The sequence below is a fragment of the Artibeus jamaicensis genome, unplaced genomic scaffold, assembly GCF_021234435.1.
Source record: "Artibeus jamaicensis isolate MK-2021 breed Jamaican fruit bat unplaced genomic scaffold, CSHL_Jam_final contig_519, whole genome shotgun sequence".
In the NCBI taxonomy this organism is placed as follows: Eukaryota; Metazoa; Chordata; class Mammalia; order Chiroptera; family Phyllostomidae; genus Artibeus; species Artibeus jamaicensis.
In genome coordinates this window covers 35,406,107-35,478,195 of record NW_026521871.1, presented here as the reverse complement: position 1 = coordinate 35,478,195, position 72,089 = coordinate 35,406,107, and the positions used below count along the sequence as shown (strand labels likewise).

At 37.9% G+C, this 72,089-nt stretch overlaps 1 pseudogene; it reads right to left on the bottom strand.

Moving 5' to 3' along the window:
* Positions 1–42,311: 42,311 nt before the first annotated feature.
* LOC119048388 (60S ribosomal protein L6-like) lies at positions 42,312–48,027 on the bottom strand (annotated as a pseudogene).
* Positions 48,028–72,089: the final 24,062 nt, after the last annotated feature.

Below are 72,089 nucleotides of genomic sequence, written 5' to 3'. Positions count from 1 at the left end.
CATCCCATTCAACAGAATACATGTTCTTCTCAAGTGCATGTAAAACATTCTCTAGGATAGAGCACATGACACATCACAAAACAAGTCTTAACAAATCTAAGAAGATTGAAATCATTCCAAGTATCTTCTCTAAACACAAATAAAACTACAGTCAATAACAAAAGGTAAATGGAAAAATTAACAAATACAGGGGAATTTAACAACACACCCTTAAACAATTTTTGGGTCACAAAAATCAAAAAAAGAAATTAGTCTATATCCAAAGACAAATGAAAACAAAAACAGAATATACCAAAACATATGAGATAAAACAACAGGAGTACTAATAGGAGACTTATTGATAAATAACTACATTAATAAAGAACTAATAACAAGCCCTGGCTGGTGTAGCTCAGTGGATTGAGCATGGGCCTGTGAACTAGGGGATCAAGGTTCAATTCCCAGTCAGGGCACATGCCTGGGTTGCAGGCCAGTTCCCGGTAGTGGATGCACAAGAGGCAACCATACATTGACATTTCTCTCCCTCTCTTCTTCCCTTCCCCTCTAAAGATAAATCAATCAAATCTTTTTAAAAAAGAACTAATAACAAGTAAACAGCTAGCATTGCACCTCAAGAAGCTAGAAAAAGCCCTGGCTTAGCTGGTTGGAGCACAGTCCCATATACCAAAAGGTTACAGGTTCAGTTTCCAGTCAGGGTACAAACTTAGGCTGTAGGTTCAATTCCCAGTTGGGGAGCATACAGGAGACAGCCAATCGATATTTCTGTCTCATATTGATCTCTCTCTCTCTCTCCTCAACCTCCACTCCCTTTCTCTCTCTCTTCCACACTTCCTCCCTCTCCAAAATCAGTGAACATACCCTCAGGTGAGAATTAATAAACAGCTAGAAAAAGAATAGACTGAGTCCAAACTTAGCAGAAGGAAGAAAATAAAAATTAAAGCAGAAATAAATAAAAGAGAGAACAGAGTAGAAAATGATTGACGAAACTAAGATTTGGCTCTCTGAATAGATAAACAAAATTGACAACACCTTAAATAGACTAAGAAAAAAAAAGAGAAAAGATTCAAAGTAAATGGAAGAGGCTACATGACAAATAATGCCACAGAAACTAAAAAAAAAATCATAAGGGACTATTAGGAATAATTAGAGTCAGTCTTCATTTAATATTTTTGATAAGTTCTTGAATATTGAAACAGCAAAATGGCACATAATGAAACCAATTTTACCATGGGCTAATTTATATGGTACAAAAAAATTAAGTTCCTATGGCATATTTCTGGTCATAAAACATCAAAAATCTTCTAAATAAAGTCCTAAAATACTTCTAATATTAAACAGTGAAGTAAATATGAGCTATATATATAAAACACTCCTGATATTAAACAATGACAACTATGTGAGCTACACATACATTTAAGAAAGATTAATAAAAACAATATAATTATTTTGTAAGTAACTTAGTTCAGTTCAGGGTTGCAAGTGTCCACAGCCTATCCCAGAAGCTCAGCTCAGGGTGCAAGGTGAAAACCAACCAGGGGAAGGATACCTACTATTTCATCACAGGGCACACCCACACACATACCCACTCAATCACAGTGAAACAACTTAGACATGCAAATTAATCTCATGTGCACATCTTTTTGGATGAGAACGAAACCAACACAGACCAGGGGAGAGAGCTGCATGCAGCTCTCCACACAGACAGTGGTCGTAGCTGGGAATCAATGTTTTTTAATGTTATAACAAAATGTTGAACCAAATGACATTATTTGAGGACCTGCTGTATATAGCAACAAGTCAGACAACCTAAAGGAAATGGATAAATTCCAAGAAAACATGAAACTGAATGAAGAAGAAATAGAAGGCCTGAACAGACCAATAACAAATAATGAGATCCAATCAGTCATCAAAATCCTTCCAAATAGTCCTTCCAACAACAAAAGCCCACAACATTATTTCTTCACAAGTAAACTCTACCAAAATTTAAACAAGATTTAATACCAATATTTCCTACATTTGTTCAAAAATATTTTTTAAAAAAACACTCAAATTCACTCTGAGGCCAGTATCCCCCTGATAACAAAGAAAAAGACACCTAAAAAAAAAAAAGAAAGAAAAAACTACAGGCCAATATCCCTGATATGCATGGATATAGAAATCCTCAGCAAAACATTAGTAACCTTAATTCAGCAGCTCATTAAAAGGAACATACAGCATAAAAGTGGGACTTATTTCTGGTGTGCACAGATGTTTCAAATTACACAAATCAATAAATGGATCCATCACATAAACAGAATTATTTAAAAGGATAAAGAATTATTTTAATCACATGATCATCTTAATAAATGTAGAAAAAGCATTTAACAAAATTCAACATCACTTTATGAAAGAAACTTTCAACAAATTAAGTATGAGGGGGGCCCCAAAATGGCATTTATTTATTAAAAATTGTGTATTCCTATAGGTTTAAACTTTAGTTACCTTCAAAATACTCTTCATTAGATGTAATACACCTACTGTGGGGGCAACTTTGCCTGCAAAGTGCCCCCCCACTCCCGTCTGCCACAGATGAAAGTAAACTACCAAGACATGATGTGCTTAGGTAGGAAAAGTGGCCAATCCCTCAAAGGGGAAGATCCAAGAGCCCCTTCCTCAAGAGACTTTTATTGGGTTCATTTGCACAAGAATACAGGTAAGGATCAAACAATAGATAGCATTCAAAGAACTGTGAGGGCTTATTCTCAGTCAGGGTCAGATAGCTAAAGAGCCATAAAACTTTGAGGAAAAAACTTCCTGCTTGGACTCTTATGATTTAAATGAGCGCATTCTAAACAAAGCAGGTTTCACTGGATTTTACATATTTTTTTCCTTAGGCCTGGTCACCCTGGATCCCGCTCTAGCTGGCAAAGGGCTGCACCACCTTCCCCATCATAGGTTTTTAGGCTTGAGTGGATTAGAGCCAGGAAGTGCTTCTCCCAGAAGGAAATGAGGACTCAAGCTATGTCAGAATAGCCAGGGGGCGAGGGTCCATCACTCCCTCTTTGTTGCAGCCCCCTGAGTCCTTCTATGATGGTGTCCCAAGTGATTATGTCTGGCTTAGGTTGCCCCCCGGTCGTACCCGTCATAGACCAAGTACTGGGGGCAGGGGACAAGCTTTGTCTCCTTAGTGGCTCACATTCCAGAGGTCCCTCACTCAGCCTTAGCCATGGAGGGCAGTTACAACTCCTGACACCAGGCAGAGTGGTTCCCAACATCCTACTGAGACCTTTTTTTCACTGCTCAAAACAGTTTGTGATCTGTCGATTTTGATGCCTTTTAGTGCTTCTGCCACTTTTTGTCTCACCTCTTCCATATTGACAAAATATTTCCATTTGAGGACTTCTTTTATGCACAATAAACAAAAAGTCACTCAGGGACAGATCAGGTGAATAGGGAGAGTGGGGCATGGGGGTCATGCCATTTTTGGTCAAAAAATGCTGAACACTCAGTGCAGTATGAGCAGGTGTGCATGTAAATCACCCATCCTGAAATGGGCAAACACATTGAAAGAGTCCTCAAAAAAATTCACTGAAGCCGAACACAACATCTCACAACAACAACAGCTGGTACACTGATACAGCTAGGTTCCTAGAACACTCACCTAATTGAGAAAGCCTGTACTATAAGGGGCCTTCCCTCCAGAAGATAATTCTGGGGTTTTTTTTGGATCCCCCTCCAACAAGGATTTGTCAAACTGAACACAATAAAGATGACACATGAAATCCCACAGCTAACATCATACTCAATGGTGAAAAACAGGCTTTTCCTCCAAGATCTGAAACAAGGCAAGGATTTCCACTCTCAGCACTACTTAGTATACCAGAAATCCTAGCCTAAGCATTTAGGCAATAAAAATAAAATGAATACAAATAACAAGAAGTAAAATTGTCTGTCTGCAAATGACAATCTTATATTAAGAGACTCCTCAAAACACCATGAAAAGAATCTGTTAGAACTGATAACACAAATATAGCAAAATTGTAAGATGCAAAAATCAATCTACAAAAATCAGCTACTTTTCTATATACTAACAGTGAAATTATCCAAGAAGAAAACTAGGAAAGCAGGCCCATTTACAGTGGCAGCTAAAAATACTTAGGAACAAACTTAACCAAGGACATGAAAGACTTGTAGACCGAAAACTACAAAACACTGACAAAAGAAATTAAAGCAGTCACAAGTAAATGGAAACCCCCATTCCATGTTTATAGATTAGAAGAATATTGTTAAGATCTCCATACTACTCAAAGTAATCCATAGGTTCAATGTAATCTCTATAAAAATCTCAATACCATGCTTTACAGAAGTGGTAAAAAATTCTAAAATTCATGTGGAACCACAAAAGACCCAGAATAGCCAAAGCAATCTTGAGCAAGGAGAACAAAGCTGGAAGCATCACACTCTCTGATTTCAAAATACAAGTATGTTACAAAATCATGGTAATCAAAAGAGTACAGCACTGGCATAAAAATAAACAGATCAATGAAACAGAATAGAGATGGCTGTCATCAGAAAGAAAAATGTTGGCAAAAACATTAAAAAAACAGAACTCTTATACACTGTTGGTGGGAATGTAAACTGATAGAGCCATGATGGAAAACAGTATGGAGGTTCCTCAAAAAACAGAAGATGGCACCTACTACATTCAACAGCAATACCACTTTCGGATTGAAATTAAAATCTTGAAAATATATCTACACTCCTATGTTCCTTGAAGCATTATTCACAATAGTTAAAACATGAAAGCAACTTAAATGTCTACTGATAGATGACTAGATTTTAAAATGTGATATATACCCATAATAAAATATTATTTAACCCTAAAAAAAAAAAAACCCTGGTATTTGTAACAAGCAGATGAACCTAGAAGACATTATGGTAAGTGAAACAAGCCAAACACAGATATTCACATGATGATCTAAAATAGTCAAACTCATAGAAGTAGAGACTGGAATGGTGGTTGCTTGCAGCGGCGGGGAGAGGGAAACAGAGGTACTGGTCAAAGAATAAAAGGTTTTGATTCTAAAAGGTAAGTTCTAGAGATACACAGTATACCATGGTGATTATAGTTAACAATATTGTATATATACTTAATTTTTTTGCTGAGAGGATAAATTTTGATTTTTCTTATCACAAGAAAAAAGAGGGTAGGAAGAAGCTTTCAAAGGTGAGCAGTAGGTTTATGGTATAGATTATGGTGATCATTTCACAGGTGTATTCTTATTTTCAAACCATCAAGTGGTATGTATATAGTACGTACAACTTGCTATATGTCAAAAAAAGAAACAGCAAGAAAGGGACAGGATATGGCGTCAGAGGGTTTCAGGAAACTAGACCACGTAGGCCTTGAGGCCCTGCTTTTACTCTAAGAGACTGAAAATATCTAAGTCATTCACATCTACCTCTTATTATCCATCCATCCTTGTACCATCCATCTGGGTACCTATCTATCTACCTACCTATCCCACTCATCTATTGTCTGTCATCCATCAATCTTTATCTATTTAGCCACCTACTATAGCAATATAACCTATTATAAATATCAGTGTCTGTGACATAGCCTCCCTGCTAGATCTTGAGATTCCTGATGAGAGGGGATATGTCTTACTTGTATCCTTATGCCACCAAATGACTGACCCATCATGGGCTGTCAAATGATAGAAGAATTAATAAGTGCAAATACGTAAGCATTAGGTACAAAAATCTCACTTCTTATATTTTTAATATAAGAATACAGGTTTTTTTCAACTGTTGATAGATATGTATTCATTGCCTTATTTGTTCATAGTTTTGGTCTTCTTCTTTTTCTTAAATAATTCCCTTTAACATTTCATATAATAATGCTTTGGTGATGATGAAATCCTTTAGTTTTTTCTTGTCTGGGAAGCACTTAATGTGCCCTTGGATTCCAAATGATATCTTTGTTGGGTGGAGCAATCTTGCTTATAAGTCCCTGCTTATCATGACTTTGAATATTTCTTGCCAATCCCTTCTAGACTGCAAAGTTCCTTTTGAGAAACCAGCTGACAATCTTAGCAAACAAGAAGAACAAAGACAGAATCATGGATACAGACAGTGTTTTGATGGATGCCGGACAGGAGGAGGGTGTCAGGGAATGGGTGAAGAGCTGAGGGGATTAATAAGTATAAATAGGTAGTTATAGAATAGCCATGGGGATGTAAAATACAGTATATAAAATGGAGAAGCTGAAGAACTTATACACGTGACCCATAAACAATGGTGTGGGGATTGCCTGAGGGAGTGGGAAGTGCTGGGTGGAGGGGGGCAAAGGGGGAAACACTGAGACAACTCTAATAGCATAATCAATAAAAATAACAAAATTTAAAAAAGAATACAGTGATAATTCCCTTGATAGCATGAATCTTGGGATCAAAGTTTACACACCATGCCACATTGAACAGAGACAGAATAGGAGAGCCTCACGTGGTGTTAGCCTGAAGCTCCCATTAGGAAATTCATCACCTATAATACATGGTGATAATTCAGAAGGTTCTACCACTACCTTCTTCTACATTCTAGAGCCTGGAGGTCTTTGTCCTAACAGCAATACTGACAGGTCCTGTGGATGGCATTTTTTCTTTGACCTTATGCCTAAACAATATAAATAATACATGCAATGTTGTGGTATATGTGCACAGTAGCTACCTGCATTTCCAATCAGCTAGTCCTGTTCTCAGCCATGATGAAAAACAATGACCCTGAAAATCCATGCAGGGGATTGAGCTGGATGAAAGAAAATTCCACAAAATAGATTGCATGGCCCAGGAGAAATCAATATGGCTTTATTTACTGTATAGAAGGCAACTCTCAGACACAGCACTGTTACATGATATATAAAGAGGTTTATTCTGAGTTTTATGAACTTCCTTTTCCAGAAAGAAGGCATATAAGTTATCCAAAAAGCCAAACATCATTGAGACCCAACAAAAAAACCCAAATTCCCTCACCACCCCCTCATAACTAAAATCAACATAAATAAGTCTGTTGCAAAGCAGAGAGGAACAAGAACAAACAGGAATGAAGCTAGAACTGTCTTCATAGGATCCCATACTATGATCTTGCCATATCCATAAACATTCTTAACATTCCTCCACAAAGAATCTGACTTGATTATTCCAGGATTCCATGGATAAAATGAAAATGGATTTCTTAGGAATTTTTTATTGCCCTACAGAAATTTTTCTAAAACTCGAATACCCTTCAAGATCTATTTTGGATCAGACCACACACTGGAATAAAATAGTATCTGCCCCAATTTTTGAAAAGAATCATTGGACTTCTGATAACATATTTGGGCACACACACAGACTTTCCTACTGTATCCCAAGCCTGATTCAAAATTCAGATTGTGAGGGCAGATAAGAGTGTATGCAGGTTGCTTTTTTTTTAAGACTTCAACTTTGAAATGAGGTAATTTCATGCTTTTAAATCCCAGAGAGAGAGAGAGCTTTGTGAGCAGTCCCCTCACAGTAAGCCTCTGCCAGATCTCCAGAGATTGAATTCTGTCCTAGCTGGGGAAGTGTCTCTGGAACAATAGTGGGAGTTCATTTTTTTCCTCAGTCAATTCTCCCCTTTAACAATTAGCATGCAGTGAGCTGTGTTTGATCAGGTTGAAATGGTGGGTCAGAATCCATACTGACTAGATTACGTCGTATTTCCCAAGATGTTCTTGCTGTGGCCTTCAGTTGTGATGTGGGGTCACATCAGTACATTGCTTGTATAAGTTGATTGTTTTTCCTGCTGAGGTGTACTTACCTCAGGAGATGAAAACACTGTTGCTGAGTATCTTGATTACTTTTGTGTTTGTTTTTTCTCTGAAGCTTCCCTGGAGTATAAATTATTACCACAACACTCCACAATACCACCACCAGTGGCATGCATCCAGACCTGTGTTCTTTTCACATTTCACTCACAAAGCAATACGCAAACAGGAAGTGTCACTAAGGTTTTACAGTGCCCGACTCTGTACCCTCATTTCAACTGAGGTTTTGTCGTTTCACTTTTAATCAGTCTCTCCCGTATTTCTAAAGTCCATTATTAGTGCCTCTTTAAAGTACTTGCTCTGTTTCTCCTTCCTACTTCATTTCTTTCTCCCCCACAGAATATAAATTCTTTCAATGTTTTATATACCCTTGCATCTTTCTCAAAATATAGCTCAGGCCATGGCCAGTGTGGCTCAGTTGATTGGAGCATCATCCCATGCATTGAAAGGCTGAAGGTTTGATTCCCGGTCAGGGCACATACCTAGGTTGCAGGTTCAGTCCCCAGTAGGATCACATATGGGAGGCAACTAATAGATGTTTCGCTCTCTAAAAATCAATAAACACCTGGCTGGTGTGGCTCGTGGATTGAGTGCCAGCCTGTGAACCAAAGGCTCACAGGTTCAATTCCCAGTCAGGGCACGTGCCTGGGTTGCAGGCCAGGTCCCTGGTAGGGGGCCGTGCAAGAGGCAACCACACAGTGATGTTTCTCTCCTTCTCTTTCTCCCTCCAATCCCCTCTCTCTAAAATTAGCTAAATAAAATCAAAGAATAAATAAAAATCAATAAACGTATCATTCTCAGGTAAGGAGATATATATGCATATGTCTCAGTTGCTGGCAATCACCACTAATGAATTGGTAAGTAAGAGAAGAGAAAAGGGAATGAAGAAACAAAGGAATAATGAATGGCATCATACATCATCACTTATGTTGTACAGCCAATGCTATTTTATCAACAAGTTTCTTTGCAGGCAGCAGCTGTCTTTGCTGACTGAAGAAAAAAATGCCTTTGTCTCTGGTTTTCATTCCCTTGGATTGCCAGCTACACTTGTTTAATACTTCTGAGCCAATCAAAACTTACTTCTTTTCTGATCCTAAAGATTAAAATCAGTTGTTCCTGATCTTGAGTTTGCATCAGAATCATCAAGGCTTCTTATAACACAGGTGTCTAGGCCCATCCCCAGTTTCTTATTCAGCAGGTCCCAGGTAGGGCCTGAGAATTTGCTTTTCTAACCAGCTCCCAGGTGATGCTCATGCTACTACTGGTCCAGGATGACACTGTGAGAACCAAGGTATTACCCAATCACCCAGTATCTCTCTGTCCCAAATCTTCCCCCTTAGTTTTCATTATTAGTAGTGGAAGAGTACAAATAGGGGAATAGAGCCAGCCAAAACATTTTTTAGTCTTCTGGTTGGTAACTTTGATATCATCATTGAGTACAAATGGAAAACTTGAGTGAAGATATGCACCAACTATAGTCCTTCCAGCCAAGTTCCAACTACAAGGGATCATCAGTAGGGGGAAAATTGGAAAGGACTGTGTCTTCGTATGCTAAGGTTGCTGATAATTTCTACATAAAGAGGAACCTACCACCACCCTTGCTGCTTGCTAAATCACTCACTGAATTACATACTTTAAACATGCAATGAGTTCAACACTGAATCTGTAGAGGTGCAAAGATTATCAAGTTTGGTCGGTACCTTCTTTTTGCTTAGTTGAAATCTACCTCTGCTATTCATTTATTAAGAATACAAAATGTGACTTCTGCCAAGATGGAGGCGTAGGTGGAAGCATTGCGCCTTCTTGCACAACTAAGTTTAAAAACAACAAAGTTTTAGCAACAAAAACGCAGCCAAACCACAGAAAATTGAACTACATGGAAGTCTGACAACAACGAACCCTTCAGCCAAACCGGTAAGAGGGGCACAGCCAGCAGCAGAGCGGGGTCAGGCAGGAAAGATCCACCAGACCAACCTGGATGTGGGACCCAGGTGCACCAGCAGCCATGGGCAGATCCCAGGTGTGGAGAAGTGGGCGAACCCATTGAGGGCTGACCACAGTCACACAGTCACGCGCAGATAAACCGGTGAAGGAGCCAGCAGTGAGACGCACCATGCAGGCCCCAGCAGCAGGAAGCAGCAGAGGGAACTGCCATTGTCCCTCTCTGACCCCACCCCCACATACAGCGTCACAAACCGGCGACCTGGGTGGTCCCGCCCTGGTGAACAACTAAGGCTTCACTCCTCATATGTAACAGGCACAAACAGATAAAAACATGGCTCAAGACCAACTCAGAGCCCCAGAGCCAATAAATCTAAGCGATGAAGAAATAGCCAAACTTTCAGATTCATGGTTCAAAACACTGGTCATCAGGATGCTCACAGAACTGGTTGATTTTAGTCACAAATTAGAAAAACATATGAAGGCAAAAGTAATTTACACAGGAAACCAATAGTGGTGGAAAGGAAACTGGGACTCAAATCAAAGGAGTGGACCAGAAGGAAGAAAAAAATGACCAAACAGAAAAGGATGAACAAACAAGAATTCAAAAAAATGAGGAGAGGTTTAGGAACCTTCAGGACATCCTTAAATGTTTCAACATCCAAATTATAGGGGTACCAGAAGTGGAAGAGGAACAGCAACAAGAAAACTTCTTTGAACAAATAATAAAGGAGAACTTCCACAATCTGGCTAAGGAAATAGACTTCCAGGAAATCCAGGAAGCTCAGAGAGTCCCAAAGAAGTTGGACCCAACGAGGAACACACCAAGGCACATCATCATTACATTAGCCAAGATTAAAATGAAGGAGAGAATCCTAGAAGCAGCAAGAGATAAGGGGCCAGTCACCTACAAAGGAGTTCCCATCAGACTGTCAGCTGATTTCTCAAAAGAGACCTTCCAGGCAAGAAGGGCCTGGAAAGAAATATTCCAAGTCATGAAATCCAAAGACCTACAAACAAGATTGCTCTATCCAGCAAAGCTTTCATTTAGAATGGAAGGGAAGATAAAGTGCTTCTCAGATGAGATCAAATTCAAGGAGTTCACCATCCCCAAGCCCTTATTATATGAAATGTTAAAGGGACTTACCTAAGAAAAAGAAGATAAAAAATATGAACAGTGAAAGGACAGCAAACTCACAGTTATTAACAACCACACCTAAAACAAAAGCAAACTAAGAGGACAGCTAGATCAGGAGCAGAACCATAAAAATGAAGATCACATGGAGGGTTAGCACCAGGGGAGTGGGGGAAGGAGAAGGGGGGAGAAGGTACAGAAAATAAATAGCGTAGACAGTAGGCAGAAAATAGATAGGGGGGAGGGCAAGAATAGTATTGGAAATATAGAATCTAAAGAACTTGAGACACATGGTCATAAACTGAAGGGGGGAATGGTGGGGGAGGGGGTGTGCAGGGTGGAGGGGACTGAAGGGCGGAAATAGAACAACTATTGGCATAATTAATAAAATATATTTTAAAATAAAAAATTTAAAAAAGAATACAAAATGTAAAAAAAGTTTATATGATCTCTTAAAGATAAGGCAGTTTGGAAGCCTGATGCATTGACAACAAATTAAAATAGATTTATATTTAAAAAGTTAAGCTTAGCCCTGGCTGGCGTAGCTCAGTGGATTGAGCGTGGGCCTGCGAACCATGCGAGCGTGGTTTGATTCCCAGTCAGGGCACATGCCTGGGTTGCAGGCCAGTTCCCAGTAGGGGACACATGAGAGGCAACCATACATTGATGTTTCTCTCCTTCTCTTTCTCCTTCCCTTCCTCTCTCTCTGAAAATAAATAAAATATTAAAAAAATAAAATAAAATAAAAAGTTAAGCTTAGAAGTAAATGCAGGTAAGACAAAACTGATTCACTCAAGATATCCTGGGATTTTAAGCCCTATCTAGATAATACTTCCTAACATAGATTTTATAAATTCATAGTAAAATAGCAATGAAAGGAAAGTTATCAAATCTAAAAATTAAAACTAAGGTTTATTATCAATCAATATCCAAAATCTGGGAGGTATTTTCACTACTGAGGCAGTGGAGATGAAATTGGTACTAACAAGAGAAAAAATAAAAAATGAGACGTCCATTAAACTCCAGGTGTATCAATCAATGATAGCATTTGGCTTCAAATAACAAAACATTTGACAAACAAGGACTTGAACAGGTTGGGGTTTTTATATGCTAAGTCTAGAGATATGTAATTGCAGCTGTAATTAAACAAAAACATAAGAAAATAAAAATGAATTGATCTGAAAGCACAGAATAGAATAAATTTAAAGGCTGATTGTTCAAAAATTGAACATGAAAGATATTCAGGAAAACTGAAATCCACAATAGGAACCTGAAAGAGGCTCTAATGCCTCCTCCCCACCCCACGTATTTCTCCCAGTAGCTAAGTCCTCCCAGGAGTCAACACAAGAAGGTAAAAGAAACAGAGATGGATGCTGAAGTATTTTTAATTCCTTTGTGATGTACACGGGCACACCTCGGAGATTGTAGGTTTGGGTCCAGACCATTGAAATGAAGTGAGTCCCATAATAAAGCAAGTTGTGATTTTTTGCTGGTAGAGGGTCATGCCTTCAGTTTGTAAAAAATGCAGTATCTGTGAGGCACAATTGAGGAAAATGCAATATAATGAGGTATGGCTGGATGGACAAGGGGAAAGGGCAGCAAGATATCTCAAGAATAACTCAAAAGGGTCAACTTGCATCTGACTTTATTTTTAAAAAAACCCTCCAAGGTTCACTGTTTCCCCGAACCCCTCCTGTTATGCCATTCTCTCATCACCATAGCAACTCTTGTCCTTTAATAAACAGCAGCTGCCAATGTAGGAAAATGGAGTAAACAAGCCTGAAATGTAATTTTTCTCTCAAGTCATAGGGATTTCCTTGCATGTGGGTGACCTTGTAGACTTCAAAGCTTCCAGCCCATCAGGGTTAGAAGGACGACCTCCTCCTGGGTCTGCACCTCCAGACTTCTTGTATTAGTGATATTCACTCAGAATCACGTATGTTCTCCCCAAAGCAAAGTTACCTAGATGTTTATAGCATCTATGAGGAATGGGACTATTTAACCGAGTCTTTCTTAAATGTTACAGTGGGAAGAAAAGATCAGAGATGCCTAGAAAAAGTTTCAAATTTCAAATCAAATTGCTCATATCCTCCGGTGCAAAGATTTAGTTTTACTACTTCTTGTCCCGAATACCGAGGCCCAGATTTATCTAATCACTGTCACAGTCAACTCCTGTTGAAGGTAGGGATAGGAAAAACACAGTACCTATGGCCCAATTAATATCACAATCAAAACAGAGAATGTGCACAGTATAACATGAAAGAGAACGTTGGAAGTCACTGGGATGCACCAGCCAATGAGAAAAGTCAACATGCAGAAGGAACTAGGAATAAAGGCAAAATGATGCAGATAAATTTGAATTTGATCTTTTCTCTGGAAACCAATATTTCACCAAAATTCTGTCATTCCTTTTTTCAAGCATTTCTAAAAGGCATGTCTATCTTACACCTAAAACAAATCAAATGTTAATATTTGGGGAATCGGAGTGAAGGTACACAGGCTTTCCTTGTTCTGTCTTAGCAACTTCTGCTTAACTTTAAAATTATTTCTAATAAAAAGAAAAAAGATTGCAAAGAGAAAACATGGCTTCCGGTTCCACATGCAAGAAGCTTGGTGTTCACAAACCCATTCTGACGACTGAACAGACTGAAAAGTTAGTTTCTTTGAGTTCATTCAAGAGAGTAGGACACAGGGCAAACCACTACCCGCAAGATTAAAAGGACAGGAGAATTAAAAAAAATCACAACTCACCAGAGAAGAGACACAAGAGCAAAAAACGCCGTGGAAGCTATTGCCTGGGCAGAACACCTGAACTCAAACTGGCGAATTGCTGGAAGCTCAGCGTGGACGATTGAGCTTTAAAAACTCTAGGGCAGACTCACTCATAATAGTGGCCCTCACAATATGGTGAGATTTACGTCCAAGAGCTCTGCTCCCAGTAAATTTCAGAGCTTCCTCACCTTCAGGTAGGAGTAACAAGCCATTTTTAAATACTCTAGAGCACTGTTTTTCTTAACAAGGTCTGTCCTCAGCAGATACTAGTCAACGAAAGCCCAACCCCTGGAGGAATTATCAGAACCGCACTCACCTGGGGGAGGGGAAACTCCAAATCCCAGCCCACTGCAGCCTTCTGTCCCACCTGAGAAGGAGAACAACACTGAGAAACACCTGTGAAGTTCACCGTCCAGAGCACAGGTTCCCTAAAGGGCTGAGCCCTAATCACAGAACTAAAGAACACGTCCCTGCCACTCACATCACATCACATTAGTAAAGACCTATTTACTTCCTTTTACCCACAATATCATATTTATCTATCAAGAAAAAGTTAAAAGGCATAAAAATACAACTTAAAGAGATAGTAAGTATCAAAACCAGACCTGGCAGGGATGTTGGAATTATCAGACCAGTAATTTAAAACAACTGTGATAAAAATGCTAAGGGCTCTAATGGATATCACAGGTAGCATGCAAAAATAAAGGGGCAGTGTCAGAAAAAGGTGGGAATTCTCAAAGAGAAAGCAAAATAAAGGCTACCATTTAAAACAAAAGACAACAGACCAGAAAATCCAAGGACTGTGAGACAACTGCAAAATGTGTAACATGTGGGTAATAGGAATGCCACAAAGAGAAGAGAAAGGGGAACAAGAAATATTTGAAACAATGACTGAGAATTTCTCCAATATGAAACATCAAGCCACATAGCCAGGAAGTTCAGAGAATGCTAACTAGGATAAAGGCCAGAAGAAAAAAGAAAACTGAACCAAAACCAAAACTACACCTAGGTATATTTTCTTCAAACTACAGACAATCAAGATAAAGGAAAAATCCCAAACAAAGCTGCTGGGTGAGGATGAGGGGAGGGGGTGGGGTAGGTAACCCTACTACTGAGGAACAAAGGTAAAAATTATATCCCACTTCTCAGAAGCCATGCGCACAAGAAGAGAGTGGAGTAGAATATTTCAAGTCTTGGAGAGAGAGAGAAAAAAAACAGGATTCAATAGCCTGGGAAATTATCCTTCTAAAATGAAGGAGAAATAAAAAGTTTCTCAAACAGAACTTGAGGGAACTTTTTGTCATAAGACCTGCCTTGCAAAAAAAATGTTAAAAGACGTTCTTTAGAGAAAAGAAAAGTATGTCAGAAACTGAGCTCTACATAGAGAAAGAAAGAGCGCCTAAGAAGGAATACCGTAGTTTTTGGACTATAAGACTCACTCCTCCGCCAAATTCGGGAGGAATAATGGTTGTTAATGCTGCTGTTGAATTCTGTTTACATTTACACTGGTGAAAATATTGTTATTTATGTTACTAAAAATTTTCCCACAGTTTTTGCTTCAAAATATTTTTTCCTATATTCCTCCTCTAAAACCTGGGTGCGTCTTATGGTCTGAGAAATATGGTATGTGAAAGTAAAATAAAAACTTTCATTTTTTTATTTTTAATTGATTTAACTGATAACAGTTTATTCAAAATTGCAGCAGTGATGTATTTGATCATGTGTGCTTATGTAAACATCCAATGTACATTTACACCTGCTGTGTCTGCTAACATACAAGAGACAGGAGCAGGAAATTCAGGTCACTGTATTTTGTTGTTGTAAGGTTATTATACTACCTATGAAGTGGTACAGTGGGCTTTTTTTTTGTTTCTGTGTTTCTTTGGGCTTCTTTTTTACCTTATAATAGAAAATATATATTTGCTAAATTGACAGTGTTATTTGAAAGTGAACTTGGATCATTTGTAAATTTATATTGCAAATTCTAGGACAACCACTAAAAAAAGTTTTAAAAACTGTAACTGAAAGCATTATGCTGAGTGAAATAGGCCAGGCATTGAAGGACAAATACCATATGATCTCATCTTTGACAGGAAGCTAAAGAATAAAACAAACAAGCAAACAGAATAAAAACAAAGATGCTGAAATAGAGAACAAGTGGGCAGCGACCAGAGGGGAGAGGGAAGGGAACTTAAGGGGAAAAAGGGGGAGGGATTTTGAGGAACAAGTATGAAAGACACAGAGATGAGGACTGGCGGGTGGGGGGGGGGGGATGGGAGAAATAGATTAAAAAAAAATGTACTTGAAAAGTAACTAAATAAAATTTAATATTAAAAAAAAACTGTAACTGATATGCTAAAAGGGGAAATACAAGGCTAGTAAAAATAGGAGGGCATCTCAACTTAATCAATTGGTAGAAAAATACAGATGAAAATAGCGTAACATTTTTTAAATTGTAACATTCAACAGTGGTGTCACTGTAGTAAATCAGTAGAACCTCTTAAATGTTCATATAATTTTAGTCTATAATTCTATTCTAGGAATTTACCTTGAAGAACTATAGAAATTCATTCAAAGATTAATGTGAGAAAATATTCATCATAGTATTATTTATAACAGGAACAAATAAAACTGATCTAAACATACAATAATAAGAAAATATTTTAAATTATGGTATTGCATACTAATAACTGTTAATAACCACACCTAACTTCTAAATATGAAGTAGGGTAGTTTACAATAAATAATTTTTACAACATAATATGAATTGGAAAGAATGAAATGCAAATCTGTATATAAATTATGGACCTAATGTACAATATTAGGAACTATTTCAGAATTATATTTTTCTCCACTCTAAAGATGTTAGTTTAATGGACATACACTATTTTATGATTTTAAAAGTTAACATTTTTAAAGATCAAGTTACTTTCTTCCTTACTATGTAGAATGGTCGATTTCTTAAACACATTTGTTGTAGATCTAGAGCAAGGAAGTATCTAGACTTCAGGTAAATTGTCCAGAATACCCACGCTGATGTCGCTAAACACTGGAAAATCCAAAACTTAAGATACCTTCTGCCTTCTATCACTTCTAGTTTATAAAAGGTTGTCAATTTATTCAAGGTTATTCTGCATTGAGCTCAATCAATCAATAGAAAAGTCTTATTTCTTTAATTTTGACATTGAAATTGCAGGTTACTGCAGCCGAAAAATTCAGCTGACCTAAAAGGTCACTATATTCAAATTAATAGGTCAGTATGAAACCAACCTAATGTTCATAAAGATAGAAATGTTTCCTTTTATTGTTTTAACTAAATTAATAACTATTTAATTTTGAAGAATCAACCAGTGGAATGGGCTAACCCCAAAGTTGTGTGCAGAGGGTGTGCAAGTGGTCATGGTAAGTATATCCTCTTCTGAATGAGTGGGCAAAATTCAGGATCCTGTGTTTCTAAACAAGTGTTCTTCAAACAATTTTATTATGCCTTTATCAATTTTTTAATTGAAAATACCTTTCCCCATATTTTATATATGTACTTCTGTTGCTACCTAATATCCTAAGATAAAATATAAGACAGTTTATTGATATTAGTGATGAGTGTATAGCTGTACTTCAAATAGCCTTCCTGATTGGTTGAATTTTTACAATGTCTTGTCAGATTATTGCTTTTACTATCCAGGTGACAGCTAAAGACTTCATTCAACTCATAGAGAAGAAGCAACCGTGGCTTTTCAGGGTTTCCAGGCCTGTCTGCATTATTAGAACACACTTCACACTACATTTTCTCTGGAGAAACTTCTTATTTGTCCATTTTTAAGGATTACTTCAAATTGAAACTAGATAGCTCTGGCTGGTGTGGCTCAGTGGATTGAGCACCAGCTTCTGAACCAAAGGGTTGCCTCTTTGATTTCTAGTCAGGGCACATGCCTGGGTTTGGGCCAGGCCCCCAGAAGGGGGCACACAAGAGGCAACCACACATTGATGTTTCTCTCCCTCTCTTTCTCCTCCCCTTCCCCTCTATCTAAAAATAAATAAATAAAATATTTAACATTTGTTTTAAATAAAAAGTTGAAACTAGATAACATCAGGCATTATTCCACTTAATCAGTCATAAGTAAATCACATGTATCACAAAACACTAAAAATAAACTAAATGAAAACACTCTTGGCAATCACACTCTAATTTTCTACTCCAAATTATTCAATGCATCTTGTATAATAAATCCAGGTCCTTTTAGCTGCTATTAGAGAAACCCCAAATTTTTTCTAACTGAACACAAAAGTCCAAAATGGTTGTTCAGGTGCAGCTTTCCTCCAAAAAGTGATTTAGGAACCTGGGTCTCTTCCTTTCTCCAACACATGGCTCCCAAAATCTCTATGTACATGTTCACCAATTCATGAAGACCCTGATAGAAGTTCTGTTATGGGATGATGGGTTGAGAATGATGTGCCTCACTCACATTCATATTTTATAGCCAGAATTCAGCCAAATGGCCACACCCAACTTTGTAATCAACTTTGTGCCAGGAGGAAGAAAGGAATTTTGAGAAGAGCTAGCCAGTGTCCAACCACTTCCAAAGCAGAAAGACTGAATTACGGTATCAGTGTCAAACTAAGTATTAGCATGCCGTGCTTAATATGTTTCTCTTAAAATAATCATATCCATAAAGGTTTTTTAATGTTTCCAATGTACTAGTAAATAGAAGGATGCCAATACAAAATGAATGGATGTCTATCTTCTTGTCTTCTGCTGACATTACTGAAGGTATGAAACCCATAAAACTCAGGAAAACCCTAGTCTGTAATCAGAAAATTCATATCAAGATCAAGCTATCATAAAGCAGTGGCTCCCAATCTACAGTTCATTGACTGTCAAAGATCTATGGGTTTTGTGTCAGAGGTCATACTGTTTATGTTGTATGCAAGTTGTGTGAGTGAGTTTTGTGTGCATGGGCATGTGTATATATGTGTGTGTTTATTTTTGCAGAAAGGATAGGTATACATCATCAGAATTTGGGATGGGGGTATGACAAAAATAATATATATTTTTTTAAATAGCAATTGAGAGTTAAACTTTTCTCAAACTAATGAACAAACATAAATCTATTAATCTATTCCCTAGACACTACAGAGGTCATCATACATAGAAGCCAGAATAGAATGTTGCTATAGTACCGTTCTGTTATCAATAAAGCAAAGAAACAGTTTTCCCATTATATGTGAAAGGAGATCATTGTAAAAACAATCAGGTCCACATGTTTATATTCTATGCTTCTTACCTTGACAGCATGAGAAACTGAGGGCTTTGTGGGTGGTATTCGAATAGTTATACGGCAACAGGAAGGTTAACAAGCCTCCTACTGCAGTTTGGCAAAACTACATTTCATTTAACCCTCAAATTATCCCCTCTCCTGGGGAGAACTTGGACCTATAAGATAATAATTCTTTCCATAGGGTGAATTACTGTATAATGTGTATACATGTGTTATAATACAAATGATAACATAAATCCATTTTTTCTAACATGAACGTCATAACACAATTTAAGACATACAAGGGAATCTAACAGAATTTTGTTTTACTATTTGCAGCCTGGTTCCTTAGTTATTAGAGAGTTGATAATATATTACTTTTGCAATATTCAAAGCTCTTCTGGAACGTGACTACCCAGTCCTTTGGCTATGTTCTGCAAAATAGACAATACCATATTAAAATCTCCTGGCCATCTGTCACTCTCCCCTTAATAATCTTTGTGATTTTAAAACCCATTCACTTAGCCCTGGCCAGCGTGTGGTTGAGTTGCTTGGTGCATCGTCCCATAAGGGAAAGGGAAGGGTTGCAGGTTCAATTCCTGGACAGGGCACATGCCTATGTTGCCAGTTCGATCCCCAGTACTGGTGTGGTTGATCCCTGGTGCAGGCACATGGGGGAAGGAACTAATCAATCTTTCTCTCCCTTCCTCTCTCCCTTCCTCTCTCCCTTCTTCTCTCCCTACAGAGGTTGCAGCTGATCTGAGAGACACAAACACACTTTTCCTTAAATATTATTACATATATCAGGTGCATACACATTTGTACATGACTAATGTTAAGACATAGTGTTCAAGCTAGTCATGACCTTGAACCTATGCACCCGAGATACGTAACAATATTTAATAAAATGGTTTGTATCTCTCAGATTAGCCATAACCTCTGCAGGGTAAAAGCATTGAAAAAAATGTCCTTGGGTGAGGAAAAAAATAAACAACACTCACCTAAAACTCAGTGCTTTCTCAAGAGTTATACAGCAAGTACTGGCAAAACTAACATTGCCCCCCCCCACCAAAATAATTTTCCTTCCAGATTAGTGATATTTTGAGTAACTTACTTGAAGGTTGTATTTGTAAATGAGATAGGAAGAAGGAGATGATTCAGAATTAGTATTTCCTGACACTGTAAATTCCATGGCTCTGAGGCTAAGCCCCTTTCATCCTGGGAAAGGGAGATCTTCTGTTTCTTGGGAAGTATTTCCTTAAGTTAAAAGCTCAACTGAGAAATAAGGGAGGCCAGAATTCGGTAAGGTGGGCTAGAAGAGTGGATGGACTAAAGCCACACTTCAGAGACCACAAGGCAGTGTCTGTGATGCTGAAGTTCTCTACTGCCTGCTCTGCACAGGACAATACACAGGCCACTTAGAACAGAATAATACTCCTTGCAGTGGGAAGAGAAAGTATCATCCAGAAATCTTTATTTTCTTTGCAATAGGTGTGGTTCTGTGATGGGAGTGGACTAACATGAATTAGGTAAAAAGTAAAGCAATAACTGGTTTTCAGGCATGTCAACCTTCATCCTTTGCTGGATTAGCACTATAATAAATTTGCATTTCAAAAAAAATATGTGGTTTGATTGCCCCCTGAATATAGTAGGCATAAAAACAGCCAGGAATTAAGCTGGGCTAGAATAATCCACTTGTTAGAAATATAGTTTGATTTTTGTGTATATGTGTTTGTATGGTTTACATTTGTATAATTTACATTTATATGATGCTATTCTTTAGAGGCAATAACTGAAAAGAAACTTCACTAAACTATGCTCATGTGGATTATCTAATGTGACATCATTTGTGTTTATTTATTGAACATATTTTGAGTAGCTGCACTGTTCCAGGCATCATCGGAAAGGGCTTCTTCCTTTGGGTTGTTGGATTGCATGGGCATTTAAGTGCAATCTGCCCCAGCATAGCTTCATTATCAACTAAAGGAGATGGCTGATGTCTTGGAAGAACAGCAACAAAATGGCAAAGCCATTCTGCTACCATTTTGTAACCAATCCCCCCCACCAAAAAGAAGCCACCAGGGCCACTACATTATGTCATACAGAAGTGTTTCATTTCAACTATCTATGATGTCACTCCATTTCTTAAGGTTGTCCTTATTTTCTCTGATTCTGAATTCTAATATTTCCTCCATTATATTAAAATATGCCTTAAGATCTGGAGGTTGGTGCTTTAGCTCTGATACTTAATTTGGCTAAATTCTTCTCACAAAGCCCAGATCACACTTGTTTAAACCACTTCTACCCAAACCAACACATTCTATCTCCTGGCAGTTCAGCCCACTTGTGCTGAGTCACTTCACCCCCAACAGGCAGTGTCTCATGGGCAACACCAGCCACAAAGAACTTGAGATGAGAAAATTACAGTTATTCTCCCAGAGACAGAGAAGGATGGCCCTCTCCTCTAAATAATTCCAAAAGTGCTCAAAGGCCTGAAATTCTAAGTAAAAGGGAAAGAAGCCAATAGTCAAATAATTTTAACTACAAATTAACTATTTCATATTCTCAGTTTCTTTTCTTTCCAAACTGATATATTCCAGGTATGAGGTACTAATTTGCTTGACTGTGTTAATAATACCCAATCACTGACAAATTTTAAGTATCAGTTTCTAGGTGAAAGGCACTAATTTCCTTTGCAAATGACTAGAGCCACCTCTTTTAAAATAACATTTTTTAAGATTCTGCTCCAACTACTTGCAAATCTGAGTAAGATAAAGAAGTAGGTTTAGTATCTCTCTTAAACTGGGGGTCAAGGGTGCTTTCTGTAAAGGACCAGATAATAAATATTGTAGACTGTGCAGGCCATGCTTTCTCCATTGCAACTACTCAGCTCAACTATTGTACCACAAAGCAAAATACTACATCAACAAATGAACTGTGTCACAATAAAACTTTATTTAAAAAAACAGACAAGTAGGTAGGCTATCATTTTCTGACCCCAATCACATATCATGATTTTTCTTAAGATGTAACATATCCTTCTCATTTCATTTGTTTAAACATATCTTCCCAATATGTGATTTCTGATGAGAGAGACTAGAGATACCCAAATCTGGGAAGTTAAATAATATCAGAGAAAATATCCTCTATATCTGGCATATAGTAAACATGAAATAAATGTTGGCTGAATGAAAAATCTAGTTCACATATCAAAAATATATAGCACAGTTGGCCAAATTCTAAAATAACAACCTTGAAAATAATTTTCTCATTTCATCACTTTTTTCTGTCTTTACCTTCCAATGACTAGACTTTTTTTAAGGTTTTCTCAGTGTCTTCATTATTATGCATATCCATTTTTATCATTATTCAGCAACTATAAGCTTTCATCAAACTGGGACTCTTCAATATTGCTGTATTAAGGGAAATTATAATAGCTTATTGACCGCAGTTCAGTCAATGATCCATTCATTATTCTGTCTGGAAGGCCAAGTTTGTAAAATAATGGATGTGATTATCACAAAAGTCAATATAAGTATAAATCTGAGGATAGAACCAACAATGAGCCCAAGCAGATAACTGACATTTTTGTACCATTTCACAAGTACGTGCAACTGGAGTCAGACAGCCTTTCCATCCATGGTCTGCTTCAGCAATCTTCCCAGTGAGGTGCATGCATGTCAACAGGTTGGCAAGGTGTTTTGTTGGGTGTCAAGCAAAATTCTCCATCAGAATTACTAGTTTTATCTCATTTATCTATTTTCTGTTTTGCAAATTTTATAATTTACTCAATGTATTATTATAGGTGTACCTGTATGTAATTGGTGTTGCAAGTTCAAAGAAGTTTGGAAAACTATTGATGTACATAGTGCCCTGTAAGATTGCCATATGCTCTTCTAAATGCCTAATGTAGATATTCAGAGAAATGCTCAAGTTTTGATGCAATTTATATACCCTTTATGTAAAAATATACATATATTTTATAAGTGGATCGGGAAAGTAGATTCAAAGATGGTTTGGATTGTGTAATAAGCAGCACTCTGAAATTTCATATTATAATTTGTTTAATTTGTTTGTTAGTCTGAGCATTTTACATATACATGCCTTAAAGAAAAAATAAAGAAGAACATAGCATTCAGAAAAATTATAATGAATTTTGCTGCTTAAAAAACCAACCCAAACTTAGTGGTATAAAACAGCAGTCATTGTATTATGCTCATGAATGGGTTTGTGTGGATTCCACAGTGCTGTGTAACTCTATACAGTTCAACTCTTACCTCTTTCATGGCACTTGACATATATGGCTTTACCACCATGTAGCTTTGTGTCTCCCTTCCCCAGTAGTCAGGATGTTCCCTGAAACTCAGAACTTCATTACACTCAGTTGTGTGTCCCTTGTGCCCAGATATGATCAAAAAACTTTCTTGATTCAGCTGACCTCTGATATGCATAGGCTTAATTGATTAGAGGCACTGACTCTCAAGAACCACCGAAAGCAAAGTCTCAAAAATATTTATTTTAGGGGTAAAAGTATAGTTGCTATTGATCTTGTTTCCTAATTATTCCCAGCTATCTATTGCTGGGCTACTCCTGACACCCTCCACAGTAGCTAGATGGAATCATGAGACTAGCTCTGCCCAGTGAGGTACCAGGAGAAGTGCAGAGTGTCACTTCAACGTCAGAGCATGGAATTGCTGGTATGAAGTGACCCATGAATTTATTTTTCTTGTGCTGGAGAGAGTAGCAATATCCCAAATGGTGGCTGTTCCATCCCCTAAATCTCGGTGTACAACTTAAAGATTATGTAAGCAGAAGCACTTGCTTATCTGCAATAGACATGAGATTTAATTAAGCAAGAACAAACCTTTGTTGTTTTTAAGCTACTGAGATTTGGGTATTCTGTGTTACCAGAGTGTTACCTACCTAATCCTGATAGAAAAATGGACAAAGTTGAGACCTTTTTTCCCTACCCTGACCACCAAATCATTTTTAACATATTAATAACTATTGAAAGAAGGGATAAGCACAGATGATTTAAGAAGAAAAAAAAACAGAAAAGGAAAATCCAGTGCCTCGGAGAACAGAAAGAAAGAAAGCTTCCCCTATGGAGGTGTACCGGCATCACTCGCGTGCTTGACGTGTGAGCTGCACAGTTAAGAAAAACAGAGGCTGCAGGATGAAATCGTGTAGAAACGGGGAGTTCATTTTTGGCGGAGAAGAGGTGACAATAGTAGTTAAAACTACAAGCATGAAAGCAACAAACCTTCAAAAAGGCAATGAGGCAGAAAGAAGTCCTAATAATAGACTGAAAGGATTTTTCCCTTTACAGTGGCTAGCTGGTATCTAACAAGACTGCATGATAATACTCTGCAGATTCCAGCAAAACTTTACTTCTTTGTTCATGGTCATTTATCTTCTCTGTAACATTTACATGAAATTCTGAATGCTGGAATTTGACTGTCATTTTGGGGGCCTGAATTACTAAATTTTAATGAAAGAGCAGCTCAAGGTCTGACATCTCCAAATTTATATTTGCAAAAGTTCCACTGCTTGACACGCTGCTATTGTTAAAATGGGCTTTGTGCTGAGGCAAATCACTAAGTCCTTATGCAGTCTTTTAGGGCTTTGTATTTATTTCTAAAAATGCTTAATTTTTTTATTGTTGTCCAAAACTATAGAAAACAGAGAAAAAAACATAAAGAAAAATAAAAACACTCAAATTTCATATTTAGAAAAAACTAAGGTAGCCATTTTGATGCAAAGTCATACCAATGTTTTTTTCTAGACATTCATATGCATTTTAATATGATTTTAGTATTTAGGCCCCTGTGATTATCTTTATATAGCATTTAATCAGGGCACTATTCTAGAAGATTAAAAATATCTTTAAAAATGTGTACAATTATTTATTGAATTATGCCCCTGTTATTTTGTAGGTCAAGAGCTCTCTCTCTTTTTTAGTGGTTATAAATTACCCTCAGATGAACAGAAATACCTTCCACACCTCTAATTATTACCTAGAAGAAGAACTAATGAAGCAAAGAATGGATGTTTTAAGATTCTTGAAATAACAAGACAAAAAAGTTGCCATAAAGTCTTTTATAAAATTTAGTAATTTTTTGACAATGTTATTGCAGTACTGTATTAATTAGCTTTGTGTGGCTAATAGTAAACATAAACATTTCTTAATGTATTTAAAGTTATTTGCATTTCTTATTTTTTGTTTGAATTTCTATTTGCAATTTTTTCTATTTAGAGTAGCAGTAATGTTTACTGATTTTTAAATTTCCTTTACATAGCTAGCATATTAAACTTTGGCTATATTATTTATTTCCAAGATTAGCTTCAGATTCAAGATATTCAGGGGGTCAATAAAATGAAATAAAGTATATGAAAGTTGCTTTTAAGCATAAAATGCTATAGGATTATTTGCTGTATTGGTTTTTTTCAGTTTTTCAAATTTTCAATGTGTACAACTCCTTTTTCTCTTTTGAAATTATCGAACAACTCAACCTAACACTAGGTATTTGATTGGCATACACAAATGCAACATAATTCCATATACAATTAGTTTCTAGATTCCTTAGCACTAGCATTGTACTGTGATGGTTTAAGCACATAGCGGAGAGCCTGACTCCCCTGCTGTCAAACCCAGGTCTGTGCTCTACTAGTCATGTGAACTTGAACAAGTTATTTAACCTCCCTCTAGGCCTCATTCACATGATCTGCAAAATTGTCAGAATAATTTGTAAAACAAGGAAGTAACAGGCCTCACAGTATTAGTGTGAGGATTAAATAAGATGACTGATACAACTAGACAGCTATTTTAATTAATATTGAAAGCTGAGGCCGGGCATCTAGTAAACCTATATAAGTCTTAGCTCTTGATAGGACATTTTACATGCTCATTAACTAGAGACAAGCCTTTGATTTAGTTTATTTTTTAGGCATTTGTAGTGAAATATATTTCTCCCTCTAATAACGATAGCTACCATTTTCTGGATCACTTTCCAAAACTTGATGATATTCATTACTCATTCAACAATTACTCACTAAATACCTGAGCTGTCAGGCAATATTCTAAGGACCTCAGCTGTGAACAAAACCAATAAGGTCTCCCAGATATGGAGTTTTCATTCCAGAAAGAAAAAATAAAGAGAAGAAAACATGCAAATAAATAAGCTCATTTCAGAGGGGAAGAAATGACATTCAGCAAATGAAGCAGGAGGATGCACTGGAAAGTGACTGTTGGGCCAATTCTATCCTGTGGTCGGAGAAGCCAGAGTGAGAGGTAGTGTTCAAAAAACTGGGCGAAAATAATCCTATGACATTCCCATCACTTTTACTCCCATTTTATAAATGGAATGATTAGGTTACTGAAACCAAATGGTTCTTGCTTTAATGAAGTACATATGTTTTCCTCTGCCAATGGGATGCTGGTTCATACTAGAAAATGTAGCTCCAAAGGAAAAGAGGAAGCAGCTGTGACCCAGTGGCTAGCACTGTGTGTGTGTTTTCTGTCCTTTTCCTGCATGTATCCATACAATATCTTCAACAAAGAAAACTGTCCTATGTATAATCTTTGTAACCTGTTTAACCATGGAGAAATATTTGGAGTCAGTGGCCGGCAGAGAGGGGTCACGGCAGGAAGAGGCGGTGGTTGGCGGTCACAGGTACATAGGTGGTGCGGGGCTAGCGGACCCCCGGTGTGGGGAGGAAATGAGAAAAACCAGTGAGGTGCACAAGGCAGCTGGCCGACCCTGGTCGCACGTTCATGCACAGATAAACCAGGCAAAATGGGGCAGCGAGACAGACTGCGCAACCCAGGGCCCCAGCAACGGGCAATAAAGCTTAAAAGCACCGATTGAAAAGGTTCTGGGAGAGACTCCCAGGCTCCCAAAGAGTTCATTGGGGAGACCACAGGGCCCTAGAATGTACACAAGCCCACCCACCCAGGAACCAGCACCAGAAGGGCCCAATTTGCTTGTGGGAAGTGGCAGAGGGGACTGAAATCTCAGAGAGAGCAGAACAAGCACCATTGCTCCCTATCTGACCCTTCCCCCACATATAGCATCAAAATTAGCCAGGTGGGTTGCCCCGCCCTGGTGAACATCTAAGGCTCTGCCCCTCATATATAACAGGCGCACCCAGACCAAAATATTATGGCTCAAGAAGAACATCTCAAAGCCCCAGAGCCAATACTTCTAAGTGACCAAGAGATAGCCAACCTATCAGATGCACAGTTCAAAACACTGGTGATCAGGATGCTCACAGAACTGGTTGATTTTGGTCACAAAATGAAGGCTAGGCTAAGTGAAATGAAGGAAAATGCACAGGGAACCAATAATGATGAGAAGAAAACTGGGACTCAAATCAATGGAGTGGACCAGAAGGAAGTAAAAAATGACCAAACAGAAAAGAATGAAGAAACAAGAATTTAAAAAAATGAGGAGAGGCTTAGGAACCTTCAGATACATCTTTAAACGTTCCAACATTTGAATTATAGGGGTACCAAAAGGGGAAAAGGAACAGCAACAAGAAAACTTATTTGAACAAATAATAAAGGAGAACTTCCCCAATCTGGCAAAGGAAATAGACTTCCAGGAAGTCCAGGAAGCTCAGAGAGTACCAAAGAAGGTAGACCCAAGGAGGAACACACCATCATTACACATCATCATTACATTAGCCAAGATTAAAATGAAAGAGAGAATCCTAGAAGCAGCAAGAGATAAGGAGACAGTCACCTACAAAGGAGTTCCCATCAGACTGTCAGCTGATTTCTCAAAAGAGACCTTCCAGGAAAGAAGGGGCTGGAAAGAAGTATTCCAAGTCATGAAAGGCAAGGACCTACATCCAAAATTGCTCTATCCAGCAAAGCTTTCACTTAGAAGGGAAGGGCAGATAAAGTGCTTCTCAGATAAGGTCAAATACAAGGAGTTCACCATCACCAAGCCCTTATTATATGAAATGTTAAAGGGACTTACCTAAGAAAAAGAAGATAAAAATATGAACAGTGAGAGGATAGCAAACTCACAGTTATTAACCTAAAACAAAAGCAAACTAAGAGGACATCTAGATCAGGAGTGGAGCCACAGAAATGGAGATCACATGAAGGGATAACAACATGGGAGTGGGAGGAGGACAAGGGGGAGAAGGTACAGAGAATAAGTAGCATAGCATAGACGGTAGGTAGAAAATAGACAGGGGAGGACAAGAATAGAATGGGACACATAGAAGTTAAAGAACTTATGACACATGGACATGAACTAAAGGGGGGGAATGTGGGTGGGAGGGGGTGTGCAGGGTAGAGGGGAGTGAAGGGGGTAAATGGGACAACTGTAATGGCATAATCAATAAAATATACTATAAAAAAACAAAACAAAAAAAAGAAATATTTGCCATGTCATTAACAAGTCCTCTGAAATATCATTGTTAATAGCTCGTATTATATGAAACCATAATGGCTTCTTTAATTAGTTTTTTACCAATGAATATTTATGTCATTTCAATTTTTCATTCTAAACAATGTTATGATAAATCACCAAATATTAATAATAATAATCATTATTATTATGTACTAGCTAATATTTATTTAAGTGCTTATAGATAGCATGCATTGTGCTAGGCAATTGATAACCCTAAACTAATTTAATATTTACAACAGTTCTGTGAAATGGGCACAGGGATTATTCTTCCTTTAGAAACTGAGGAAACTGACAAAAAAGAAGTTAAATAATTTGCCCAGGGTCATATATTTCATAAATTACAGATCTAGGGTTTAAACTTGGACATTCTGGTTCCAACCTGACCAAACATTTAACCTTTGCACTCTATTTCAACCCCTGGCAGTATTCACACATAAATCTTAATCCTCATCAGCCTTACTGTGGGTAGAATAAATTTTTAGAAGTGAAATTAATCAGAGCTTAACTCTAGATCTAATGCTTCTGTAGAAGAACCACAGCTCCTCTTATCCGGACCTAACGCCCAGATGCAAGATTTGAAGCTCTATTTCCGAGAACACACCAGACTGTAGGAGAAACACAGAGAGCATTGCAGTAGTCTAAGTAAAACAGATTGCAGCCCCTGCCACCCGCTTCCTTTTTTGGGTCTCTTCAAAGCCTTTGCCTAGGAAAGCTGAGCAAAACAAAGGAGTTCCTGAAGTTCAGCCTGTATTCATTCATCCAGTCTGTTGTCCCCTAAAGAATATTCTCTGCACACATTTCCATAGTTGAAACAGAGAGAAATGAAAAGGCAGAGGGAAGACACAAGTGGCTTTGAACTCCGGGGGTGGTGGCTTTCCATAATGGCCAGGGCACTCCTCTTAGGCTGGTTGTGCCTCTTTTGTAACTTTCGGGGCCTCTTTTCCTCTCTGTGTGGTCCTACAAGGCCATGAAACAGATCAGGTAGCAGATAATTGGGCCGCTCTCAGACAGCTGGAGGAACCCGTGAAGGCCTGCTGCTAATTGAAACGCACAAAGCAGGCCCTCCTATGTGCTTTGAGCTTGCACTAACCTGAAATTATGACTCTCTAGGCATCATTTTATCTCATTTTTCAAAAAGTGTTTTTTTTTCTTGAGAGTCTGCTCAGTCGGACAGATGAAACAATTCATCTCTGTTACTTTTTCCAGGCTTCAAAGGTAACCTAGAATCATAGGTTTCTATTTTATCAAGGAGGCTCCTGAGTATAGTAAACCTTTTGTTATCTCATCTGGTCAAATGCTACAGATTTTATTGGGGAGTGAAGAAATCAATTGAGTTATTATAGCTACCCTGTATAGTAGATTATCACTCTTCAAAGAAATAGAATATGGAAAATAAATTTTAAAATAGATTAAGGGACAGGTAATCATTCTTTGATAATTCAGGGGTCATTTCTGAATCTTAAAGAGCTTCAAGGTCATCATTACAATCTTGAATCATTGCACAACAAACTTCTCATGAAAAGCCTGGGGTTTCAACACTCTGCTTGTCTACTTTCTTGATGGAAACCAAAGGTTACTTTTGTAATAAACAGTGCTGAGGGCTGGAGGGCAGCCCACACAAGTATTCTTGAATCTGTAACATAGCTGAAGAAAAGTACTAACCATACTAAAGATGCTCACTATCATTTCTCATCTTATCCTAATGTTTCTATCAAGAAAGTGTGCTTCAAATTGATAAAGTGAGACACCAGAAACATGTCCCCTGCATCTGGTGTCAGACAGAGGAACCAGCACTTGGTGTCTTTTGTGGAAGAGAAAGAGTCTCATGGGCTAAAACACTTCGGTTACAAGCAACAGGGAAAAGGCACAGGAGCAGGGGTTCTATTGACAGGGTGGAAAGAGTCACTGCTGCCAGCGAAATGCAAGTTCCGTAAGGGCAGGTGGTTTCATCTGTTTAGTCCACTGCTCTAGTCCCAGACCTAGAATGGTGCCTGGGATGTAGTAGGTGCTCAAAAACAAGTTTTAAATGAGTGAAGGCAGCAGTGGTAGGGGTGAAGAAACACTGAGGAAGAAGAATCTAGACGCAAGAAATAATTTGAAAAGCAGTCAGCTTGCACCACGGTGGAGGATAAATGCTAGGTAATAGAGTCTCCTTGATAAAATGTCAAACAACAGAGAGATAGTATGACAATGCGGGCACATAGGATATTTAGCAAACCAAGCAGAGAATGCAGACAATTTCCTAAAGATCTAGGAATGAATGCAGGTATCAAGGTTAATAAAATATATAACCCAATTGCAAGCCAATGATTATAAGCCTGGCTTGGCTATGTCATTCTGGATTGATGAAGATGGAGATCAGTATCATGCCCCCTCTATGAAGAGGCAGATAGAAGAATTAAACCAAGGGATCATATATATGAAAGTTAAAATACACTGGAAAACGAAGACAGGAAGAGCCACAAAAACCACTCCCTCTAGGGGCATTGGTACTAGAGAATTCTACTGAAGATGGCTTATTATAAAGGGCCAAGTATCATATAGTTCAATGTGGTATTTTACAACCAATTTTAGACACAATCTAACTCTTTAAAACCCTACAGAGCATCTAACTTCATGAGCCTAAGACTATGTTATAAAAACTAACGGCCTTGACAATATGTAATCACAAAGACTTGGACTGTCACTGAAATTTCAGCTACTGAGAAAATGGGTGTCATGCCCTAAGTCTCCCTTAAAATGACACCATGGCCATTAGGCCATGGAACAAACCACAGCCGCTCAACCTTTAATCTAAGCTGAAGAGAGAAGCACTGGGTTCTGGCTTGGACAGAAGTGCCTTGGTGTCAAGCATTGAGAGCCCATCACTTTTCCTGGGAATGCCAGACAGGAGTCAAGGAGGGTGAAATCCAAAGGACCTCCCTGGGAAAGATTTCTACCAGTCAGAAAATGCTGTCAGTCTGCAGAGGCTCAGGGAAGAGACGGCAGAAATATGTGAAGCAACAGAACATAGACTGGGGACTCTTTCTGAGCTCAAGGTTTCTAATTAAAGGATGGGAGGCAGTTCTTGGAACAGTCCCCCAGATAAAAAGGGAAGCTGCTTGCTTTTACAGAATGTTCTTAATTTGGGCTTAGGCAAGGAGAGACATGTTTAAGTTGCCAAAATTATTCTAAGTCAGGAAAGGATTCACCATTTTCTCCTTTTTTTTTTTCTTAAGCATGGTATGAGTAGAGGGGACAAATGTGAAATAAATTACACAGGAATTTGGATTTTAACCCAGTCACATTGATACAGCTGAGTCAGCCATTTATTGACTAACACGAATAACATTTGGTATTTCTGCTGTGCAATCCACTACTTTTAATCATAATCTACATTTTAGCACAACACTTACCTTCCTATTCATAATCTTTAAGAATTTTCTAATTATAAGAGAGAAGCCTAATAATAGTAAAAATCTTCTAATAAGAAAAACTATCTGTATTATCTTATTATTTCTTTGCAGAATACTATTCTGGAAAACTACAATGCAGAATATGAAAATGCACTAATTTGATTTGTCAGAGAAATGTTCTTTCTCTTAAGATCCAAAATAAATCAGCAAATGCTTTCGAAGTTGACATTTAATCCATGAATTCAAATCATTTCCAAGATTTATGATCCATTAGAAAGACAGTTTCAATTTCCCTTGCCCTTGTGAGAGTCTAATGTATAGCTGGCAGAAAATGCATCTACACTACACACCCTCCATGACAACAATATCATTTATTGATAAGGCTTTCCAAGTTTAAAAAAATGATGTTGCTAGTTATGTTCATTTTGATTTGTTTATATGTAAGTAGATAAATGCTTCACTGTGGAAAAGTTTCCTAAAATGTAGCAAAGGAACAGATATCTGTGTAATGAAGATTGCCTGCTAAAGATTAGAGGAAATCCCCCACAATAATTACATTGATCACAATAGTAAGGATATCTAGAGATAGAGGAGATGACCATAAATAGATATAAACTCAGACACAGATAAAGACAAAAAACATAGAGATAAATAGAATAAAGAATCAAGCCACTCAAACTCACAAAAGGATGTAATCAACCCAGTTTTAATTTCCCTTTTCTTCCCCTTCTTCTACCGTTCACCCCTTGTTCTAACCAGGATGATTCTGCCTGTCAAAAATGCCAGCAAAATGTATTGGACTCTCAAGGGTAGTTCTCAAAGCACATTCACCCAGCCTTAGGATTCAGAGTCAATATCAATGGATATCCTACCCAGGAGGGCTGACGCTACTCTTCTCCAGCAGTTCAGGTTTCCAACATTTAACTACTAAATAGCGCCTACATTGATTACTGGACTAGAAGAGCAGCTATAGGAGTGCACCGGATAGTCCTGCCTTTGAGGAGCTTAATATCCTTCGATTATAAATAAGTAGGTTTTACGTTAGTGGGTAAGGTAATGTGCCTGTGGTTAATTAGAGGAAAAGAAATGTTCTCCTTAGGAACGATTTGACTCTGGCCTCATTAGGAGTTATAGAACTTGCTCAGTTCTCTACAGAGAAATTATACAGTGCTAGAATGTCAATTTCTTCACTATACGTATGATAAAAAGGAATTCCAAGAAGGAAAGTTATTTCTCCAAGGTCATAACCTAACTGCCAGAGCTAAGTCTGTCCCAACCTGTGTACTAATTAGCAAAACAAAAAGTAAAAACTTATGCTCACTAACTCTGTCTAACGCCACCCAAAGGTGCCATCCAACAACTGTATTAGTTATATGTTGTTACATAACAGACTATGCCAAACTTAGCACTTTAGAACAACTCATCTTCATAATGTACGGTTTCTGGCTGTCAATAATCTAGGAAAGGCTTAGTTGGGTGATTTCAGCTCAGAGTCTCTCAGGTTCCAACTGCATCTTGTAAGGCTTGACTGGGTCTGGAGAATCCTAGCTCGTTCGTGTGGCTGTTAAGATGATGCACTGGTTCCTCATGGGGTTCTCTCTGGGGCTTTTACCACAGCAAGCGGCGATCAGGGGGGGAGAGTGAAAAATCACCAGAGAGAAACTGTATTTTTTATAACTTAGTCGTAGAAGAGACATGCTGTCATTTCTACCATATGCTATTGATCTAAGAGACCAACCCAGGTACAATGTGGAGGAGACTACGAGAGGGTGTGGATACCAGGCAGAAATCAACTGGAGGTCATCTTGAAAACTGGCTACCACAACAAACATCTCAAAACCCTGGGGTCTTGCTCATACATGAGAAGATGCTTTGCTCTCAGGGAATCTTCTCTTATCCACAGATGACCCAGAACTCTTCCTGAACAATATGTTCACACACTTCCCTAGATCCAACCTGACTGTCTTATAATTGAATAAGAACAATAGCAATTCTGGATGCTTCACTCATATGTTTATGCAAAAAAAAAACTACCTTTTTTTGAATAGCTACCATATGTCAGAAATTGTCCTGGAAGCTGAGAATACAATTGTAAAGAAGGTATAATTTCTGTCCTAAACTTATTTGACAATAAAGATCTCTTAGTTTATAAGGGGAGAAGACTGAAAGGGGAGGAAGAGGAGAAAGAAAATTAAGGAACTGGTGAGGAAGAGGAAGAAGGATGTGAGGAAGACAGGGAGAGGAATGGAGATAGAAACCAACACTGGTGGCAAATAGGGGCAATCGTGGGGGTGTTTGCTTGTGATGTCCTGCATTAAAGTTCATATGTCGAAGTTTCAGAAGAAAAAAAGGAAGATGTTTGCTTACCACATATAGCCATTATGTTCGATGTCTAACTGCACTGGCCAGATTTTTCCTGAATGTGTGCTTTTTCTTAATATGCAAGGAACTCATACCTCAAATCAGAGGTTCTCAAATCTCTGAGTAAAGAAACTGATGAAAGCATTGTTGGGAACAACTTAAGTGCCCATCAGTAAATGAGTGGATCAAAAAACTATGGTGCACTTACTCAATGGAATACTACACAGCAGAAAGAAAGGAGCTCCTACCCTTTGAGACATCATGGATGGAACTTGAGAGTATTAGGCTAAGTGCAATAAGCCAGGCAGTGAAAGACAAATACCATATGATCTCACCTGTAAGTGGCAACTAATCAACAAAACTAACAAGTGAGCAAAAAGAACCAGAAACATGGAAATAAAGAACAAACTGGCAGTGACCAGAAAGGTGGGGGAGAGGAGGATAATGGGGAAAAGAAGGTGAAGGGTGAAGTTAAGGAACATGTCAAAGACCAATGGACAAAGACAAGGCAGGAGGGTTAAATATGGGAGGTAGGGGGTGGGGGGAGCATGGGAGAGTGGTAGGGAAAAATGGGGACAGCCGTAATTGAACAATAAAAAAAAGAAAGCACTGAACCCTTTCCTTTTCCGAAGGAAACTGAGGATGCATGCACACACATATACACATGTTCGTGGAGTCCACGGGCCTAAAGTTAAGGACACTTGATCTTAACATTATTATAAAGTAACATTGTTAATAATTTTCCATGTTAGCTGTCTTTGTCAATATTCAGGACAGGCTCTAGAACAAGCCTTGCTAGATCCTCAGAAAATGACGATGCTTCACCAGGAATAGGCTGAATATTAAAGTACATGTTTGCTCTTAAGGATATTTTGCTAAGCTGACAGTTTCCAGCCTGAATGCAAAAATCTTGGCAAGGCACAAGGTAAAGGGCATCATGTCAAAAGACAAGCTCAGGTCAAAGTTAATCAATCTAGATGTAAGAGCCATTTAGTCTAATTCTTTCATTTTACAGACGGGAAAACTAAAGACCCAGTGGCTGACCAGGGCATGCTGGCTGCTAATGCAATACAGCCAAGCATTCAGAATTTATGTAACCTCGGTCCAGATGGCAGGAGGCTTATCCACAGTGATCAGGATCACACTTGGTAAATTGATGTTAAACTCTCCATTCCAGAAGGAGAATACTAAATGAAGCTGGATTACCTACAGACACCTCAGTCCAGCAGGCTGTGGGGTGGATCTTGGATCAACCAAAGTAGGAGAAGTAAAACTAGGCAGACAGCCTTTGGGGTGTGTCCTACTAGACATTTCTATGAATCTTCATTTAATAGTCTGAGTTTCCTCCCCTCCAGCAGACATCTTGACACATTTATTCTGCACTGCAGTGATTTCATACCTGGAGGCAAAAGGAAGCTTGAGTTTGAATGCCAAATTCTCCCTTGGAAATATAATTGAAAGTCTCCAATGTACATGCAATCCTGGTATGCTGCCATTTAAGCCTGGCATTTATGCCTGGAAAACGTAGCAAACGCTATCAAAAGCAGGTGAGTGAACGGCTGCTATTGCTATCCCACTGCTGGTAAGTTAGAATGGACTTAAAGAGGCACTGTGTCAAAGCTTCGCCAGACCTGCAGTGCCTGGTTACATAAAATCATCCCTCAGAACACAAACTGCTGTTTGAGCAGTTATAAACCGATGCTAAAGGGAGCTGTGGTTTAAGATCAGATTACTTTTCAAAAGCTTTGAATGAAATCTTGTACAGCTAAACTACATGTAGAATGCTTAGGGTTCCACAAGAACTTTGTGGTCATGGGTATGGAGCCCTTACCTTACCTTTTTCCCATTCCTCCATAATTTTTCATGGATTAAAAAAAGAAAGAGACCGTAAGATTGCAAAATTCATTCACCAGCTTTTATGCCCAGTCACAAATTTTTGAAAAACTATTCATTTTCAAATTGTTCCCAGGTATATGCAGATTCTCCAAATAAACACCAAACATCACTTTCCCTTTTGGTTGCATTCTCCCTTCCACCTTGATCTGGGCTGCTATTCAGTTTTCTGGAATTTCCCAAGGAGCCTTTTTTGCAAGTCAGAGACTGTGCTGTGTGAGAGGTATGACTGCACTGGGCAGGCCTGTTGAGAGCAGTGCTCATTGCAACTTTGTTTTGTTCTTTGAGCTTAAAAAAATGCCACATGCCATTTAGATTTTTTAAAATTTTATTTAGTTATTTTTCAAGTACAGTTTTCTGTCTATTTCTCCCATCCCAGCCCACCCCGCCCTGTGCTCCCCCCCTCCCATTTCCACCCCCCCCAGTTATTGTCCCTGTGTCCTTCATACTTGTTCCTCCAAATCCCTCCCCTTTTTTCCCCCTTAAATAAATGTGACAATTTGCCATATTTATGCTAATATGCAAAAAGGGATATTTCTATAAATGTGATAGTTTAGGAAACCCCCAAAATGTTACTAGACATAGTCAAAAACTAATGAGATGGGTAAGAGACAAAGTTGATTCACCAAAATACAAAGTGAATGTCGCTGTGCATGTAACGCTCTATTTTATGAATCTACGATAATTGACTTCTCCAGCCCCTTCTAGTTTGGGGCAACCGTGAATAATCTTGCTATAAACATTCTTTACAAGAGTCCTAATTCACTTGTGTCGTGGAGTCCATACCATATAGATAAGAATGGAACACTGGGGTCTTGCCCACCATGGTGCCAGAGGGTTTTCAAAAATGGTCATAGTATAAATTTTGCTCCCACCTGCAGTGTTTGAAAATTCTTGCTGTTTTTCATCCTCATCAACACAAAGTGTTGTGAAAGTTTTCATCTTTTTCAAATCTGGCAGATGAATATTAGGACTATTTAGTGGTTGTTGATTTGAGTGTTCCTCATTGCTAATGAGGCTGTGCACTTTTTAATATCATTCTGGCCATGTAAGTTTCTTCCTTTTTGAAATCTCTGCTCAAGTTTTCTTCCAATTTTTCTGCTAGATTCCATATAATTTACCTGTTAACTTAAAGCTTCTCAAAACCCCGTGAATGAGTTTTACAACCATAATATTAAGCAAAAGCAGCAAAATACAAAAGAATATAAATGTATGTTTGCACTTACACAAAGTTCAAAATCATGCAAAACAGAACTATTTGTTTAGGAAGACATAAGTAGGTGGCAATGTTTAAAAAATCAGAGAAATAATTATAACACAGTTCAGAAGTTTCTTCTGACTCTAAACAGATTATTCAGGGAAAACAAATTCTGTTTCCATCGGTTCTAAAATTTGGTCAATAAACCCACCGTGCTCAGGCTCCGGAGCACTGAAAATTAATCAAATAATAGATTTTATTAAGGTAATAAGAAGACTATATAACTGCATGTGTAGATCAACAGTAAAAATAAAGCACGTAAAAAGGGTAATGGCGCCCTGGCTGGTGTGGCTCAGTGGATTGAGTGCGGGCCTGCGAACCAGACAGTCGCAGTTCGATTCCCAGTCGGGGCACATGCTGAGGTTGCAGGCAGGTTCCCTGCAGGCCAGTTCCCAGCAGGGGACGCATGAAGGGCAACCATACATTGATGTTTCTCTCCCTCTCTCCTTCCCTTCCCCTCTAGAGATAAATAAATAAAATCTTTTAAAAAAAGGGGGGGTAATGGCAGATAGTGGTAATTCCAATTTTTAACAACATTTATTTTTATAATTTAAAAGACATATTCAATTTACAGTTACTGCAAGAAGACTTAGCAGTCTCAGTAATATTTATTCTTTTCTCCTGGTAACTCAGTGGGAGGGCAGGGCAATGCAAAGCAGATTTAGAATTTCTTGACTTGAACTTCAGGCATACAAATTAGTATGTCTTTAGAAGAGAATATAAGGTCATCTCTAGAGCAAGCCCTCTGAAAAACTATTTTCAAAAATCCTAGTGTTTCATTGGTAAGCCCTGCTTATCGGGCCTAATGACAGCCCACACCAAGGCAGCATATTCTCTTTGACAATTCACTTCCCTACACACTGCCCCGTAAAACCACCCAAAGCTGCATTTACAAGAACTTATCATCCAAATATGCACCGCAACGACAGAGTTTGTCTTGCTATTCTCAAATCTCAGTGATCTCCTGCTTTAATGCTTTCTGAACTTCTTTTATCCACTTGTTCACTGCTGTGCAATCCAAACCCAGATGACCTCCAGTGCCAGAGGTAAGAACAACAGAACATCTCAGGAATGCGCTCAGAAGCATGCTAGGTGATGCTGCCTTTGAGTCCGAATAACCTGAACCATAGCTGGAATAAACTCTAAGTTACTGTTCCTTTTTTTAATTTTCTTACCTGGCTGGTCAGATCTCATCTTTTATAACTTTATTTTTTGTTTACCTCCCTTCATATATTCACATGCTCATCAGAGAAGACTTAAGTTCTTCCATCTTTGAATAATTGTTTTTATTTTTTAAGACTTTATTTATTTATTTACTTACTTACTTTTAGATAGAGGGTGAGGGAGGGAGAAAGAGAAGGTGAGAAATATTGATGTGAGAGAGAAACATCAGTCAGCTGCCTCTCGTAGCCAGTCCAGTCCCTGGTCAGCTACCTTTTACTTTGAGGGATAGCACTTAATCAACTGAGCCACACAGGTCAGGGCAATAACTGTTTTTAGAAACTGTAAAGTAGTTACAAAAGAACAGTTGCCCAATATTTAGAATTTTTTTAATGGAGCATGTGTATTATGGGGCCAATGTCTTTTCTCTACCTTGGTTACGAGACTAAAACCATTCCTCACTGTTCTTACAGGCTGAAGAAGTCATCTGAAGGGGAGGGAGATGGATGGCCAGTTGTTGCATCAAAGGAAGCAACATTATTCTAGCAGCATCCATCTTGGATTAAGCCTTCTACTGTCAGAGATCTGAGGTTACATAATACACTTTATGCTGATAACTGATGTGGCTGGAGAATAGGTGTTGAATTTACAGTATCAACAGAACAGAAAATGTGTTGTATTTTATGCATGTCAGTAAAGAAATGACCTGCTCTTGTTCTACAGAGAATGAAAATTGGAAGTCAAGTGCTCTTTGTGTTTCAAAATAGGCTCTCAAACATTTTGCAACTTTTAGTTAAATTATTAGGAGGCTTGGAGCTATTAGTTCATTTATCTTCCAATATATTCAGTTTAATATAACACTGAATAAATGATGCAAGTTGTCAACAAATGAGTGATCAACTAATAGCTTTGCTATTAATTGATTTATTTTTCTTCAATAAAATTATGTAAATCAAAAAAATTCTGCAAAGATGCATAATTTTTAAAAACTGCAAATAAAGTAAAATGTAACACAAAATATACTCAAGTAACCCCAAGCAAGGTAGAAAACAGAAGAAAAAAACATAAAACAAAGAGAACAACAAAAAAAACAAATACATAACAGATGACTTTAACTTAACATATCAAAAATTACATGAAATATAAAGGGTTTACCTATATCAATTAAAACAAAAATCAATAGAATAAGCTTCTTAATTGTCCAACTATATGCTATCTATAAGAAACCCATTTTAAATATAATAATATATTATCAAAGATATATGTATATAATATAGTGGCAAAGATATATATAATATTATAGCAAATATATATGTATATATACATATATAACATATGTATACATAACCTAATCATAGAAACACCAATTAAAAGAAAGCTGCATAGCTACACTAATACCAGATAAAGTGAGCTTCAGAGAAAAGGAAACTACCAGGTACAGAGAGGGTCACTACAAGTGACTACAGAGTCCATCTACCAAGACACAATGGGCCTTGATGTATCAACAACAGAGCTCCAACAACAAGATGAAAAGGATAATGAGAAGATAACTCTCATGTTGAAGGCAGCTAGTGTGCTGATTATATGTTCTAGACTCTGCTTCAAACGTTCTACATCCATTATCTCTATTAATTTTTTACCCAAAGAAAAACAAGTACAAAGTATACTTTATTATCTCCATTCTGCATATGAGTAAATGAACTCTAAAGAAGTTAAGTATCGAGCACAAGATCACACACAGTTAGCAATTCTCAGGCCAAGTTCTCTTCACTCTTAATTCTGCCTCCTTTAAGCATTGTTATGAAATACACTGTGTGATTATCACATACAGCACTGCAGTTTGGTATCTCCTCTTCTTGGCCGTAAAGCCTCAGGTCTACTTTTAATGAAGAACAAACACTGGATTCTCAATGAGTTGTAGGAATAAGTTGACCCTGGGAGACATCAGTATGTACAAGGTGGGAATGAACAAAGCCTGTGGCAAGAAGCAGCTAATTATGGGGGAAATGGAAGTCACATTATGGCCCCAGTGACCCAAACAATGTCAAAACTGCCACTAAGGCTGGGAAAGCTGGGCACTGCACAGCACTGGACAACTCCACAAATGCCAAGTGCATAGACCTAAACTCGACTATGGTGTAAATGGCATCACCTGGCATCTCAATCCACAACATTCCTTACGCCACTCATGGAATCCTTCACAATAATACAGTCATGCTTCGGAAAGTAATGGACTCAAGTGTGCAAAGAAGAAAATGGTCATTATATCCTCTGTCTAGGCCCTGGACTCGAGGGTCCAAACAATTGTCCAATTCAGTGAGTCTAAACCTTGGCAAGCTGCAAGAGCAGTGTCCAGATGGTGGTGTTTCATGGGCCAGGAAAAGTGTCCAAAAAGTGTAATGAACCTACAAAAGACTACAAAACTTTATTTTGCCAAGCAATTACTTTCTTTTCAAAGTGTCATTGTCACCGCCATAATCTCCTGAAAAAAGAATTTAAAACATTTTTTCTTATTTTTCCAAGACTTGAATAATGTAATGCACAGATTAACATTACTGTATAATGGAGCACCTAAAAAAACCCCTGAGCTAGCCATCAGGAGGGAAGAACCAAAGAGAAAAGACAGAGAGTATTTTCATTTGAATCTCTTCCACACAACCATGTTCTCCTTCAGTAAAGCCAAAGAATGCTCATTAGAAGATCATTTCCAAGGTTTATTTAGACATTTGACCCATATACCACCTGAAAAGCCCTGCTTAAATGGTAGCTATGAGCACGAAGCCTTCATCAAGTCTTTCCAAGGGCATCCTCCCCACCCTATTGCATGGGGATGTGGGCACAACAGACCAAGAGAGTCCAGGACCAAGAATAGCAGCTAAGATGCAAATTTTCTAAATATCGAGAGTCTATTAGAAGCCTACCCTTTTACACTATCTGGGATACTTTGCAGAGTCTTTAACACATCAGAGGTGCTCAGAAATGTTACTCAGATTAATTGCAATTGCTGAATTGATAAAGCAAGGCTACAGAGGTCATTTAAGTAATGAAATACCCAAGATGTCCAAGATGGGGCAAGTATAGAGAGAGAGAGCCCAACATTTAAAAGCAACAACAATAAAAAAGAGGTTTGGGGAAGAGGGGGAGAAAGGAAGGCGGGACAGGACAGATTATGTGAGTTTGAATGCTGGCCTTGGTTTAGAAACTGTGAGCTCTCTGATGTGGACCGTTTGGCCTGCGAAGTTCACTGTAGCCTGAAAGAGTTAAAATTCTGCCTGAGGGAGCGGAGGAGCACAGGCGCGCAATAGGGCTTCATCTGAGAAACCTACCCTTCCTGTTGGACTGATTCTAATGACACGGAGCCATCGTTTCTGACCCTGTTGGTTACATCTGTGCATTACTTCAGCAGGGGGGGAAATCAGTTCAGAAGACTCTAAAAATCACAGACGCTGAAGTCAGCATGTTGATGGTGAACTCTGCCCCCTCCAGTTAACGTCACGAAACTTCCATTTTCAGCTTGTGAGATGGTCATGGGAGCATCCATCTCACAAGGTTTTAAAGGTAGAATGAGATAATCTGGTATGTTAAAGGCACTTTCCATTCCAAAAGGTTTTGTAAATGCTAGTTATTGTCACCCTTTGGGTAACCTAATTGATCAGGGATTTGGAAGACTATTTCTGAGCTTTGATGTGTGAGAGGAACATTTTTCTTTACGACTTCAAAGAGGGATTTGAAGTTGAGCAACGATAAATGCCACAGTGAGAAGTTTAAAAACATCATTTCTGATCAAGAAAAATAAATTGACTAATCTTCATTAGCGTTATCTACTTATTAATAATCTGTGTTATTTTTATTTTTAACAGATCAGTTATTTAATTAGGCTCTTTGTAAGAAATTCAGAACACAATTTTGTGATAATAAAGCCCATGTGTGAAAGCAAACAGAGCAGAAGCAGCAAGGTAAGTTTTATTTTTTAGCAGCATTTGCAAGTCCACTGTTTTCTGATCAACTTTGTGCTGCTCTGTAACCTTGTATTTCTCTTTCTGTGTCAAAATTCTCACCCTCCTGGTGTCTTGGCTTGTGCAGCTTCTTGAAGTAAGATGTTTGGGGATTTCCACACCACTGGTACCAATTTTGGTGGAGGTGGAAACAACAAATTTCTGGTGTGTTCTGTGCAGAGACCTCAATGAAGGGACAGAGGTCCAGTCACAAGTAGCAAGACACTGCTCAGCTACTTGAGGAAAACCACCCTCTTGGCTCGGTAGTTCCCAGTGAGGATGACCAGAGTGGTCCCAGGAGTGATTCTGGCCCACGGTTCTCTGACATGCTGCTGGCTGGAGGGTTTCTTGTAATGGTTCAACTGGCTTTGAGGCACATCTTCAGTAGGATAATATCTAGGAACTTTGCAAAGTTTAACCACTTGGGTACCATCATTCTTGTCACTGCCACTGACTGGTTTTGTAAGAGTAGCAAGAAAGTGCTCCTTTCTCTTTTCAATCCTGGATTTAGCTGCTGAATACTTCGTCTTGTACTGGGCCTTTTGGGATTACATCATTGACCAAGAGTATCTGTCAATTCCTCTGAATAGTACAGGGTTTCGGCCACAATGGGGCTTCCCCTTCTTAGGTGTCTTGGCCTTGAGGTTCCCCTTCTTAACCTTCCACCAGCATCAGCCTTTGGCTTCTGATTTCTTCTCCTTAGTATCTGGCACCTCAGTTTTTCATGTGCCATCTTGAAAGATAGGAAAAGTTTTAATAATATATTTAAATTTAACAAAGTCAGAGGAGTTTTCATGGCAAAAAAAAAAATTATTTTCATTTATTTTGCTTAATTCCTACTGCCATGGGAAAAACAGTTCATTTCAAATGTCAAAAAGCTCTGATGGACACTAGGGAACAGGCAATGAATGTAAGCATTCCTGCCATCTGAACTAATACTTTCAGTGAATAGTCTTCTTGTGCCTTGTAATAATTAAGGAGAATTGTTAGGATTCTCCACCATGCACAGGTTCTTACGGGGGTAAACAGAAAGTGATACTTGCCCTCTTCTTGAAACAAAAAAATACAAAAAGCAACCTAAAACCTCCCAAAAGAAGACCCCTCCCCCAAATACCAATTTGAAGTGGGATAACAATGATTTCACCTGACTGAAAGCTTTCCTCCCCTGCTTTTTCCAAAAAAAATAGTTTTTCAAGCAAATAGATAAGACAGTATCCAAGCTACAGAAGAGAAAGTTGGATATGAAGAGAATTTCCATAAGTAACTACATGAGTAAGATAAATCAGCTTCTAGCTTTTCCTCCCCTTCCTCTGTTCTCCACTGCACCATTTTAAAAACTCTAACAGCTCCATATAGTACAAGCTTTTTAGCTGGCAACAGTCCTTCAGAATTTTGGCTTCAGACTGTACTATTTCCCAAAGCAGTCCTAGTCTCAACTTCATCTGTGACTTTGCTCATGTTTCTTCTCCAGCAAGAAATGTAGCCTGGAGCTCCCATCCTCTACCTGGATAAGATCTCTTATTCAAAGATTGCCTCTTCATGAAGCCCTCTTGTAAACCACCTCTTCCAGCCATCCAGCACAGTCTTGTGTTCCTTATTCTAAACTCATTGGCTACTAAATTCACTTTTGGAGCATTTATTCTGTGGTTAAGCTATTGCTGAACTGTCTGTCTCTCCCACGAGACTGTTAGTGCTTTGAGAGAAAGTATTATATCCTCTATACTTAGAACCTATATATCCAGCACATAGTAAAATTTTACACACTTAACAAATGTATCTTAAGCGAATGCATAATTCAGCATTTGGCAAATTACTTTGCAAGTAAATATTTTAGGCTTCATTCGTTTAGTCTGTAGTAATTCTGCTATAGTAGTCTACTCAGCTGAGATAGAGGAAAAGCAGCAAGAGTTGATATATAAACAAATGAGTGTGATATGTTTCAATAAAACTTTGTTTACTAAAACGGGAGGTGAGTCAGATTTAGCCCAAGGGCCATAGTTGGCTAATCCCTGGTAAACTAAAACATAGAATGAATTAGAAGGCCTTCAAAAGTTATCCCTCTGAGACAAAGTCAAATCCAAGAGGATATGTGATGATGTAAGGGTAGATAGAAAATGGTAACAGATCCCTTCTAAGCAGAAATAAAAGGGAAGGAGTGACATTATAACATTTTCTTGCCCTCATCCTGGAAACTAGGATTAATCTAGGTTAACATGCATACAACTGGGAAAGTACGAGTCCATCAACAGCCTTATGAAGGCTATAAATCCAATGTTTGCTAATACCATATTCTAATAATTAAACTTTTTAGTTCATAGATTAAGAGTGCCTATGAATAGAGGGCAAGAGACTGCCTTATAGGGTACATTTTCTTCCATGTGCTCAGGAGAAGCTATATACCAAGGGAAAATGGTAGGTACCAAACACATGAGGGCCTACACCAGAGAAATGATATGAAAGAGATGGAAATGCCAGTTGTGGTCTCAAGGATGGACATTTGGCAGAATTCCAACAAAGAGAGTTCAGAAAGGTAACCCTCAAATTAAAATGCAGAGGCAATGAAGGTGACACTGAGCGTATGTTTCTAATTACAAGCCGAAGTACCATACTAACATCATTGGAAAAAAAAAGATACATACAGAATCCAACACTCTTTGTTTTAAGGCATAATTCTGATGCACATATTTTATTTTTTCTTCTCCATGTTATATTTTCTTGGGGAATTTTGGGGGCACAAGAAGGACAATCAGAACAAAGAAGGACGCCATAAAAGAAAAGTGTTCATTTAGGTATCTATCTTACATTCAAATGGAGATCCAAAGTTTGAAATGTATTTCCTAATGCAAACAACACAGACTAAATGTTGGCACAGTGCCTGATCCGTATAATCCCCTCCTCTGGAAGGTAAAACATCTGACAGCACCACACAGACAGGAGCCAAATCCTCTTGTTGGAAGCAGCAACATCACTCCCAGCAGCACCACCTGGCTTCAGCCGGATGGAGTGGAATTACGTGTGAAGGGGGATCCAGAGAATGGAGTCACACAAACATAAAAAGTTAAGCACGTGTACTGCCCTTTCGGGAGAAGTGTCTGAACAAATCAAATGATCGTGTATGTTCCCAACCTCCACACTTCTGCCTTTTCCTTCTTTCTGTAAAAAAAAGAGTATTTCCAGATTTCAAGAGGTGAACCAAGCTGCATAATATGTGAAAAACAGTTTATCACCAGAAGTCAGTAACCCATGAAAAAATGGTACCACGCCTTTTCTGTTGAATGGGCTTCAGAGGATACATCCCGAAATGCTTTTCAAGCACCTCTGCTCTTTTCATCTGGGAATGCCAACTGGGGTAGAATTAAGTCACTCAGGGAGCACACTCTAGACAGCAGCCCACTGACCTCACTTAAACACACTCCCCGTAGTGGCAGGGCACTATGGGAAACTGCTTGGAACCCAACAAGGAGCTTTTGGCCTTAATTTTCTGGGCTGTTAGCACATCCCAAACCCACCTGCAATTTTTCCACTTTGGCTCTTAAGACACAGCAAAACATAACAAAAGCTTTGTGAATCCTTTAGTCCTATTCTTTTCTCAGTGAAAAATGATTCTAGTAATCAGAGCCCTGAAAATATCATCAGTCTAATTTACCATTGAGAATAGAAGAGCTCAACTTTGGTAAAGAACTTCTCAAACTCTTCTCTAAACCCCAGGCCACACATTAGTTAGTAGTTCTTAATTTTTTTTTTGTTTCTATGCTATCAATGTCAAGGATCATAAATTGAGATACCTTGATGGCCAAACAGAACAAAAATAAGTGAAGTAGGTTGGGTAGAAAAGTACTTGAGAATATAGTAAACCAGAGATAGGGCCACTAGTTAGTTCTAACCAAATATACAAGTACTTGGTTAGAACCAAGAGTGTGTGCAAGTATTGTTAGCTATTTTGACTTTCAGAGATTTTCAAAAACTAGATTATTATGTATGTATGCAGATTCTTAAAAAAAGATTTTATTTATTTTTGGACAGAGGGAAAGAGAGAGAGAAAAAAGGGAGAGAAACAAAAATGTGTGGTTGCCTCTCACATTTAGTGAGGACCTGGCTCACAACCCAGGCATGTGCCCTGACTGGGAACTGAACTGATGACCTTTTTGTTCCCACACCAGTGCTCAGTCCACTGAGCCACACCAGCCAGGGCTGTATGTGTGTAGATTTTAAACATTTTCAATTAATTTTAAAGAAAAAATTTTGGTTCCCAGTGTGGCCCAGAAAACATATTTAAGGATCATGAATCACTTGTGATTCATCCTTATACCACTGTTCCTTAATATCAGTGAAGACAAAAGTGACTCTACAAGTTCACCTATGTTAATTGTGTCGGAAGAGAAGAAACACACCAGATAAAACACAGAGGCCAGTGTTTGAATTGGCCATTATCTAACCTTGGGGAAGTTAGGTACACTAAGAGTATTAGGTTATTTGTGCTTTATCAATATTTTCAAAGAACCGTCTACAGTGGCAACTAATAGAAGGTCTGATTTTTTAATATAATTCCTTTTGAATCTTAATTTTTTTTCTTCTGACATTAGTTGAGAGCTCAACAATCTTCCTAACATAATACTCTAGACCAAGGAATAGGCAAAGATTATTTTGTAAAAGCCCAGACAGTAAGTATTAGAGGTTTTGTTGACCAGACAATCTTTGTTGCAACAACTCAACTGTGCCATTGAATGCTGAAAACAGCCAAACACAACAGCCAAACACAACACAGAATGAATGAGCATGGCTGTGTTCCAATGAAATGTTATTAGAGAACAGGTGGCTGGTTGGATTTGACCCATGGGCTGTAGTCTATAGTTTGCCAGCAGTGAATCTTAATGTTTTAAATATCAGTGCAAATAAAAGCAATGATTTTGAAAAATCTGAGAGCACAAAGATATTAAACAAGATAAAGAAACTCATCAAATATGCTTAAAGTTCAATTTAAAATGAAACCGCCTTACAGTGATAGAATAGTATGTTCTTCAGGTTCCACGTGACCAAAAAAGTATTTATTGTTCAAAAGCAAATAGGCATAGGATGCAAATTATATATATTTATAAATTATATGCTCTGAGAGTTTACACAAAACAATTAACAAGATGATTCATTGCCACAATGTCTAACAATACATTCTATAAATAGGCAATACCTTCCAAAACAGTCAACAAAATTATCAAAATTCATCAATTGTCAATCATCTATTTTGCTGGACTGCCAAGAACTAGCCTGACATTCAGAATCCAGTTATTAGAAGGCACGAGGTTTTGAATCTCCTGAATCAATTCAGAAGTTAGCCCCAAGATTCTCTATTAAATCTCTGTTTTCTTTTTCAATAAGGTTGGCGCTAGGAAGGAAATTTTTAACTACGCTTGAAAGCATAATCTTACCCCATTCAGGAGACAAGCCAACGATTCACATACAGTAGAGAAATAACATACCCAGGGGGCCTTAAAATGCATGCACAAAGAATTAGCATATATATAACATATAAACAAAACTAAGTATCTGTATTCTAAGACCACAAATTCCCACATATACCTACCTGTTCCTTCTCCTGATTTAGCCTCTTTGATTTCATTCTCTCATATTTGAGCCAATTGAAGGGTTTAAACTCCTATCAAATTTCCCTTCAAACTATTTCTCCTCTCTTTCTTTGACATAATTCAAAGGGACTAACCTCTCTTTAGAACAAGTATTCAGAAGAGAGGCTCTCTGCATTAGAGACAGTTTGGCTAAAAACACATCTGCCTTAACAAGTTTCCATCATAAAATTATTTCTATAGGCCCACTATAATGACTGAGAACTTCACAAAACCCTGAAAAAATTCTACTTGAATACACTCTTCCCTCAAACTTCGTATGACTGAAATGAGCCATATTCAGGTACCAAATGAGAAATCATTCCTAATGATTTCTCTCTACAGTCCATTAATCTTCTAATTACTATGTCAAACCACAACATCTTTTTTGAAAAAATTTTTTAGATTCTATTTAATTTTTTTTAGAGAGAGAGAGGAAGATAGAGAAAAAGGGAGAGAAACATCCATGTGTGGTTGCCTCTTAAGTGCCCCCTACTGGGGACCTAGCCTGCAACCCAGGCATGTGCCCTGACTGGAAATTGAACCAGCAACCCTTTGGGTTCATAGGCCAGCACTCAATCCACTGAGCTACACCAGCCAGGGCTCTTATTCAGATTTTTTTATTGTGGTAAAATCTACATAACAAAATTTACCATTTTATTTATTTTTATGTGTACATTTCCGTGGCATCAAGTACGTGTATATTATTGGGCAACCATCACCTTTATCCATCTGCAAGACGGCTCATCATCCTGTACCCATTAAATACTAAATCCCTGTTTCCCCTCCCCCTGCTCCTGGTAATCCCTATTCTGTTTTTCTCGTCCATGAATTTGACTATTCTAGGAACCTCATAGAAGTGGAATATAAAATACCTGTCCTTTGTGTCTGACTTGATTTCGCCTAGCCCACGGCATCTTCTTGGATTTCATTTCACTTGCTTTGAACTTCAGTCACAAAGTTTTATGAAGTCATCCTTCTCTATTACTTTTGCAGCTGTTCTTTTTTCTCCACATTCCCTACCATCTCGTGTGTCCATTTCTGCTGGAACCTTCTACCAGGTGGCACTCTAACTTACTAACATTCAACTTTTCCTAAGAAAAACCTGCTGGAAACACATTGTCACTTCAGAAACTTTGTCAGTGTCCCACAGATCCAGAAGAAAAAGTCCTCACTCTTTAGCCTGGTATGCAAATCTCTCCACCATGTGGATCTGCCTCAGGCCAGACTGGTATTTACACCATGGCACATTTGTACCTAATCAAAACAATACACCCTCTCTCCAAGCAAAACTCACTTGGGTATTTGCTGCCACCCCAACCCCACTTTCTTCACTCTTGTTTGCTTATATCTATATAAAACATGCTCTCGGGCTTCCCTGTTAAGCCTGTCCCAGAGCGATCACTTTGTTACCATGCAACTGCATGGCAGCTACTTCCTAATGAATGCTTATGACTTCCTCATCTCTGCCTCTGCACTGTGGATCCTCTGATGTTCGCCTACATTAGGATTCTGAACCCTACACCCACAGCTCCTGACAGAGAGGGAGCACTCCATCAGCATTTATTCAACTTATGAAATGGGAACTGGACACTTCCAGACAGCTGGTTGTTACCTTTGTTAACTTGGTTATCTTTTACCTGAATTTTTCTCAGGGTTTTCCTTTAGATCAAAGTAGGCAACATTCAATCTCTTATGTCGGAAGTAAACCTCACACCTTTACCAACACTACGGGTTACAGTTGAAGACTAGATCTGGTAAAAAAAAAAAGTTACATGAAAGTTTGGCCATTCGGCACACTGATCTAGCTGCCGCTCCCACTGATGGGTTTGCACTTAACTTCATTTAAAATATCTTTCCCGGGCTGAATATTTGGACTTCATTGCAAATCATTTTCTCTTCATGTTTTAATATGTTTCCACTTGCTTACAATTTATCATGCCTCTATGGAATCAACAAATATATTTTTAACACGTAATAGTGCTCCATTACACAGAATGGTTGGCATCTCAGAGAAAAGTTAATTTGTGTCCAACGACAATGATTATGAACTTAGCTAAGTCATTTCCAATAATGGATATTATTCCCCAAAGGATAAATATCCATCCATTTGTCTTACTTGGCATCAGTTTGCCAGATATCTGCTGACTATATTTCCCTTCTGTATTCTATATATTAAGGCCAAATGCATAATTTCCACATTGGATTATGCATTTGGTCTTTTGCTCCTAGCCTGAGCTGCTCCATTTCTCCTACACATTCTCTCTCGGTAAACCACACAATGCTGTTACAAATGGTTACACTCCTTCTCTCCTTCCAGCTCTTCTCACTGTGACCCAGGCAGTTAAATGAAATGCCCCCATTGTAAACCATTTGGGATGCTTAACCTCAAGAGAATGAGGAGTCAGATGGCAAAAGCTATCATTTGAAAAACAAATCCATGCAGGAAAATACTTTTTGCCCATCAGCAGAAGAGCTTCTCACACTGCAGACCAGAGTTAGGCAAACTGTTATCTTGTTCAGAATTTAAGCTGCCTCCACTATCTTAGAAAGAGTCCCAGGTAAGGAGCCTGAGGAAGGACATAAAGGACAAGCTCCGATGTGCTTTTATTTTGCAAACACAAGCAAGCTTTTCTAGACCCCTCCCACATTCAGTTGAGGGAATTTTAAGTCAGAGCAAATATATTCTGTCCTCACTGATTTACTTGCCAATCTAGATTTATGCATTCACTTTCCACCTAATTCAAATCATCTTCCCTGCTTGAATCCATCCTCAAAAGCCCCCATCTTGCACAAAGGCTTCCCTGACTTACATCCTCCTTTTCCCAAGTCTTCCAAAGCCTTCTGCCTCCACCAGAGATTCTGACTAGGTTATTTCCTGTCGTCGGGTTTGATGGTTTCTGTGTCCATGTCCTCTAATACAATCTCCCTGAAAGGAGAAAGACTGTCTAGTATTTTTTCAGGTTTAACGCCAATGCTTTACCTAGAGTGAAAATGTAAAGAATAGTAACAGATTAATTTTTCATCTTCTCCCCAGTCCAAATTAGTTTCTCTTGCCCCAACACTATATCTAGAACATCATTTATTACAATGTGTCTCTATGACAATGAAGTATGTGTCTGTGTGTGTGTGTTACGTCTACCAAAGTTTGTTTTGATTTCACAGAGGGCAAGAACCAGCAAGCATCGATCACATAAGTATATAGCACCCAATGAAGCTGCTGGATTTATGCTGATCCCTGGAAACAAAGTATCATAGAATAAAAGCATCCTAAGTAAGGAATTTACTGAAGCAAGAGACAACATAATAGATAGGGAATGGATAAAACTTCAGGTGAAAAACCACAAAGACAATTTTGGAGAAGGTAAAGAAAATGAAAAAAAGAAATTGTAGTAAAAGCCCATCAAGCAGGATATGGATACAGCAAGAAAATCTAGGCTGCTTCAGACCTCTCCTAGGATTTCATCTGTTCCTTAGCTGAGACAATGCAATGACAAGTAGAAGAACACATTGTAGAACCTTCAAGGCCATTGTATATAAAAATTACACATCTCCCTCTTTCCTTAGTATAAATTCCAACTAGACAGAAAGGAAGTGTGAATGTCAACTAGACAGAGAAGAAGCAAAGAGCCACATTGCCTTCTCCTCTCCTCCTCCTGACATAAACCTTTCCCTCCCTGGCTGGGGTCCCATTCAGGATTCTGGACACCCGGAGGAAACTAGAGGGTGTTATCTGGAGCATCATCAGCTCAGTCTTGGAGAAGATAAGATTTCCTGAGTGATAGGACTGTCTACTAGTGAATTACATACAAACACTGTAAAGTACCACATTTTCCAAATCTGTGATGCTTTGCTACAGTACAGGAGAGGAAATAGGGAAGAAGGAAAAATTAAATGAACAGTCAATCAGACAGAAACAGAAACGAACCAAAAAAGTAGAATCATCAAGACAGTGTAAGTGTCAAGGGGCTTGGAAACTCCTGCAGAACATACACGCTTTAATATCTTACTCCTGCATATGTGGGGAAAGTACGAGTAAGAATACAGCTCCTAATCTTTCCTACTACTGCTAAACTAATTTTAGTCAGCAAAATTAAGCAACTTTTATTTTCTTGGCAAATGAATAAAAGGAGAAGTTTAAATCAGCGGGAGCTTTAAGCTTGCACTGAAAGTTACAGGTAGCTGCCAAAGGAAAATCTTATCTGTTGAAAAAGCAAGCTCAGCACTTAGCCGTAGAGCTATGAAAGTCTGAAGATAAGGAGATGTGGTATCATTTAATTAACAGCCACCCAATGATGGCTCAGGAAAGATTAATTCTCCTTCTTAAAAAGTTAAGAACAACCTTGGTCTCTACCAGAAAACACACTTTAACCTACGGTGTGCCTTTGCCTTTCTTCTCCCCCTTTCCCATGCTTCAGGGATTTTCCTATTCTCTCCCCATTCCTCCTCCCCTCTCTCCCTTTTTTCTCAATAAACCAATCTTTTATTTTTTTAAGTGCCTATTTTCAGATGCTCAGGATATTTCTAGCAATGTATAAACTTCTTTATTCTTCTTCTAAAACACAAGCAGCTCTCATTAATGATCTTCAAGAACAAAGAAGGAAATCAATGAACTCAGATATATATTTTGCAGTGAAAGTTAACAGTGTTCTAAAATCCAAAGGGACATAGACATACCAAATTTTTACAATGACAAACCAAAAATGAAACTCACAACGAACACATGAAAGAAACTGACATCTCAAAATACTAGATTGATGTAGAAATATATAGTGAAGAAAGGTGAATACAACTCTCACAAGTTCCTGAAAATAAAATGATAATATAATAACATAATATAATATAATATAATATAATATAATATAATATAATATAATATAATATAATATAATAATATAATACGTGTCAGGGAAAAGTACACCATGTCACTTTGGTTTTTGTCTTTCTTCCTTCTTCCCCATTTGCCTGCTCCTCTCCCTTTCTCTGTGGAAGGTTTCTAACCTTGTTGAAGATGCTTCATAGGAGGAAAAAGCATCCAACACCATTTATATGTGCTTGTAGCAGAGCATCCCACTAAAATAGAGTTTTAAAAAAAGATTAATAAAGCCTAAAAGAGAGCCATAAATATTATAGTATTTGAGTGACAACAAAAATGGATGTGTGTATAAATCTGAGAGAGATTCTTCTCCTTAGACATGATTCAATACACTGTATTGAAATGATATTACAGCTAGGCCCAAGAAAGAGTGAATTATGGTGCGAAAAAGAGAACATTCGTCCAGTAAGCTACCTTTGTGGATGTGAATCAACGTGATACTAATAACTTATAGAGCAAAACCACGACCTAAATAATTCTTAAGTACACAGAGACCACATTATAGGAGAAATAATAAAATTTAATTTAGCCACTAGAGTATTTCCCTGCGCCAAGCCCAATTTTTTAAAATACTTGAATCTTCAACCTTACATAAATAAAGTATTGGGTTTAGTAAAATTGGTTAAATATACTCCCCTATTTATTCCTTCTCAAACCACAGGGCAATCTTACAGCTTCCGAAATGAAATAGAATAAAACTGGGTGTCCAACGGTAACAGAAATTTTGACAGATTGTTTTATTTGTATAGTCATATACATATATTAATAGATTTATGAGTATCAGATTTTATAGCTTTATTACTTCTATTAATAAAAGTAATAAATGGTTGTTATAAAAATAATATGAAAATAAAGAACATCAGTGATACCACTAAGCCTAGTATTATTACTATTAACATGCTAAAGTAGGAGTGTAATCTCCCAGATATTTCCCTTTTATGTGTATTGTACTTACATATCTTATGTGTAACTTACTTTTTCCCTTAAGAATATATAGTACATTTTTATATTTACAATATAGATCTACATGACTTCAATGTATTATATCATATATTTGTTCCATGATTATAAAACAAATCCCTTAGTGATAGATATTTGAGATTCTTCACAAATTTCATTATCACAGTCAATGCTTCAATAAACGCCCTTACACATGTCTCTGTGTGTGCTACACCTTCACTTTCAAATTAAGCACAAAATTTTTGTCTCACAAATAGCGAAGGGAGCAACATTTCTCCAGTCCCCTTTGCTGATTTCCAAGTTGTCGTCTGATGACTCTATACATGGATAAAGTCTTGGAAACACGCACATACGATAGAAAAATCAAGGAAACATCTTTAAAACTGAAGGGCAGATAGGTGACAATCCAAAACATAAGTAGTAACCATGAAATGCATTACATTAGATGGGATACGAAGTCAGCCCTGAAGGTACTAGGCATCGTGTAAACATGGTTATGGCATAATAGTAGCCTCCTAAAAGGGTAACTTATTATGACTCTCTAAATTTAAATGTATTTTTATATATGAGGAATGATGTATGCTGGATGAGGAAATGTACCTGCAAAAGCTATTATGACTTAAATATTTTAGATGAATACTCTTAAACCAAAAACTGCACATCCAGAATTTTACATCATGGATGTAAATAAGTAATTTTACTCCAGTTTTCCAAGAAAACAATATATTGTAAATAAGTAATCATAGCTAGAAATCAAAGTAGAATAGAAAATAAGACAGATGAGGTCTCTATTTTCCTGTTGGTCACATTCTAGTTGGAGAGAAGACAACTATCCAGGAAACACATTAAGTAGCAAGATCATTCCTAAGAGTGATAACTAATTGAGGTGGGGGAGGGAGCCACAGCAGAAAAGCTTTTCTGGGGAGCCCCTATGGGGTGACATCTCATAGGCAACAAAGTCATGACAAAGAGGAAAACATGGAAAAATCAAGCAAGGGCATCCTTGGCATCCAAACCTGCAGGTACAAAAGTCCTGAGGTAAGAGTGAGGTTGGAATGTTTCAGAGGCAGACAAAAGGCCAGTACATCTAGAGATGGTGAGCAAGAGTGAAATGTTAGAAGGTACTTCCAGGAGGTAGGGATCTTCTAACCAAGGGCTGGCAGACTATTGTCCACCTGCCGAATCTGGACTGCTTCCTCTTCTTATAGACACAGCAGCTAAGAGTAGGTTTTACATTTTTAAAGGATTACATTTTAAATAGTTATATAAGTATATAAGTATGTATATTTATGTAAATATATACTATATATATGATGGGGGAAAAGTCAGTTTATAGTTGTTCATATGAAAAATAATTCAATAATAACATAAGAATAAATATAAGATTAAATACTAATCCAATAAATAAATAAATACAAGAATATAAGAATTTATATACTCACAACTATATGCATATATGTATACACATATACACATATGCATATACACACATATATATAATCCTCTTGACTCTCAAAGTCTAAAATATTTACTATCTTCTGGACCTTTACAGGAATGGTTTGCTGCATCCTATTTTAGACCATGGTGAAAGTTTTATTTTAATCCAAGTGTTGATATAATAGGAAGGTGTTAAAGGTTTCACACAGAGGACAGCAGCAAGGAGTATGTTCTGAAGATCATTCCCCTTCAGTGCAGGGATTGTACACAAGGAATGGAGGAGGAGCACAGTCTGAGGCTAGAGCAGTCATCCAGGTGAGAGAGGTAAGTGGCTGCAAAGAGAGGACTTCAAGAGTAGAATGACTCCGGCACTGGCTCAATGCCCACAGCGTCATGGGTGAGATATGAGACAAATTCACGTGAACTATGGAGTCCTGTGGAGGTAAAGGGACCGAATGGCTCCTCCCTCAAGGGGGGAGCGCCTCAAAGCGGTTTGGCCACCCTCTCAAGGGGCGTGCTGACCCTTCCCTAGACAGGCTTTTATTGGGTTTAATTTGTGCAGGAATACAGGTACAGCTCATTAATCATTGTCAGGAAGTATGGATCCAACAATAGATAGCATATAAAGAACTATTAGGGCTTATTCTGAGTCAGGGTCTATCAGCTAAAAGGCTACAAAACTTTAGGAAACAAACTCATTTCCTGCTCTGGCCTTTATCATTTAACTAAGAGCATTCTTAGCAAAACTTCACAGGATTTTACCTATCCTTTCTCAGGCCTGATCACCTGGGAAGCCTGCCCTTTCCAGCACAGGGCAGCACCACCCTCTGTCATTGTTTCAGGCTTAAGTCTGGCAGAGGCAGATAGCCAAGGAATTTTTGGAGACTTCTCTCGGACTCAGGGGAGTCAGGCTTCTTCAAAACCAAAAGAGGTAAGGGTCCATCACCCCATTTCTCTATAGCCCCCCAACTCCTTCCCTGGGACCTCCACATGATCATGCCTGTCTTAGGTCCTTCCCCCCTTGAGGAATCTTACCCATCATTGGCTAACTGATCAAGCACTGGGGGCCAGGCAGGGTGAAGAAAAAGGAGCAGAAGCAGCACTCCTGCCTGGGAGATAAAGTTTGTCTCCTTAGTGGCTTGTGGTCAGAAGGTCACTCACCCAGCCTTAGCCATGTGGGGGTTACAGCTCCTGAAACCAGGCAGGGCAGTTCCCAACAGTAGAAGGGTTTGGAATAGGAGCAAAGAATAAGAGAACACTGCAAGTTGTGCTCTACCATCTACACATTGTCTGGATCAGTGCTCTCTCTAGCTTCAAAGCTGGAAAACTAAGCTGAAGATGAAGGTGAACATGGTCTGCCAGTGATTCAACAACAGGTGATCTAACCCAGACATTTTACTCTTCTCTATAACTTCCCTGATGCAAGGCCAATTTCTGCTCAAATATTTCCAGAAATGAGAAATTCATCTGTGACACAGAGCAGCAAATATGGTGTGTGCCTTGTTTTGATGGTTCTGAAAAGGGAATCACTTAGCTGGTGTTGCTCACTCTGGGCACCAAAATTTTGATCCTAAAAAATAAAGGATTCGCTGCTAGAGAACTTCCGGGAGAGTGATGAAGTCAGTTGTTCGAACTTCGTGAAGATGTCACATCTTTCTTCTGCTATCAGGAATCATGATGTGATGCCAGCATTGGTTCAAGGGCCAGAGATGGAGATGTAATATAAGGACAAAGAAGAAATAAAGGCAGAAGTGGGAAGAATACTGCCCAGAACAGGTGTGGAAATAATAACCTGAGCCCAAGATTCAGGTAAGATGAGAGATGAGTACCAGAAAATGGTGAGGAGAAACAGAGAGCTAACTACACAAAGGGAAGAAGAGCAGAGAACTAAGGAAAGAGTCGAGTCTGGAGGTGAACAACAACCACCAAAAAAGGAAGTTACCAGTGTGAACTGACCAATGCACCCAAATGGTATCTTTCTTACTAGTGATAATTTCACAAGCAATGTTCATGTTTCAATTCTTATTCCCATAATGTCTTACAGTCAGATTCAACACCGAAGAAACCTAGCCACCAGTGTACATATATAATTGATCTTAAATACAGGGGACCAGGAAAAGAATTTCTTCCATGGCTTATAAGAGCATGGTAGGTCCATCTCCCCACTACCCATCCCCCAAGCTTCTTCATATTTACTACAGCTCAAGAGATTGAGTTTACCTGAAACCGGGGACTTTGTCTTGCACAATTGGTATCACCCCAAAGCCAATCACAGTGTCTTCCCATTATGACAATTAATTTAATGGAAGAGAGTTCAGTGAGATACAGCCTCAACCCAGGCTTTGAGATATTGAACTCAAATCAGATAGGTTAAGTCTGATGTCCTCCTTCCACTACTTCTGCCTCTTCAAACACATATACAAATACAGAAAAAATAAAAAGACCCATGGACGAAGACAAAGGCAGGGAGGATTGAGGGTGGGAGGTGGGGGGCAGAAAATGGTGACGGAAAAATGGAGACAACTGTACCTGAACAATATAAAAAAGAAAAAGGAAGAAAAGGAAATACAGAAGGTTAAGTTGACTTGAAGATGGTAATGCCTGCCTGGTCCCTCATGTATTTCAGCTAATCTAGAATCTTAACTTTTTAAAAACATAAAGAAAGAACAAATCTCTTTGCTGTCTTTCTTTCTTTCCCAAGGTTTCTGACCAGATCTTGAATACATAACCCTAGAGGAAGCATAGAACCATTTCTAGAGGAGTTTAAGTTCATCAGTAAACATGTCCTTCCAGCCTCAATTACTAAGCCCAACAGTTCTCTGGGAAGCTTTTGAAATTAACTATGGAGAGAAGTTGAATTTGTTAGTCAGAGGTGATTTTCAGCTCTTGATGGTATAAACTCTTAAATAATATGACTATTGCAATTTGAGAATTAGCAGCTCCTTGCTTTTGGTCATCTTTCTCTTTGCTTCAGTGGTCTAAAGGTCCTTCATAGACATTTTCCTGAAAGCAAAGAATTTACCAGAGTAGTAATGCTTAAACATCTAAATCTCGTTAGCCACTAAGGACTCCCAGTAGAATAGGACATTAACTGAGTGGTCTTTTTAAATAAGTAAATGTGCAAAGATTTTATGTACTGATTATCCATCTTTCAGGTGTTGAAAAGAGAAAGAAATCCTCTTAGGCAATACTAGTTTGACAAATGTATCTGCTCCTTGACTTAATTATTCAGATTCTTATGTGTGAAGTTTCATTAGTGTTGGAGCCAAATTTTTAGGCACACATCTTTGAAGTTATAATAAAAAGTAACATTTGATTAAATAAAATATTCATTTTTATACCTTATTATAGAGAGCACATGTAATTTATAAAGCAAGATCAAACCGTGTTCTTATTGCAGTCCTTCACTTGTATTGCTATCAAATTTGCTGATGCTGAATTGAAAGTCAGTAGTTGTTAGGATGAGTACATTCTGTTATTATGTATGGTAATAGATACGATATCAAAAAAAGTGTAAATTGAAAGATGAATTTTAATAGTTTGAGATGGTTCCATGTATAAGATAGTAGAATGTTTCATGATATTTAGTATTAGAATATAAATTGGTATTCTTTCATTTCCTCTCTTTTGAAAGAGGTTCCATTAATATAGGTGATTATATTATAAAACACCTTTAAGAAGAGATAACAATAAAGAAAAGAAATGATTAATTATGTGAGATCTTTCAAGCTTATTCTTGATTGCTTTCATTGTAACCCAAGTGGAAAATCCCTTTAATATGGCAGTTCTGATTATTCAAAACTATCAGATCTAGCTTTAAATACTGAAAGCAACAGTAGGAAGAAACAAAGTCCAAATTAATAAAAAGAAGAAAAGAAAAACTTTCCCTGGAAGTTAAATTATCGTTATTTAAGTGCTAACAAATCAAGCCATTCACATTTTTCTTTCAATACAATGACCCCCAACCCTCTGAGTAGATAAACAATGGAGGAAATTAAGAAATAAACCTTGCCCCCTATTAATATGCCATAGGTTTGTTACTGTGTCTTTTTTACTGCTCTCCAAGCAAAGATAGCACAATATAGTAAACATGTTCATTAAACAGCAGTGGACACTGATCATGAGGACACAGAGCATTCAAGTACTGATGCAAACAATTTACTCCAAGCATGTAGCAATAATAGACACAATAGCTTAGAAAGAAAATCAAAAAGCCATGAAAAAGTTCAAACACAAGTTAAAAGTCTTGGTAACTAAATCTGTTGAAAACTCCAATGTGACCACTAGGTGGAAAATTTGAGAAACCAATACTATGAGAGGTGACTGGATGGAGAGCCCCAGAGCTGGTCAAATAGTAAATCAACATCAAATGGTAAACACAAAAACTGATAAGTACGTTAGAGTAAATCAAATTATTAAGTATAAAAAATAACTAACAGCCCTGGCTGGCATAGCTCAGTGGATTGAGTGCAGGCTGCAAACCAAAGGGTTGGTGGTTCAATTCCCAGTCAGGGCACATGCCTAGGTTGCAGACCAGGTCCCCAGTGGGAGCCATGTGAGAGGCAACCACACATTTATATTTCTCCTTCTCTTTCTCCCTCCCTTCCCCTCTCTAAATAAATAAGTAAATAAATGAATAGATAACATTTATGAGTTTAAACTTTTGGTTAAGATGAGATACTGGTCAAAAAATAAAAAAGGAAAGCAAATAAATTAACAAGATGGTATATAAAGTCCTTTTTATATTCAGAAATAAGTTATATAATTTGTAAAAATAAATAAATATATATATACATGCATACATGTAAATATACACATATATTGTTAAGTATGTATATTATAAATTTAAGAGTAATTACTAATAGAGTAAAAATAAAATACACTATAAATTTTTCAAACCAGCAGAGAACAAAATAAAATATAAAAGTACAGAAAATATTTTTAATTCAAACAAGGGTAGAAAAGAAATGAAAAATTAAGACCAATAAAGGAAATGAAGTATAAAGCAAAAAAAGTCCAAAATATCAATGAAAATAAACTTAAAGTTATTAATAGATCTATTAAAAAGAAGATATAATTAGGTTAGATTTTTTAACCCAGCTTTTTAAGTATATTTTTATTATGCTATTACGGTTGTTCCATTTTTTCTCCCCTTTATCCCCCTCCACCCGGTACCCTCATTTCCTCCAGCATCCCCCCCTTAGTTTACATCCATGTATCATACATATAAATTCTTTGACTTCTTCATTTCCTATACTATTCTTAACCTCCCCCTATCTATTTTGTACCTACTAATTATGCTTCTTATTTTCTATATCATTTCTCCATTCTCCCCTTGCCCTCCCCACTGATAACTCTCCATGTGATCTCCATTTCTGTGATTCTGTTCCTGTTCTAGTGTTTGCTTAGTTTGTTTTTGTTTTTGTTTTTTTTAGGTTCAGGTGTTGATAGTTGTGAGTTTGTTGTCATTTTACTGTTCATATTTTTGATCATTTTATTTTTCTTGGATAATTTCCTTTAACATTTCATATAATAAGGACTTGGTGATGTTGAACTCTCTTAACTTAACCTTCTCTGGGAAGCACTTTATCTGCCTTTTAAGACTAAATGAAAGCTTTGCTGGATAGAGCAATCTTGGATGTAGGTCCTTGCTTTTCATGACTTTGAATACTTCTTTCCAGTCCCTTCTTGCCTGTAAGGTTTCTTCTGAGAAATCAGCTGACAGTCTTATGGGAACTCCTTTGTAGGTAACTGTTTACTTTTCTCTTGCTGCTCTTAAGATTCTCTCCTTATTTTAATCTTTGGCATTTTAATTATGGTGTACCTTGGTGTGTCTCTGTGGGTCTAACTTGTTTGGAATTCTCTGAGGTCCCTGGACTTGTATGTCTACTTCCTTCACCAGCTTGGGGAATTTTCTTTCCTTATTTCTTCAGATAGGTTTGAAGAAATCTATTGCTCTTCCTCTTTACCTTCTGGCATCTCTATGATTAAGATGTTGGAATATTTAAAGTTGTCCCAGAGGTTCCTAAGCCTTTCTTCATTTTTTGAATTCTTGTTTCTTCATTCTGTTCTAGTTGAATGTTTATTTCTTCCTTTTGTTCCAAATTGTTGATTGAAGTCCCAGTTTCTTCCCTTTCACTGTTGCTTCCCTGTATATTTTTCTTTATTTCACTTTGTATAGCCTTCATTTCTTCCTTTATTTTGTGGACATATTTAATCATTTCGGTGAGCATCCTCATTATCAGTGTTTTGAACTCTGCATCAGATAGGCTGACTATCACTGACTATCGCTTAGTTCTTTTTCCGGAGTTTTGATCTATTATTCCACTTGGGCCATATTTCTTTGTCTCAGCACACCTGTTATGTTGTAAGGAGCATAGCCTTAAGTACTCAGGAGGGCAGGGCAATCCACTGGTGGTGCTGGATGTGGACGAGGAGTCAGAAAAGGAACAATGCTGCTTTCTTGGCTCTGGTTGCATTTTTAGTCATTTGCCCTTCTTCCCACAAGCAAATTGCACCCTTCAAGGTGCTGCCCTGGTGCTCACTCCCAGGTGGTGGGGTTGTGTACATTCTAGGACTCTGGGGCTCCTCTAATGGACTCTCCTGGCAAAAATGGCAATAAATTCACAACTATCAACAATTTACTCCAAAAAACAAACTAAGCGAACAATCAAAAGAAGAACAGAATTATAGATATGGAGCCCTGGCTGGGGTAGCTCAGTAGATTGAGCGCGGGCCTGCGAACCAGACAATAGTGGTTCGATTCCCAGTCAGGGCACATACTGGGGTTGCAGGCCGATTCCCTGCAGGCCAGTTCCCAGCAGGGGATGCACTAAAGGCAACCGTACATTGATGTTTCTCTCCCTCTCTCCTTCCCTTCCCCTCTAAAGATAAATAAATAAAATCTTAAAAAAAAGAATTATAGATATGGAGATTATTTGGAGGGTTATTAGTTGGGAAGGGGAAGGAGAAGAATGGAGGGAAATGTAAAGGGATTAAGAAGTACAAATTGGTAGGTACAAAATAGATAGGAGATGTTAAGAACAGTACAGGAAAAGGAGTAGCAGAAAAACTTTATATGCATGACCCATGGACATGAACTAAGGAGGGGTGGGAATTGCTGGAGGGAATGGGGTCACCAGGTAGAAGGGGCAAAGAGAGAAAACTTGGAACAACTGTAATGGCGCAATCAATAAAATGTAATTAAAATAAAGAGATTTATAACTAGAAAATGGAAAAAATTTAAATAGTACCAAAACCTAAAAAAAAAAGTGTGATACATAACTACTATCTGAGGTATTTGATTTTGAAATATAACACAAAGGAGCGATACTGTCAAGGGAAATATGAACAGGACATGTTTTGGTAAAATAAATAAATAAATACAAATAAAAAGTTTTCCCGAAGAATCTGATAAAACAGATACATAGGGAACTTCCTATTCATAACCATTCCCATCTGGGGAAAATTACTCCAGAGGTATATTCATTCTCCATTGTCCTATCAGTATGGAAGACAAGGTAACACTGGAGAAAGTGAGAGGGAAGAGAATAGAGTTTGCAGCCCACAGGGAATGCTGGTGGTTCAAGCTGTGAAAATAACTTGCAATCAACACAAGTTATTATTGTAGCAACAAAACACAGCAATGAATCATTACATGACAAGCTTTCTGAATGTTTGGAAATTGTTTCCACACTTTAAGAAAATAAAAAGTAATTCTTTGTTTTTAAGAGTAAATAAATGCAAACAATCAGTTGAGGAGGAAGCCTCCTCTAGAAAGGATAGGGTTCAGTCTACAAACAGATACATTATTTTGGTGACCAAATAAGGCAAATACTCAAAAATATGCTTTATCCATCAAGAAATTACATTTGTGGACACTGACTATACATATAGATAAGAGATATAGATAGATAGATGATAGATATTCAAATGCCATTACATGAAAGATCATATTACTTTAAAAAATCTCTATAAACATTCGCCATCATTTTGTGGATTTGCATGTACCCCAACAACATAATCTTCATCTGAGTGCCCATTATCATATTAGTGGAGACTTATTTTGCCATCTCAGATACCTCTGGGAATGTCATCCACAAAAAGTAACACATAGTAAAAAAAAAATGAGAAGTCAAACTTCCCTCTTTCTCAGACTATAAAGTGTTGGGTATTGAGCTCTGTCATCTACCTGTTCTGGCTATAAGTTCATGTCAAGGGTATAAGAAAATTAGCCAAATTTAGAAATGGATAGAATTGGTTTATGCCTTTTTCTTTAATGTCAGGGCTACCAGTAGGCTCTTGGCTTCCCAAGCATTTCCCCACCAATTAAGTTGCTGCCTAAAATAGCATTGTACCTTATAGTTAACCCAACCGTCTGCCCCATTTGTCATAAACTTACTGATAATCAACTTCTGGCCAGTGACCTTTGGAAAATTTTAAAGGATACTAGTTAATGAAAATTCTCAATCTCCACTTAAAAACTGTAACAGTGTCCCTTAACCTAATTCAATATCTCAAGAAAGTAATGGAGTAACATTTCGTGGCTGAATCAATACTGCATTAAAGAAAGGTGCTATCATTGAAAAGTTATGAATACAAAACAGCTCAATGATGTATTAGTGCCATTGCTTACTGTCTCTTTCACTTTGCTTGAATTTCTGAACATGAGCAAAAAAGAGGCCTTCTCAGGTTCAGATTGGTCCGTGAGATCCTATTGGTATTTCTGCCCTGTGTAAATGCATTTTCCACCTTCCATTCAAAGCACTACGGATACAAAAAGAAGCAACCTAAATATCAGAATTACCTTTGAAGTCTATTTGGTATTTGTTAGTACATTCTCAAAGGGCTCATGTTTTAAAAATCATTTAGTAACTTGTTTCTCAAAGAAGGCAAATTATTCCTGCTGAGGCTCTTCCTACCTTGTGATCCGGGAAGTCGCAAAGCAATTTTTCAAGGTTACTTAGTACAAACTTAGATACATTTTCAAAACTTGAGCTTTATAAAAGCTCCATATTATTGATACAGAATACTTATAAATCAATAAGGAAGAGACAAAGCCTATGTAAAAGTTATATTACCCGGCGGTAATGCAGATTTATTAAAAACAGCATTCTTATCCATTGTTGTGGAGTAGTAAATTAGCAAAATCCTTCTGAAAAATAATTTGGTAACTTCATACCAAAATCGTTAAAAATGTTCTACTCTATGATAAAGCAATTGTACATCTAGGAGTTTACTCAAACAAGGGTGAAAAAGTCTCAAGCATAGGTGAAAATGTTGATGTACAATCTCTGAAAGTGTTAGTTATATGATTATCAGATTCCTGGAATATTGGACGTGACACTAGGAACTAACAGTGAGGGATTATCCCTAGAAGGCACTATAGCCCACTCTCCAGCACAATATCTGGCATATAGTAAAACTATATATATCAAAAATCATTTATTGGCTGGTTAAGTGAATGTCCATTTTACAAATGAGGGCCACTCCAAATGAGGTCCACAGACTGGCAGCACCAGCATCACCTGGGAGGTTGTTAGAAATATGCAATTTGGGGCCCCAGGCCCCAGACTTTGGGGGGTGGGGCCAAGGAAACTATTTTAGTAAGCCTTCCAGGTGATTCTGTAGACAAAGCTATGTGAAGCACTAGGCTAGAATACTACGCCATCTTCAAAAATGAAAACATCTCAGCTTCATTATGTTTGGAACAATTTTTTCTGCTTCGATCTCTACCAGCAGAGTAAGCTACTAAGATTCTCCCAATAGTGGAAGACTAGTTCCCATCTAAGCCCAGGTTCCACTCAAAAGCAAACATGGATTGGAGATGAAAAGTGGGGAAGATTTTATTGAACTTCCCTGGTCGAATTTTAGTAGGATCTCTGCCGGGGGCTGTGATTGAAAGCCTCCACACGCAAGGGACAGAACTGTGTTGAAATTCTGACGATGCTATTTACTAATTTGGCATCTTGAACAAATTATTTAACTTCTTTGAGTTTCTTCAGCCATATAACGGGGCTAAAGATATCTATGAGCAAATGTTTTAGAGTGGGGATGAAATATAAAGTTTATAAAGGTCCTTGAATAGCATAAATTAAATCCTCAACAGATACTAATCCTCTTTCCTTAGATCAGTGCTTGTTTCTTTATGACACTGTTATCTGTGCTTAGTAGATAGGAAGTTATGTGAAGACATATCTAAGGATTTTTGGTATTTTTCACAGTGTTTGACACATGCGAGGATGTTCATGAACACTGGATGATTGATTGACAGCTGTAGTGAGTCAGAGTGAAGCAGTGTTAAAGAATCCAGTTCTTTGAACCTCACTGCATTGCATTAAACCACAAGAAATAGAAGAGGAATACGTAAGTCTGTTACCACAATAAAATTCACACCCCTTACCATGCACTGCTATCCTCCACTATCTGTGTTTTCTCTTTTCTGAATGAGACCAGATTTCTTCAAACATCTGGCAGGCTGCCTCTAATGCAGAAAAACCCGCGATGATATTTACCAAGCCATAATAGGAGATAACACACAACTTCCAGATGTCCTTCGTATTGGCAAATGAAAATGTTGAAAACACTCAAAACATAAAAACTAAAGGAATTTAGTTTTTTTTCTTAATTGGCAACACAAATTGAAAAGATGACATTATGAGACCGATTTCAACATGGAACAAAAAAAAATCTATCAAAATATGGCACTGAATCCTTCTTTGGGAACCCATTACAAGCCAGAAGTTTTTGTGAAAAGAGACTCTATCCTTCAACATAATGAACTTTGTACACTGTGACCTAGTTCCTGTGAGAAGAAACACGTGCATACCCACTCTTAGAGACTACATGATGTGAAGCGAGAGCAGATGGACAAAACTGTTATTTACTTACTATGTTCCTACCACTGCAGTAGTGCTGCGGGGGTACAAAAAAAGAAAAGAAAAGAAAAAGTGAGATGTGGCCCTGGATCCAGAGGAGCTTATAGACCAAAAGGAGGCACATAAACATGTAAATAAAAGAATGGCAGATACATTTATAAAGGTTGGACTAGGACACAGCAGGTGCACAGAAAAAAGAAAGGGTCAATTCTGCTAGTGATGGGGGAGGGAAGATGTTTAAATGGCTTTTCTAGAGGTAAATAGCTAAAGATGAGTGGGTCCTCGGAAGCCTTGTTACTCAAAGTGTGGCCCTGGACCAGCAGTATCCCATGAGAGCTTGCTAGAAATGCAGAACTCAGGTCTCACCCCAGGTCCACTGAATCACAGTTCCTTCTTCCATTGTAACAAAACCCCCAAGAAGATCCATGGGCACATAAACCTTTGAGAAATGCTGGTCTCACAGCAGTTTCTGAGAAGTGTTGGAGAAAGAAAACTGGTTGCAGGGGGTTGATTACATGAAATGAGATATCAAGATAGCACAGGCCAAGTTCAAAACTGAGGTCTCTAATATATATTCAGCCAACATATGTACTTCATTAGGATTGCAGAGTGTTTTAAACATTGAGAAATTTCAAAAAGAAATCCAGATTTCCTGCTCCTTTTAGAAAAAAAATAAGACAATTTTGGCCAAATTGGACCCCCATTCCCATATGACTTTGGAGAGCAAGATAGAATGTCAGTTTCAGACAACCGTGAGCCCATGATTACCCTCGATTCAGCCCTCTTCACTCATTGTCATTAGGACCTCTAGTCTCCAATAAACATTTGAGACTGTGACCCTTGGAACCACCTCTGTTATACAGAAACTGAGCAAGGACTGAATGAAGAGGAATAGGACAGCAAATAAAGTGGAATACACAGTCGATGGAGAGATTCTTTGTTTGAATATGTTTTAGGCTGTGAAGAAAATGACAACAGAAGAGGGTAGATATGTGAGAAAGAGGAATGAGGAACATGATTCCAGAAGAAAAAAAGAAACACAGAGATCCTACCAAGAGCACAGACAGGCTGTAGCCCACCTCTCCCTCCAAGGCAGGTGGAAGTGAAGGAGGTGGGTCAGACATCATGGTTCAGGTGCCCACACAGAAAACTAAAGAGTGTCTCTCTGCCTGAGAACTCTAGACTATCTGTGCAGAGGCAAGATGCTCTGCCAAAATGGAAGTAGCAGTAATGGGAACTTCAGAAGAGTGGTGAATATTTAGGTTGGCGACCCACTGTGGGAACAGGAACAAGGAATCACTGAAACAAGAAGGTGAATGTTCACCTTCTAGGGGGCCCTGCTGAAGTCAGCGAGCAGAGAAGAGGAACAGCAAGCTCCGTGACTGTGTGATGTACTGGGGGTCTTGGTGCCAGCTGCACTGAGGACCACAAGAAGGAGAAGGTAGATGTTTGGATGGGCCTACATTTGCAGGGTGAATACAGAAGAAGGTCAGGTAGGTATGAATGCTGAGAGTGTTGACGAGAGTAGCCAAACAGACCTACCCATCTTGAGGTCCTGAGAACAGGGCAAATGAAAGAAAACTCTGAAAGTGATAATACACTTACAAAGGAAGAGGAACTAAAAAAATAAGAGATGTAAAATATCAACCAGCAGTCACTGGTGGAGCCAGAACTTGAATTCAGGGCACCTGACTTCAAAATCTATGCTCTTTCTGCTATAACCCTCCAACTCTATGAGTTCCATAGAAATACAAAGATAAGCCTCCACTTCCCTGACATGGCATAAGTGGCTTCTGTTTGACCTTGAATCCCTGGTCAGAATCACTAGGAAGTCATCTGTATGTAAAGAAATGGGAGCTTTCATTTCTGCTGCCTCCTGCTTCCTTTTGATTTCCTATTTACTCATGTCAGCTGTTTGTATATTCTCTTAAAGTCTTCAAAATAGAACAAGGGCAGGGATATTTATATATCATCATTTCTAAACCTGCCAGTTCAAAAGAGGACAAATAAACAGCTGTATTTCAAGTTCTGTGTGTTAAGAGACAGAACGGTCAACATGGATATTCCTGGCCCCAAATTACCACCTTTGTAATTATAAAAATCTCTATTTAGATCCCTGCATCCTGCAGGTTCACTAAATATCATGATGACAATTGTAACCATTATTTTACTCTAACTATTAACGCTAAAACATTTGAAACTTCAGAATGTAAGTGTCAAAAAATACTATCTGGATAGTGGGCCCACTGAAATCAAAGAGTAAGTGATTATAAAAAGATACATAATTCTACTTTAAATCAGTGACCATTATAATCATTAATTTATTACTCGAGTTTTACAAGATGCTTTTTTGTCCAAATGACTTTCTCATGCTTTATTTTATTTCATTGAGTTCATGTAAGTGATTATAAAATGTCATTGCTATATGTCTATTCACTCAATCATACAATAATTAAAAATAAAGTAAGTGCTGACTAGGATGAAGTATAATCTCCAACATGAAATGGGTTTGCAACAGTAATAGAGCAAACTCTCAGGAAGTGGGAAGTTTTTATATCCTGCTTTAGCAGTTGAAGAAAAATCCAAAAATGTGGAGGCAAGGAACTGAAGAGAGAGAAAAGTTAAGCAAAGAAGAAATGTGTTCCAGGCCACATGCACCCCAGAAAGTACATTTTCTCTGCCTAAATCTGGGGACTGGGGAGAGGAAAGGCCTTCAGGAGTCTATAAACCCAGCCCTATTGCAACTGCAGAAGTATTGTAGAAGACAGTTACCGTGTTTGCAAATTATTCAAGAGTCTCAATTCTGCATTAGACAATTTTGTATCCTAAAAAAAAAGGGAATAAAAATAGGTAACACTAAATACAGCCATTTGGTTAGCTCTGTGTAGTAAAGTAAAACACAGCACTGAAATTCAATCCCAAACTTTGTCTGGTTGCATAAAAATAGACTAGGATGCACTCTAATTGGGATACCAAAAAAAGTTTCATTCAATGAAGATAATTAAGTAGGAATATGAAACATACAGATGTCAGCAAAAGTAGGTTTATAGTTGTGAGTACATTAAACAATTTATTCCAGTATTATTGATAATAATTAGTTATTAATTATTATATTATTTATTTGTACTATAACTGTAAGCCTACTTTTCCCACCCCTGTATAAGCAAGTGATGTTAAGTCATCAGGATGAAAAGGGGGTGCAGGCCCATAGAGATGTTTCATCAGCCACCTGACACTTTTTCACCTATGGCTAGTGAGAGCCCTCTACCTCGGGTGTTCTGCTCTAAGAAAGAACTTCTCCATACATTTACAGACCTTTGGAATGAAAGTAGATTGACTGATGACCGAATTAGTCTACATGTACATATTCTTTGTTTGCTGCTTTAAAAAAATAACATGCAGTTCCTTAGAACAGATTCAATTTTCAGCTAATTCTTTTACTGCTTTACTATGTGCTGAATTTTAAAGAGAACATCTTCAAGTGTTCATTAGAAATAATTATCTGGACAATATTTGTTATATTATTCTCATTCTTCTGTATTTTTAAAATTGAAGAATCACTCATATAAACATTCCTGGTCCTTTTCTTTTTTTAATTTTATTTTAATTGTTCAAGTACAGTTTTCTGCCTTTTACTCCCATCCCAGCCCATTCCTGGTCCTTTTCTTTGTGTCCAACAAGTAAGTACCATATTTTGGGGACTATAAGATGCACCCCCCCCCAGAGATTTGGAAGGAGTAATGGTCATTAATGTTGCTGTTGAGTTCTGTTTACATTTACATTGGTGAAATATTATGTTATATATGTTATTAAATATTTTACCACATTTTTTGCTTCAAATTTTTTTGTATTTTCTTTCTCTAAAACCTAGGTGCATCTTATGGTCTGAAAAAATATGGTGGATTCCTTCATAATGTTCACTGAAAAGCAGCCTGATTTTTGATTGATTTGATGAGCTCTCTCCCACCCAAGACTATGTTAGGTACTATAAAGTTAAAATGGGTGTAAAATACAATGACTACATTCATTGGCATTAGAAATAAATACTTTTATGAATAAAGGATGGGCTTCTGCCCATCCCCCCAGCTCTGTCTTCCACCACGTTGTCCTACCTCTGTTCCATGAACACAGACACACCTGTAATGAACCCAGAACTTTGCGCTGCAACAATGCTCCATACTACAGGCTTTGTCAGAAATGACCTCATTTTCCACAGACACTTCTACCTGGCCCACTTGTAACATTTGTAATTCTGGCATTGTCTCATCTATGAAGCTGTTTTTGACCTATGATGAAAGAAATGACTACTCTGTCTTCCCTTCCTTTATTGTATTCTACCCTGGCTTCTGTAAACTAACACCATCAGAATGCAGGGAAAGCAAATTCAGGGTTCAATTACACAGGCTATTGGTGCTCAATTCTTTGGCATCTTCTGACCATACTTATGAGATAAATATTCCAAACTGTCCACCAGGGGTATAAAGGAGGGGAGCCTTTAATCATGCATATGTTCTCCATTATTCATGGGTGATCTTTGGGCACTAACTAAGCCACATCCTATGTTTCACATATATGAATGGTGAGCACATTTCTCCTCACTGATATCAAAAGATCTACAAGGAAGGAAGTGAAAATATGTAGCATGGATACAAAGCAAGACACTATCAGGTTATTCCTACACGAGACCTGTTGACATCTATTGCAATAGTTGGACCTGGTCACCACGGCAGTGCCTTGAGTAACAGTGAGGCTGAGAATGTGGCACAAAATTACAACCATGATTATGGGTAATTCATCAAATGGTTGCCCAGCTGTCGCACATGTCACCACAATATCTCTGATGTGGCTTATGACAGAAAGTTCTGTATTCTAAGAGAAGGAAATGTTCATAACCAGCATACATATTTTCTACATCCACTGATTTTTCTGTTTAAAATGAGTTATGTTTTGACTCTGCCTAATATCTTTCAGGCCCCAACCTTTTGACATCCATAATGTATTTTCCAAGTACTGTCTGATAAGGACACATGTTCTCTCTACTTTGTAAATACAACCAATGAACTCACTTTTGTTATCTTTCCTACATCTCTCCTACAGTAACTGAGCTCAGGGGCTGATATGGCCAAGCCTAAAGCACATCTCAAGCCCCAGAAGGGAAATGTCCAACTTGCTTTCTAGCGTCATAGTCTTCCTCTGTGTTCATCTGTTTCCCTTCCAACTACCTCCTTTCCAGCCCCACAAAGAAGTTTATCTTCATAAAAATGTGCCCCTTAATCCAATCCCTCGTAAATTAAGTTTAATCCAAAAATGAGAGTTTCCAAAAAAATAATATAGTGCCTTAGAGTCAGTTTTTAAGCATGAAAGTTATAACTGTATAAGAGCTGGGCACAATGAGGATTTGTAGACTTGTTTTCTCAATTCATTTGTCCCCTCTGAATGCAAGAAATTTTTTAACTGCACCTGAATTAAAGATGAAAGAGATCCATGAAAGAACAAAATATGGACCAAAGTGTTCACATCTGGCTTCATCCCCCATGTTAATATATATTCCTGGTGAAAAGATATAAGCAGTTCACAACTAGGTTAGGAAGATTTCTTGGATAAAATTCTCATTCTTTTCTGGAAAATGACATTACCAGATGTCTTTTTGCTACTCCCATACTCCCTAAATAGATCAAAGCTTCAATATAAATAAAAAGGAAAGGGGTAAGGAGGAAGGAAATGTCTCTAAACCCTGCTGGAAGACAGGCCCATCAATGATCATGATGAAGTAAACCAGCGATTTCTCTTAATAAATTTACACTCAGCCCCTCTAGAAACCATTTAGAAGCAAGAGGCAAAGCCAGATCTATTTCTCTTTCAAAGGCTAAGAATTCTTATATCTGCATAAACATTTTTTAAGAGATTCCCA